General features: G+C 33.9%; 1 pseudogene; it reads left to right on the forward strand.

The window, feature by feature from the left end:
- The first annotated feature begins 23,449 nt into the window (after window positions 1-23,449).
- On the forward strand, window positions 23,450-40,107 carry LOC114032222 (annotated as a pseudogene).
- The last annotated feature ends 31,982 nt before the right edge of the window (window positions 40,108-72,089 follow it).

The raw sequence follows: 72,089 nt of genomic DNA on the forward strand, positions 1-72,089 counted from the left end.
CAGGATTGCCAGAAGATATGCTTCTACCGTTAGTTTCTCATACTGCAGCTCACTGGAAAGATAATGTATAATGCTATTAGTTTTCAATTAACACTTATTTACTAAGTGAACCAGTATTTCATGTGATTTCCAGTTACCTTGATTCTCCTTGGAGAACTTTATCATTACTGCATTGCCATGAGCGTTGGAAGGATGTAGTATATGTTGCTTGTTTTATTAAAACTATGTAAGCACAATAAAGTGGATGCTAAACCATCAGACCTATAGACATCCTTGCTCTGTCCTTTAATGTGTAATAAGCAAGTGTAATAAACATTTTCCTTATGGCTTTATTATAATTATAACTTATGGGGAAAATAATTTGGTAGGAATAATACTGTGTTGCTCATTTTTTTAAACTCTTTCCACTGGCAAAACTTATGAATTATAAACTTTTCTTCAATTCAGTATTCAGGATGCACATAAATCTTGTAATTAATTCAGGTAAAATAATATGAATATTTCCTGACTAAAACAGCCAAAAATCTAGTTTAATATTTTTTTCTCTTCTACCTACATTCTTCATTACTGTTTCCCAAGACCTTGAAATTAAGGTAATCGTTACGGTTTGAGATCATTGTTCTTTGGAAAGAGCTAAGGGATTTACTAGAAAAGAATGAAAGAATTAAAGTTCTACTCCCAGTGATATTGTTGGTGCTAATGCTGGATCTAATCTTCCAGATTTAATTTCTATTATGGATTTGTTAATCAGTCATCTAAATCCCAGAGTCTTGCATAATATTTTAATTGTATAAAATCCTTTTTGTTTTTCTATAGCCTGTTACAGTATGTCTGTCTGCCTTTCACATCCATTGCAATAACTTTTCCCAAATATTAATGCATTAGTAAAACTTTTCTTAAATAAAAAAAAGAAAAAAAAGAAATATGATGAGCAGGCAGATTTCAGAAAAAAACTTACATGAACTGATGCTGAGTGAAGAGGCAGAACCAGGAGAAACTGCAATATTATTTAATGATGAATTATGATAGACTTAGCTTTTCTCACCAATACAATGGTCTAACACAATTCCAAAAGACTCATGATGGAAAATGCTATCCACATCCAAAGAAAGAACTGTGGAGTCTGAATACAAATTGAAGCATACTATTTTCACTTTTTTTTTCTTTCTGATAGTTTTTGTCTTTTGTTCTAATTCTTCTTTCACAATAAGACTAGTATGGAAATACGTGTCAACTAATTGTACATGTATGGCCTATATCAGATTGCTTGCTGTCTTGGGGAGGGAAAAGGGAAGAGAAAGAAGGAGAAAAAATTGAAATTCAAAATCTCACAAAGATGAATGTTGAAAACTATCTTTACATGTAATTGGAAAAATAATATTAAGTTAAAAAAATAAAAATTAAAGAAAAGACTCCTTTACAGAAAAAAAATCTAGTTGGAGAAATCAAGAGAAAAAAAATATTCCTTTACCACCATCCTTGACTAGCAAAGGTAGCAGACATTTTCTACCCAAAATAACCAATTTTTTTAACCTGTCTTTTTTTTCAATATCCTTGAAGGTAATATGAAGAAACTTTTTCCCCTCTCTGTCTCTTTAGGTTAGCACTGTTATTGTGGCAAAGAGACTTGTTTCTTCCACAGTTGGCAAAAAACAGCTGATATTTCTTCATATTTAGTTTTATAAAATAAACAGGGAGTGGATAAACTTAAACACAGGGAACTGCTTAATTCATAACAAAGTGGAAGCTAATTCTAAAAGTCATTCATATCAATATCAAGAAAATAAAGGGCCTCTCTTTCCTTCCACATTAAAATTTCATCTTATTTCTTAGAAATATTTAATTAAGAATTCATTGTAGACATGAAAAATGAAGGTAACCTTAGTATTATACTGAAAAAGTCTTCAAATTTAAATTTAATTTTTAAAATTTTAAATAAAATAAATTTTTGATTTTTAAATTTTAAATAAAATAAATTCATTATTAACTAATTATTAATGCACCATCATTAATAACAAATATTATTTGTTAATTCATTAATAATTAATAAATAACTTATAAAATATATTTTATATGATGTATATATTTAAATATAGTATACATCATGCAATATTTATATGCAATACAACATGATATGACAATATAAATAAAATATTATTAATTAACAAATATAAAGATAATTCATATCATACAATAATTAATAATTAATAAAGTGAATTTTAAATAAAATAGATTTAAATTTTTGTTTTAGTACAAAAATATGATCTCCTGTCCATGGTGTGTATGAATGTACTAAATTCACTATTACGTCTTCAAAAATGGGTCAAATATAGAAAGCCTGTTCTATTCCTTATTATAACATAGTGTAGTAATAAAAGGCAACACCACATGAATAATCATCTCTTGAATGAAAATCTTAACACAAAATTATGAAAAAGTAAACTTAAAGGAACTTTTAAACACTGACCTCATTTTAAAAAACCATGGCATTGCAACTGTATGTGAGTAATCATGTAGGAAGAAAAAATACCAGAAAATTAAAGTAGCTACAATTACAAAAAGCAATGACTCAGAGCCACAGAGAACCACTGTCAAGATTAATATCCAAATTACCATAAGGAAACAGGAAAAAGAACTGTAGAACAGGTCTCAAACTATGCCAGTTCTTACACATAGAAACAAAAATCAGTTACATAAAATCACGGTATTAGTTATCAACCTCTTCAATTATATTTCTAGACATAAGGAATGACTATTTAAAAATTTAATATAAAAACAGCGTATAATGTGATTTTCAGGTATAAACGTCATGGAGCTCATAGTACTTGTACTTGAAATATTGATGGTATAATATTAACTGCCTAAACTTGTGTGCTCAACTGTTTCATTTGTACTCAATCCTTCATGATATCATTAGGGTTTTCTTGGCAAGGATAATTAGTTGTTTACCATTTCCTTCTCCAGCTCATATTACAGTTGAAGAAACTGAGGCAAACAGGGTTAGATAAATTGCCTAAGATCACATGGCTAGTAAGTGTGTAAGGCCAGATTTCAACTTAGGAAGATGAGTCTTCCTAACTCTAAGCCAGGTAAACCATATACTGTACCACCTGGCTGCCAGCTGCCTAAATAAACAACTGTAATTTTAATAATATCTGTCAATGAAAATTGGGTAATTTCATGTATTGTTTTTATTTTCATTTCATTGACATTGTCTCTAAATTTATTGTCTCCAAATTTCAGACTCAGAGAGTATTACATCACTGGTAACCATTTAGAGACAATTGTTTTGGAATATATTACTTCATAATCATGTACAACATGTACGCTGACAACACCAATATGAATTGTCAAAGTTGCTGCAAAAAATTACGTTCCCTCTTCCCTTCTTTATATTTTCACATTAAAGGGTGAATATTGAGTAAAAATCTTATTCTACTACTACCTTCAGGTTATCATAGAAAAAGGTTCTAAGGAAAGAATAATAGTGGTGGATCCTCTGTATAAAAATGCATTCACTAGAGGGGCAGAGCAAAGATGGTGGAATAAAACAGTGACTGGCTTGAGCTCTCCCCAAAACACTTCCAAATACCTGTAAAAATGGTTCTAAACAAATTCAAGAATAGCAGAGCCCACAAAAAGACAGAATGAAACAAATTTCCAGGCCAAGACAACCTAGATGGTAGATTAGAAAGGTCTATTGCACTAGTCTGGGAGAGGAACATAGTTCAGCGTGGGCCACACAGTCAAAAACAGGGCCTCAGTGAACCTGGAGCAGGTCTCAGGAAACTGAATCACAGGCAGCTGAGGCAGTTTCCAGACTTCTAAATGCACAAACACCAAAGATAACTGAGAAGGTCAGTGGGAAAGGTCAGTTGGACCATGGTGAAAGAAGAGCTTGGTGGCAGCCCCAGTCCTGGTACAGCCCGGGGTGGCTGCTGCTTCCACAGCTCTCAGCCCACAGAAGGAGGGGGAATCAAGTGGCTGATTAGAGGTGGATTACAGTGATCTCTTTGCTGGTGCTAAGGAAGGATTCTCTTGCTTTGCCCATACTTGGATCTGAGTCTCAGTCCTGGGTGGCAGTCCTGGGGTGAGGAGGAGCACTAGAATGGCAGAGCTTACAGCAGTGGTGGAGAGGGAATCCTCCTCACAGTTCCAAGGCAGAAAAGGGTGCTTGTGGCCATTCATAGACCAGAGCACAGGCCAGGAAAGGAGTAAATACCTCATCTTTGGTCATACCACCTTGGAAGAATAGTAATAATAAACAACTTTAGTGAAGTTGCACGCTATAAAATAAACCCACATAAATCATCAGCATTTATATATATTAGCAACTAAGCCCAACAGCAAGAGAGGGAAAGAGAAATTCCATTTAAAGTTACTGTAGATGTTATAAAATATTTAAAAGTTTACCTACTTGCCAAAACAAACCCAGGAACTATATGAACACAATTACAAAAAACCTTTCACCCAAATAAAGTCAGATCTAAATAATTGGAAAAACAGCAGTTGCTCATGGGCAGGCTGAGCTAATATAATAAAAATGACAATTCTACTTAAGTTAATTTACTTATTCAGTGTCATACCAATCAAACTACCAAAAATTATTTCATAGAGCTAGAAAAAATAACTAGATTCATTTGGAATAGTAAAAGATCCAGAATATCAAGGGAACTGAAGAAAAGAAATGCAGGGGAAGGTAGTCTAGCCATTCCAGATCTTAAATTGTATTATAAAGCAGCAAACATCAAAACTACTTGCTACTGGCTAAAAAATAGAGTGGTGGATCAATAGAATAGGTTAGGTATGTAAGACACAGTAGTTAATGTCTATAGTAATATAGTATAATAATAATATAATATTAGTAATAATAGTATAATAATATAACTATAGTATAATAGTAATCTACTATTTGATAAACCCAAAGACTCCAGCTTCTGGGATAAGAACCCACTTTTTGAAAAAAACTGCTGAGAAAACTGAAAAAGAATATGGCAGAAACTAAGCATAAATGAAAATCTTACACCATATAATAAAATAAAGCCAAAATGGGTTCATGATTTAGATATAAAGGTTGATACTATAAGCAAACTGGGAGAGAAAGTAATAGCCTATCCATCAGATTTGTGGAGAACAGAAGAATTCATGACCAAACAGGAGATAGAGAACATTATGAAGTACAAAATGGATAATTTTGATTTTACATAAAATTGAAATGTTTTTGCACAAACAAAGCCAATGCAACGAAGAATAAAAGGAAAGTAGAAAATTGGGAAATAATTTTTACAACCAGTGTCTCTGATAAGGGCCTCATTTCTAAAATACATAGAGAATGAAGTCAAATTCATAAGAATTCAAATCATTCCCCAATTGATAAATGGTCAAAGGATATGAACGGGCAGTCCTCAGATGAAGAAATTAAAGCCATCTATAGTCATATGAAAAAATGCTCCAAATCACTATTGATTAGATATCAAGCAAATCACAACAGCTGTGAGGTGCCACATCATATCTATTGGATTGGCCAACATGACAAAACAAGAAAATGATCAATGTTGGAGAAGTTGTGGGAAAATGGAAACATTACTTCATTGTTGGTGGAGTTTTGAAATGATCCAACCATTTTGGAGAGCAATTTGGAACTATGCCCAAAGGGTTATAAAAATGTGCATACCCTTTGACCCAGCAATAGCACTTCTAGGTCTGTATCTGAAAGAGATCAAACAAATGGGAAAAGGACTCACATGTACAAAAATATTTATAGCAGCTGTTTTTGTGGTGGCAAAGAATTGGAAATTCAGAGGATGCCTATCAATTGGGGAATGGCTGAACAAGTTGTGGTATATAAATATAATGGAATACTATTGTGCTATAAGAAATGATGAGCAGGTTCACTTCAGAAAAACCTGGAAAGACTTGTATGGACTGATGCTGAATGAAGTGAGCAGAACCAAGAGAATATTGTACACAGTAACAGCCATGTTGTGTGATGACTAACATTGATACACTTAGCTCTCTAAGCAATGCAAGGGTCTAAGACATCTCCAAAGGTCTCATAATGGAAGATGCTATCCATATCCAGAGAAAGAACTATGGAGTTTGAATGCAGATTGAAGCATACTATTTTTTTCCTTCTGTTTTGTTTTGTTTTCTCTTTCTTGTGGTTCTTCTTATTGGCTCTAATTTTTCCTTACAACATCACTAATGTGAAAATGTTTAACAGGAATATATATGTATAGCCTATATCAGATTGTGCACCATCTTGGGGAGGGAGGGGGTAAAGGAGGGGGTGAAAAATATAAAACTCAAAAGTTTATGGAAGTGATTGTTGATAAATCAAAATATATTAACAAAAAAATAAAAATACAAATAAACAAAGTGGTCCATTGTTTTCTTCTGTGATCCTCTTTATCTAGTATTTGTTCATGAATCTTCCCCTATTCTTACATTTAAAACCTAATTTTCTACTTGTTTCTCTAATTTGCTTTTGATGTAAAATTTATGTATGTCATATATCCATTTGAAGTTTATCTTGGTAATATGGGGTGTTAGTTTTTGCCTAACAGCTAAAACCAAGCTGGTTTATAGTTTTTCCAGAAGTTTTTGGCAAATAATGAGTCCTTTCCCCAGTAATTATAACTTTGGAATTTATCAAACACTATGTTCCTGTTATTCATTTCTTTCTACATGTTGTCTACCTAATCTATTCCACTCATCAAGCTTTTTTCTGCACTTGTCTCTCTGATATTCAGTTGCAGAATAGACATCTCATATCATACTGGGCAGCCCTTTCTCCCTTTTCCTGGTTCAGAAAATCACAACTCTCAAATATCCCTTTTCTTGTTCTGTGCCTTGGTATACAACTACAGATCCCAGTCTCCATCCAGATAGGATCTGGGACCCCAATCCAGAGCCATGATCCCTGTCCCACATACAGTGGCAGACTTCAACCACATGATGGAAGAATCATCATGAGCTTTCATGATAGAACCAAATTTTTAGGGCCCAATAACATGTGTTTGGCTCTTTGTGCTAACTGGAGCTGTAAAAGTGACCCACTATGGTTGTTCTGGCTTTTCACCAACTTCAATCAGTCTGGTTCTCTTCTTTTTTCTTTGTTGAAAAAGTTATAGGAGTGAGTTGGTCTATATTGTTTCTTCTTTGTGAGCTATTTTCCTCCAAACTATGTTTAGCTAATACTACTTCCTTTCATAGTAACTAAATTACAACCAAAATAGTATATGTCTCTTTCCATTTATTTATTCCATGCCACTCTTACTCTGTCTTTTACATATTATCATTTATGTGTAAGATATTCTTTATCTAATTCTCTACCATTTTCTTTGGTTAAGATCCCTTCCATCATTCAAGAACCAAGCAAATCTTTTCCCTTTAAATTACAATTTTATCTCTGCCCCACACATCAATTAGCAGATGTGGATAAAGTACTGGACTTGGTGTCAGGAAGACCTGGGTTAAATTCTTCTGGTTCTGCTCACTTCATTCAGCATCAGTTCATTTAAGTCTTTCCAGGTTTTTCTGAAGTGAACTTGTTCATCATTTCTTATAGGACAATAGTATTCCATTACATTCATATACGACAACTTGTTCAGCCATTCCCCAATTGATAGGCATCCTCTGAATTTCCAATTCTTTGCCACCACAAATGAGTCACACAACCATCATGTGCCAGAGATCAGACTTAAATTTAGGCTTATCTGACTCTGCTGCCAGCTTTCTTTCTGTGGCATCATGATATCTGACTACGTATATGTGTGCATCTGTATGTGTTTGGCCAGAAATAAGGAAATACGATTTTAGCCCTGTCACTGTCACAAACTAGATCAGTCTTCTTTGAAAATTTGCATTATTTTTGTTAAACTTAGTATCTATATATTTGAAATCAAATGGATAGACATTTCCTAGTTGTGTCACTTTCATAAAGTAAATTATCCTTTTTTGTGCCTCAATTTCTTTATCAATAAAATGAGTTAATTGGACTTAATAGCCTCTGAAGTCTTTTAAATCTCTAAATCTTTTACCCTACGATCATATGATTCTAGAATTTGTTTTATATTTCTCCTAAGTAACCTAATGTTAATGAGTAAACTGATGTGTAACATTAGCTTATATTATATTATATATCTACATATTAAAGTCCCTAATTAATAAATTTTGAACTCTTTAAAAAGAGATGTCATATCTTTTGGCCCTTTTCATCTGTACATTTCATTGTGATCTCCACATAGTAAAGAGTTAATAAATGTTGAACTGAATCATTTTGAATTCTCTGTTTACCTTTTCTCATGGAAAGTATCAAAGGCAATGGGTTATACACCTTTGCATTTCTAGCATCTAATGCAGTGCCACTTAATTAGGAAGAGTATAGAATCTTGACTCAGAGGACCTGAATTTCATTCTCACCTTTAACGTTTACTACCATTGTAATGATCATGGGCAAATTGCTTAATCTCTGTTATTATTCTCACTTTCTTCATTTGCAAAATAAAATAACTGGATTAGATGTCCTCTGAGTTCCTTTCTAGTTCTACACATACTTTCTTATAATCATACAAGGAGGAGGTAGAGGAGGAAGAAGCTTAGAAGATCCTCTGACCATGTAAAAAAGAAATTGAAAAATAGATTATAGAAAGGAATTACTAAAAAAAAAAAAACTACCCTATCATCAAATAGGCATTTTCTTTATTCGGTAACATTTTTCCATATCACCTTGTTCACTTAGCCGTTTATATTTTTCCCATCATTCTTTCCTATTAGGCTACTTGCCTCCCAAAGCTTTTGTCATGTGTAGACTTGGGGCAGTGGGAGGAACTTAAGACTAAATTACAGACGTATGTGTAGGTCTACCAAAAAAGGTGTGCATAACAGTTCATCCATGTCTTTTTTTTCTGGCAGCTCTTGTTAATATTTCTCCCACAAATTCTGGTGAGGGTGTCTTCATTCTATGTCCTTTAGCATTGTTTAAATGCTAGTAGAATATGCAGACTTTCCTTTGCCCATATTCATATATACAGTCACAAGTCATGACTAACCCCCCTCATTTTCTAGCCATACATGTAAAAGAAATCTTTTATGACTTTCCTCCTGTGTAAGTCTCCATTGGGAAAATGATAAAGTTTATTCATGGCCATTATATGTTATTCCATTAAACTTTGGGAGAACTAACATTTTAATTCTTTGTAAATTGTATTATTCTATGATTCAAAGCTCTATAAAACTCTGAAAGAATATTTTTAAAAGATATTTCAGGAAAAAAAAGTTTGGCATAAATATATGCAATAAACAAGTTTCTTAAATTAAATACCACTTTTTCTCCTATTTAATTCTAAGGCTAATTCATTAACTATATATATTTTCTATCCAAGATATATTTGAAGGTGGAGCAAGTATCTGGGTTACCCTTCCAGCTACATCCAGTAAGGGCATTCCCTGTCTACTGTGTGTATTTTTTTTTTTTTGGTCTGGGAGGGCTGTACCTATGATTAGTATAGCAAACTCCCTCTACCAATACAGATTATCAAATGAGTCACACAGCCATCATGTACCAAAGATCAGACTTAAATTTAGGCTTACTTGACTCTGCTGCCAGCTTTCTTTCTGGGGCATCATGATATCTGACTATGTATATATGTGCATATGTGTGTGTGTGTTTGGCTAGAAATAAGGAAACATGATTTTAGTCCTGTCACTGTCACAAACTAGATCAGTCTTCTTTGAAAATTCTCATTATTTTTCTTAAACTTAGTATCTATATATTTGAAATTAAATGAATAGACTAATTTCTACCACTCTTTCAACTCTGGCATACTCTCAGCCTACGAATAAGATGGAAAAAATGATAGCTGTGCTTTTTACCTAAATCTTCACATTGTAATGATTGCTAACTTTTTCAGGTGTCATGTAAGGCAACAGATGAACCACACCAGCATGGCAAATAGAACATAGATTTATTCTCTGGTTTTGAACCTTTCCTTCCATAGGTGTCTGGCCATTGAATCAAAAGCACATTAAAAAAATGAATTGTATTGAATTCTTTGTGGCATATTAACTCCCCCTCCCCATGAGCTCATAATATTTTTTATAATTTTTTTTCCAAAGTAAAGCAGGAAGCAAAGATCTGTCTACCTTGAACCATATTACTATCAATCGCATGAAATAGCTATAAGTTGTTCTTTCATTTTGGGACAGCTAGGTTGTACAATGGAGAGAACAAACGGCCTGAAGTCAAGAAGACATTAGCTCACATTTAGCCACAGTTACTAGCTGTCAGACTCTGGTCAGGTCACTTGCCTTGCATATTCATAGACTCTTGTTACCAGGCAGCTTCTAAAATTATCAGCATACATAGAACTAACCTGACAAGGGAGTGTCAATCAACAATGACATAGAATTTGTTTCAATTTTTCAGTTGTCCCCAAATCCCATCAGATTTATTCCAGAGAACAGAGAAGCCTTTTCTCTTCCTCCTTCACGCAATCTTTCTAATGACATGGGTCTTCAAAGATAAGACATGGATTCTGCTCACTATTCTAGAAAGTTGAAACATTAGAAACAATTAATAGCTTGTTATCAAAATGGTAATCTTTCCAAGATTTATTATCTTAAAAACTGCATTTCAAATATTCATCACTGAATAAACATTCATTTATACTCTATTAAAGATTTATACCTTGAAAGACATAAAATTAAGCTCCGTATGATCAAGGGGGTTAAAAGTCAAAGGCTTAATCTGCCTTGAAGTTAAGCAAAGGAAAGATCCTTATTAGAAAGGGTCTAGGAGGTGTGAAGAATTATTTTGATTTCAGGAAGTCACCAGTGTGGTAGCTCTATGAGGAATCACTTTCCAAGTAGGCTAATAAAAAAGAGCACTTTAATAGAATGTTAAGGTCTTTTCCTTTGATTTCTATTCCCACCCTACTATCTCTTTCCTATATATAGCAACTTCTTCCCCCAGGAATATAAAAGATAAGTAGGACAAAGACCCACTGTGATAATAATTTATTCCTTCAGGAAGAAAAGTACTTTAGATGATTAATTCAACAAATTCAACTAACAGCACAGAGCTTCTTATTTTAGAAAACTAGAAATCTACTCCTTCCCATTTATTTTTCATCATAAAAAGCTATTTTGTGACATAATTAGCACCTAGTGCAAATTGTGTGGGATTTATATTTTTCTAGATATCTAACTTAATCTTTAAAAAGATTGTCAACATGGATAATACTTAAGAACATAATCATTTTCATGGGGGGGTGGAGTCAAAATGGCAGTGGGAAAGCAGTGACTTGCTTAAGCGATCCACCAAACCCCTCCAAATACCTATAAAAACAGCTCTAAACAAATTCTAAAGCAGCAGAACCCACAAAAAGACAGAGTGAAATAAATTTCCAGCCCAAGATAACCTGGATGGTTGATCAGAAACATATATTGTACCAGGCTGGGAGAGGAGCGCAGTTTGGACTGGGCACACAAGCGGCAGTGAAACTGGAGCAGGCCTCAGAGGACTGAATCATGGGCAGCTGTGGTGGTTTCCAGACTTCTCAATCCATGAATGCCAAAGACAACTTAAAAGGTCAGTGGGAAAAGTCTGTGACTGTGGTGAGAGAGGAGTTAGGTCTCAGCCGCAAGTCTCCAGCATAGCCCAGGGGTGTGGCTGTTTCCTGAGCTTATGGCTCACAGACTGAGGTGGAATCCAGTGCCTGATGGGGGGGGGGGCTTGCAGGGATCTCTTTGCCAGTGCTGAGGCAGGAATCTCTTGTTTGCCTGTGCTTGGATCTGGGTCACATTTCTGAGGGGCTGTCCTGGGGCAAGGAGAAGTGCTGCTGTGGTGAAGTTTGCTGTGGTAGTGGAGAGGAAACACCACACCCCTTATCAGAGTACCTTGGAAGAACTGAAAATTTACAGGTCCCTAGAAGTATCTCTGAATACAGCTGTACAAACCCCTGAAGCTTGGGACAGTATATTCTCCACATTGGAAGCAGGCTCTTACTTTACCAAAGAGCTTAAAACTCAAGTAATTGGCTGGGATTATGAGCAAATCTCACAAAAAGAGTCAGACTATATTATCTTACTTTGGCGACAAAGAAGATCAAAACATAGAACCAGAAAGTCAAAGCTCCTATATACAAAGCCTCCAAGAAAAATATGAATCAGTCCCAGGCATTGGATGAGCTCAAAAGGGACTTTGAGAAGCAAGTAAGAGAAGTAGAGGAAAAACTGAGAGTGATGCAAGAAAATCATGAAAAACAACTCAACAGCTTGCTAAAGGAGACCCAAAAAAATACTGAAGAAAATAACACCTAAAAAATAGCCTAACCCAAATGGCAAAAGAAGTCCAAAAAGCCAACGAGGAGAAGAATGCCCTACAAAGCAAGATTGGCCAAATGGAAAAGAAAGTCCAAAAGATTACAGAAGAAAATGCTTCCTTAAAAATTAGAATAGAGCAATTGAAAACTAGTGACTTCATGAGAATTCAAGACACTGTAAAACAAATCCAAAAGAATGAAAAATTACAAAGCAGTGTGAAATATCTCATTGGAAAAACAACTGACCTGGAAAATAGATCCAGGAGAGGAAATTTAAAAATTATTGGGCTATCTGAAAGCCATGATTAAAAAAAGAGCCTAGACACCATCTTTCAAGAAATGATCAAGAAAAATTGCCATGATATTTTAAAACTGGAGGGTAAAATAAAAATTGAAAGAATCCACCCATTTCCTCCTGAAAGAAATCCCCAAAAGAAAACCCTTAGGAATATTGTAGCCAAATTCCATGGTTCCCAGGTCAAGGGGAAAACATTGCAAGCAGTCAAAAAGAAACATTTCAAGTATTGTGGAATCACAATTAGGAAAACACAAGATTTAGCTGCTTCTACATTAAGGGACCACAGGGCATGGAATATAATATTCCGGAGGGCAAAGGAGATAGGATTACAACCAAGAATCACCTACTCAGCATAGCTGAGTATAATCCTTCAGGGGGGAAAATGGTCATTCAGTGAAATAGAGGACTTTGATGAAAAGACCAGAGCTGAATAGAAAATTTGACTTTCCAATACAAGACTTAAGTGGAACATGAAAAGGTAAACAGGAAAGAGAAATCATAAGAAACTTATTAAGGTTGAACTGTTTACATTCCTGCATGGAAAGATGATATTTGTAACTCATGAGATCTTTGTCAGTATCAGGGTAGTTGGAGGGAAAAAATTATATGTATGTAAATAGATAGATAGATAGATAGATAGATGATAGATAGATAGATAGATAGATAGATAGATAGATAGATAGATAGACAGATAGATAGATAGAGGGCACAGAGTGAGCTGAAGATGAATGGGCCATATCTGGAGAAAAAATTAAGGAATGAGAGAGGATTATACTAGGAGAAAGAGAAAGGGAGAGGTAGAATGGGGTAAATTATCTCACAAAAAAAAACAGAAAAGAAAAGACTCTTACAGTGGAGGGGATATGGGGGGAAGGTGAGAGGGAATGAGTGAATCTTATTCTCATAGGATTTGACTTAAGGAGGGAATAACATACACACTCAATTGGGTTTGGAAATCTGTTTTACCCTAATGCAAAATGTGGGGGAGAAGGGGACAAGAGAACAGGGGGATGTTAGAGAGGAGGGCAGGTTGAGAAAGGGGACAATCAGAAGCAAGTACTTCTGAGGAGGCACAGGGTCAAAAGAAAGACTAGAATAAATGAGGGGGCTGGGTTAGGATTAAAGGAAATAGAGTTAGTTTTTCATAGCATGTCTACTAAGGAACTGTTTTGCAGAACTGCACATGTATAATCTATATTGAGTTGCTTGCCTTTTTAATGAGGGTGGGTGGGGAGGGAGGAAGGGAGAAAATTTGGAACCCAAAGTTTAAAAAACACATGTTTGAAAAAAATGTTTTTGGGGGGCAGAGCCAAGATGGAGGAGGGAAAGCAGTGACTTGCTAGAGCTCTCCCCCAAACCACTCCAAACACCTACAAAAAATGGCTCTAAACAAATTCTAAAGTAGCAGAACCCACAAGAAAACAGAATAAAACAAATTTCCAGCCCAAGACAACCTGGATGGCTGATCAGAAAGGTATATCACGCCAGGCTGGGAGATGAGCGAAGTTTGGCATGTGCACGCAGGCCGCAGCGAACCTAGAGCAGGCCTCAGAGGACTGAATCGCAGGCAGTGGTGGCGGTTTCCAGACTTCTAAACCCAGGAATGCCAAAGACAACTTAGAAGGTCAGTGGGTAAAGTTTGTTACTGTGGAGAGAGAAGAAGATAGAAGTCAGTCGTCCCAAGGGCAGCGGCTGGCTTCTGAGCTTCAGGCCCACAGACTGAGAGGAAATTGAACGGATGATCAGAAGGGTATTGCAAGGATCTCTTTGCCAGGGCTGAGGCAGAAATCTTTTGCTTTGCCCATGTTTGGATCTGGGTCACAGTTCTGAGGGGCAGTCCTGGGGCAAGGAGGAGCGCTGGCATGGTGGAGATTGTTGTGGCCATGGAGAGGAAATACCTCACCCCTTATCATAGCAGCATGGAAGAACTGACACTTTTCAGGTCCCTAGAAGTATCTCTGAAAAAAGCTCCACAAACCCTCAAAGCTTGGGACAGTACATTCTCCACATTGGAAACAGACTCTTACCTTAACAAAGAGTTTAAAACTCAAGTAATTGGCTGGGATCATGAGCAAGCAGCGCAAAAAGAGTCAAACTATATTATCTTACTTTGGTGACAAAGAAGATCAAAACATAGAACCAGAAGAAGATGACAAAGTCAAAGCTCCTACATTCAAAACTTCCAGGAAAAATATGAATCAGTCCCAGGCCTTGGAAGAGCTCAAAAGGGATTTTGAGAAGCAAGTAAGAGAAGTAGAGGAAAAACTGGGAAGAGAAATGAGAGTGATGCAAGAAAATCATGAATAGTAAGTTAACAGCTTGCTAAAGGGGACCCAAAAAAAAATACTGAAGAAAATAACACCTTAAAAAATAGCCTAACCCAAATGGCAAAAGAGATCCAAAAAGCCAATGAAGATAAGAATGCCCTAAAGAGCAAAACTGGACAAATGGAAAAGGAAGTCCAAAAGATTACTGAAGAAAATACTTCCTTAAAAATCAGAATAGAGCAATTGGAAGCTAGTGACTTAATGAGAAATCAAGACACTGTAAAACAAATCCAAAAGAATGAAAAATTAGAAAACAATGTGAAATATCTCATTGGAAAAACAACTGACCTAGAAAATAGATCCAGGAGAGAGAATTTTAAAATTATTGGACTATCTGAAAGCCATGATCAAAAAAAGAGCCTAGACATCATCTTTCAAGAAATTATCAAGGAAAACTGCCCTGATATTTTAGAACCAGAGGGCAAAATAGAAATTAAAAGAATACACCAATCTCTTCCTGAAAGAGATCCCCAAAGTAAAACTCCTAGGAATATTGTAGCCAAATTCCAGACTTCCCAGGTCAAGGAGAAAATATTACAAGCAGCCAGAAAGAAACAATTCAAGTATTGTGGAAACACAATCAGGATAACACAAGATTTAGCAGCTTCTACATTAAGGGACCGCAGGGCATGGAATATATTATTCTGGAGGGCAAAGGAGATAGGATTACAACCATGAATCATCTACCCAGCAAAACTGAGTATAATTCTTTAGGGTAAAAAATGGTCATTCAGTGAAATAGAGGACTTTCAAGCATTCTTGATTAAAACACCAGAGTTGAATAGAAAATTTGACTTTCCATTACAAGACTCAAGTGGAACATGAAGAGGTAAACAGGAAAGAGAAATAATAAGAGATTTATTAAGGTTGAACTGTTTACATTCCTGCATGGAAAGATGATATTTGTAACTCATGAGACCTTTGTCAGTATTAGGTTAGTTGGAGGGAAAAAAATATATGTATGTGTATAGATAGATAGATAGGTAGATAGATAGATAGATAGGTAGATAGATGGGAAGCTAGATAGATACGTAGAGGGCACAGGGTGAGTTGAAGATGAAGGGGTCATATCTGGATAATAAAATTAAGAGGTGAGAGAGGATTATACTAGGAGAAGGAGAAAGGGAAAGGTAGAACGGAGTAAATTATCTCATAAAAAAACAAAAAAGAAAAGGCTCTTACAGTGGAGGGGAAAAGGGGGAAGGTGAGAGGAAATGAGTGAATCTTATTTTCATAGGATTTGACTTAGGGAGAGAATACCATACACACTCAGTTGGGTATGGAAATCTGTCATACCCTACAGGAAAATAGGAGGGGAAAGGGACAAGAGAGTAGGGGGATGATAGAGAGGAGGGCAGATTGGGAAAGGGGGTAATCAGAAGCAAATGCTTCTGAGGAGGGATATGGGTTGAAAGAAAGAATAGAATAAAATGGAGGGGGGTGGGATAGGATTAAGGGAAATAGAATTAGTTTCTCATAGCATGTCTACTATGGAAGTGTTTTGCATAACTGCACATGTATAGCCAATATTGAGTTGCTTGTCTTTTCAATGAGGGTGGGTAGGGAGGGAGGAAGGGAGAAAATTTGGAACCCAAAGTTTAAAAAGCACATGATTAAAAAAATGATTTCACATGCATCTGGGAAATAAGAAATACAGGAAATGGGGTACAGAAATCTATCCTGCCCTACAGGAAAATAGAAGGGAAAGGGGGGTAAGAGAAGGAAGATAAAGAAGGGAAGGCTGACTAGGGGAAGGGGTATTCAGAATGCATGCCATCTTGGGGTGGGGGGAGGGTAAGATGGGGTGAAAATTTGGAACTCAGGATCTTGTGGAGGTGACTGTTAAGAATTAAAAATAAATAAATTTATTTAAGAAAAAGAAAACATAGACAAAATAAAACTCAAGAAAAATAAAGAAAGTTTAAAAAAAAGTATGATTCAATCTGTATTCAGATACCATCAGTTCCTTCTCTGGGGATGGATAGCATTTTTCATCCTAAGCCCTTCAGAGTTGTCTTGGATCATTTCATATTCACTTGCATAAGATTTTGAATTTTGAATTTTATTCCCTCCTTCCCTCCCCACCTCCAGGATGGCATGTAATCTAATATAGGCTCTACTTATACATTCATATTAAGCATATTTTTCCATTAGTCATGATGTGAAGAAGAAATAGAACTAATGGGAGGAACCATGAGAATGAAGCAATAAAACAAAACAGCAAAGCAAAAAAATGGTGTGCTTCCTTGTGCATTCAGACTCCATAGTTCCCTCTCTGGATGTGAATAGTATTTTCCATCATGAGACATTTGGAGATGTCTTAGGTGCTTGAATTGCTGTGAAGAGCCAAGTCTATCAAAGTTAGTCATCCCATAATGTGGCTGTTACTGTGTACAACATTCTCCTGGTTCTTCTCATTTCACTCAGCATCAGTCCATATAAGTCTTTCCAGGTTTTTCTGAAGTCTGCCTGCTCATCATTTCTTATAGCACAATATTATTCCATTACATTCATATATCACAACTTGTTCAGCCATCCCCCAATTGATGGGCATCCCCTCAATTTCCAATTCTTTTCCACCACAAAAAGAGCTGCTATAAATATTTTTGTACATGTGGGTCCTTTTCCCATTTTTGTGATCTCTTTGGGATACAGCCCAAGATGTGATATTGCTGGGTTAAAGGGTATGCAAATTTTTATAGAATTTTTCGTATAGTTCCAAATTGCTTTCCAGAATGGTTGGATTAGTTCACAACTCCACCAACAGTTCATTAGTGTTCCGATTTTCCCACATCTTCAACATTTATAACTTTCCTGTTTTGTCATGTTAGCCTATCTGATATATGTAATGTGGTATCTAAGAGTTGTTTTGATTTGCATTTCTCTAATCAATAGTGATTTAGAGCATTTTTTAGTATGACTAAAGGTAGCTTTAATTTCTTCATGTAAAAACTGTCTGTTCATATTTTTTGACCATTTATCAATTGGAGAATGACTTGTATTCTTATTAATTAAAAGAATGTAATCATTTTCAAAGGTGATACATAAAAGCCAGAAAAAATATTATCCCCACTCTTTATACAATTTAAGTTAGATATCTGCAAAAAATAGGTATTTCAAGTGCTGTCATTATAACTTAAATTCATATATATAATTACCCCTTTTAATCATGGTTTTTACTTTTTAAATGATCAGCTCCCATGATTTCAAATGAACACAATTTTGATAGTTTTATGATGTTAGTTTTGAACTGATTCATCTAAGCAGAGTTAACTTTGGGGATGTGTTTGGTGTCATTATATTGATTTTGAGGAGACCCCTAAACTCAGTATATAGAATATCAATAATGAATTAAAATATTGAAGTATAAATCATGACTAGAGCACTCAGAAGTACTTATGTTCAAAATGAATTCCCTTATGTAGCTTGAAATGCTTGTTTTAATTTTTACATTATTCAAAGTTGCTTTTTAGCTATTCCCTTTGGAATTAACTAGTTTTCTTTATTGAATAGTATTTGTTGTTCATTAATTCAGTTGTTTCACACTTTGTGATTCTGTGGATCATAATGTGTCAGGTCCTTCTATCATCCACTATGTCCCAAAGTGGTACTCAGGTTCACAATTATTGCTTCCATGACACTATCTATCCATCTAATCCTCTGCCGTCCCCTTCTTCTACTGTTTCCAACCTTTCCCAACATGAGAGTCTTTCCTAATGATCCATGTCTACTCATTGTAACCAAACAATTTCAGCCTTAGCTTTAGTATTTGTTCTTCCAATGAATAGTGAGTTATATTTTTAAGCATTGATTTATTTGATCACTTTGTTGCCCAAAGGATTCTCAAACATCTTCTCCAACACCAAAATTTGAAAGCATCGATTCTGCAGGGCCCAGCTTTCCTTATAGTCCAGCTCTCAAAGCTGTACTTTACTATGGGAAAAAAAAACCTTTGACCACATAGATCTTTGTCAGCAAGGTGATGTCTCTGCTTTTTAATACTCTACCCAGATTTGCCATACCTTTCTTTCCAAAGAACAAATGTCTTTTAATTTCATGGTGCAGTCACCATCTGCACTGTTTTTTGAGCCCAAGATTATGAAATCTGACACTGTTTCCATTTCTTCTTCCTCTATTTTCCAGAAATTAATGAGAACAGATATCATGATGTTAGTTTTTTTTAATGTTCAATTTAAAGTCAGCTTATCTACTCTTCTCTTTTGTCCTCACCAAAAGCCTTCTTAATTCTTCTTCACTTATTGCTATTATAATGATATCATCTACATATCTGAGTTTGTTGATATTTCTCCCAGCAATCTTGGTTTTTGATTCAGCCTGGCATTTTGCATAATGTACACTGAATATAAGTTAAATTAATAAGGTGACAATATACAGCCTTGTTATGATCCTTTCCAAATCTTGAACCAATCAATTGTTCCATATTTTTTTCTAACTGTTGTTTCTTGATCCTTGTATACATATCAGTACACACATAAGATGATCTGGTAATGCAATCTTTTTGAAGACTTGATACATTTTGTTGTGAACCACACAGTCAAAAGCTTTAGTGTAGTCAATGAAACAGATATGTATGTCCAGATCTCCATTGCTTTCTCCATAATCCATTGGATGTTGACAATTTGGTCTCTAGTTGCTCTGCCTTGTCAAAAACTAGCCTGCTCTTCTGAACACTCTTGGTTCACATGTTACTAAAGCTTGTATTACAAAATCTTAAGCATTACTTTAGAGGCATGTAAAATGAACTCACTTGTTTGGTAGGTTGAACATTCTTTGGCATTGCCCTTCTTTAGGACATACACTAGTCTTTTCCAACCTAGTGGCCACTGTTGAGTTTTCCAAATTGCCTAGCATTTTGAGTCCACTAGACACTCATGGCTCAGTATAATTTATTTAAAACAGCTGCTTTCTTATTGATCTCTTTGCTGTCCAAAGAATTCTCAAAAGTCTTCTTGAACACCAACATTTGAAGCATTGATTCCGTAGTTCCTAATTTTCCTTATAGTCCAGCTCTCAAAGCTATACTTTACTATGGGGAAAAACAAACAAAAGAACAAACAGACAAGCAAACATACACCTTTGATCACATAGACTTTTGTCAGCAAGGTGATGTCTCTGCATCACCTGATCTTCCTGTAGTGAGGAATAGAAATTTTAAAAAAAGAGAAAGGAATTTAAGGCATGGGACACCAGAGGGAATAGAAAGCCAAAGAGAGGTAATAAAGTTGTGTTTGTGTTTGGGAGGAGAATAGCCATAAAAGAAGCACAATAGCACTATTTCTTTATGGGTTAGGGGTAAAGGGAAAGGGTGCCAACAGAGAGGTGTTCACATCACAAAATGAGAAGGCAACCTTTTGTGAAGTTCTGCTTTAGATCTGGCTCATTTTAGTCTAAGCTTTTATGAAAGTACCCTAACACTGAAGTATAACTAAATTGGAATCTATATTATCATATTCCCTTGAGAACAGTAGTCATGTCTTATTTTTTTTTAATGCCTTTCCCAGGACTCAGTATTGTGTACTACACAAAATAGTACTGAATAAATGCAGACTTACTGAAAATATAATGAATTTTGGGGAAAGGTAAGATAAATAATAATTAAACTCATGAACATTTATTAGGAGTAAGTTGGATCCACGCTGTGCTAGATATTGTTGATTTTTTGATGAGACATATTCCCTGCCCTCATGGAAATTACAGCATTCTTGGATTAAATGTGAAAATAGATGTTACCTTAATGCACAATAATAACATACTAAAAAGATGCAAAAAGTGTTATATGTGGTCTGAAGGGGATTATCATTACCAAAAGATGGTCTGAAGAAAGGAATAATTGAAGGAACATATGAATTAGTTCTTAAATCATGAATGGAAATGCAACAGGCATTAGGCTGTTTGCCTAATCTCCTGGAAAAGGAAATAGCAAACCTTTCCAATATCTTTGCCAAGAAAACCCCACATGGGGTAACAAAGAGTTGGGCACAACTGAACAACTAAAGATGGTCATGTTAACCTGGCCTCCATAGATATCTGAGGTTAGATTACAACAGATTTGAGAAGTAAGGTAGAAAAAAATACATCTTAATTTTCATTAACCTCCAACTGAAATCCAATATTTTCTTTAATTATTTAAAATGCTCTATGAAGGGGCCCATAGGCTTTACAAGACTTTCAAAGGAGTCCATCACACACATGTTCACAGGGTGAAATATCTAGAGTATTATAGCTAAAAAGTGATATAAGCTACCTTGGTAGGTTATGTATTCTCTTTAATTGGAAGTTGTTTTTAGCAAAGGATGGTTGGTTACTTGCTAGGTTTATTTGTAAAGGAGATTATTTTTCATAATAAGGTTTAAACTAGATGATACAATATGAAATTCAGTGATATATAACTATTTTATAAAGCCAACTTTTATATAAGCAAAATTTGCATTGAACTACATGATATTTGTATGGCAGTGCTTACTGACTTAAGGTTGTTTCCGTTATATTTGTAAATATGCAGACAAAAAGGAGAATTAAATATTAATGCTTCATCAACTACAACTATTGAGAATCCTGGACATGGAAGAAATTGCTCTGGTCTAGAACAGTTAAAAAGAAATTACAGATCTGGCACCTAGAAAAGTTTTGCATTATGATACACATAAAAAAATGAACTTCACAGCAAGTATTCTAGCTCCCAAAAGGCACACAAAAGTGGTAAAATACCTAGAATAATCTAGAATATCACAAGGCAGAAAAGCATCAGCTTCCTTTGTTCCAAAACTTTCTAAGTAGTTCTACTGTTCTGTTATCTCTCCAAATTTTTCTTCTTTCCTTTCACAATGAGAATTGATGGGAAAGTAACATTCATTTTTAAAAGAAATGTGTTTTGTGTCTAACTTTCCAAAACAGCCCCCCCCTTTTCAAAGAGCTTTGTCTTTAATTAACAAAGTGGCCTTAGCAAGGTGACTTTGTAACTGCTTCTGTTACCTCTCTCAACATTGCTGAATTATTTTGAGGATAGTTATATAATAAATGAACAAACCATTTAGAAGTAAAAGTACTATATAAGTATGAACCATAATGATTTGGTTTGGGGCCTTAGAACTTTATTTTTTATTTTATTTTATGCTTTTTATATATTTTAATGAGCCTTTGACAATTAACATTAATTCATTTAGGAAATTGTTTGTCTTCCTTATTAGATTGTAAACTCCTTAAGGGTAAGGATTGGCTTTTGTCTTTTTTTTTTGTAGCCCCCAGGAATAATAGGCACTTAATCAATGGTTACTAATTGATTGACTTATATTGGAAGACTTCTCAGCAGATAGGTGTTGGAGGATAAACATGGAACAAGGCGTACAAGATGTACATGAGCAATATATCAATTTACTTTATGGAATTTCCTATTATTTGTTATAGGACAGGATTCAATTTGAGGTTAAGTGCAAAATTTTAGGAAGTGTAAGTGGTGTAAAAATAAAAAAGAAAATAGTATCAAAATATTAAAAAAAGATAGTTTATAAGAAAGTAGACTATGCTCTCTGAGAAATCTAGTTTATAAAATATATATTTTCTAGTCATTAAAAATTCAGCAAACATGATTTAAAGGCTTACTCTCTGCCATGTACTTTGCTAGGCTTTGTATGTAAATGTGTATACTTAAATATATATATGCACACATACAGAGATTCATACATATATATACACACACATATATATGTACATATTTACATATGTACACACACATATAAATATACACATACATACATATAAAGTTACATTCAGGCCCTTCCCTCAAAGCCCTTGTTAATTATATTCTCTAAAAATTTCCTAGAAATTGTCCTTAGTATAGCATAAATAAGTTTTTGAACCAAATAAATGCATTAACCTTTTTGAATCCATAATTAGTCTAGAATCATCTGTTTAGGAGCAGATGAGCAAATTAAGAGATAAAAATGTTTGCTTGCTTAATATTCTTATGCTATGTAAATGTATTCCCTTCCTCTGACTTCTCCCTACTACAACATTTTGTGAGGTAACCAATTGGCCTCAAACCTGTTGTTGATTTAGGAGGATGTCTACCCCAAGCATGTGAATAATTCCCCCAGTGGAATGGGTGGATGAAAACAAGCTGTTTCAACATCCTGAAGCTGGCTAAAGAAGGCAGTGTGGAATGCTTAGCCCTTGGTCAGACATTGAAGACTCCAAGGACATTCATTGTATCTTGAGTCATTGCCATTAACCTTGTCTTTTGTTTTGTCAATGGATTTCAATGATTCTGGAAAAAAAAAGTAAAGCTGACAACTTAGTGCAATTATGCCTCACTTAAGTCAAATTCCTGGGCTAGTTATTACCCCACAATGTCATTGGTATTCTTTAAAAATAAAGGAGTAGAGTCAATTTGTAGGAGATGGCCGGGTCAAGATGCAGGTATTCCTCAATGGCAAGTTCCTGTCGTGCAATGAAGTGGTTCAGCATCAGGATGGTTGGCCATGGTGGCTACTCTGTGGCTGTTGAAGACCAGCAGCCATGAAAATTTTGATAGGATTGATATGTCCCTGGATGATATCATAACATTGAATGAGAAGGAAGAAAGAAAGCAACATTTTCCAGAATTGAAGACTTAAGCATACTGGTGCCTGCCAATTCAGGATGACAGTAGCCAGATGGGGACTACAACAGCAGACTGATTTTGGTAAAAATGGTTTGGGCCAAAGAGGAAGAATGGGCCCTGAAAAAGATATATGTATGGAGTTATCACTGGCCTGGCAGCTCAAAAAGCAAGTGGGGTTCATAAAGGAGCCAGCCTTATCAACTGACCACCTCTAAGTTAGAAGAATATACAGCAATATTATCCAATGTTAAAAAGGAAGACAAGCCTTCAGAGGCAAAATGACATGAAGAGGAAACTAATCCCAGTTCTCAGGAGGCCTAACCAGTTAAGCAGAAGGAATAATGTTCCAGTCACTTTCACCAGGAATGGGACTAAATTAAATCAGCAAAAAGACACACGTCAGACAATCTTTCTTTTCAGAAGAGGCTTAAAGGTTCAAACCCAGGTGCACCCAGCACAACTATTAGACAAACCAACAGCTAAGAGAACTCATCAATGGTGAACTTCTACCACAAATGGAGGGATTTTGATTGTATTTTGATTGATTGACAATCTTGGAGCAATTCATCCTTCAGTAGCTCAGAGACGCTATTTAACTCGCACCCCTATATCATCATTTCTGATGAAAAGGGATCACCTTGAAGAGAAGAAGATTCCTAAAGGAGTTTCCTTACAATTTGACATAAACAGTGTTAGAAAACAGACTGGGATAGCTTTGAATGAGCAATCTGGAACCCTGAAGGAGCAAAGAATTGCTCTCATTCAGAAAAAAGCAAGCCACTTTGTTGACTGTGGGATAGATCCTCCTTCAAAGGGACATTTGAGTGACAACTACATATTTGAAAAGGTGAGTTAATAGAAACAAGTGTGTCCCAAAAATTCCATGGAATTTTGTTTCAATAATGACAAATCTAAATCACTATTACTGCTTTTACATTGGAATAATATTTTTCTTTTTAATGTATGAAGTAATCCCCTGAGAGAAAAACCAGGGAAATCCTGCTCTATTCTTAAAAGTGTCCTATTTGATCTGACAGAAAATTCTACATGGATTTAATTTGATGATAAAGGGGTAGCATTATTCTTCATTTCTTCATGCAACATACTTGCAACGGACATATAGAAGTTGATTATTTTTGTGATAGTGTTATTTGGTATCTTTTCTTTCCTTTACCCATTCAGATTGCATAGATATGTCCATTGTAAATCTGTTTTTAGAGAGTTATGAGTCTGTACCATTCTATTTCTTTTCTGATTGGCATTTGACATGTAATGGACTTCATCAGCAGGGATACAAAAAAGTTCAGCAGGAAATTCAGAATTTCAATGTTTGCATGTGTACCTGAAATTTGTTAATTCCTCATCGATCAAATTTTTTTTTTAAGGCAATCTGTCCATAACAGGAGGTAAATTTCTGAGTATAACTTTTTACTTTCTAGAATAAGTCTGTAGTGACTATACTTTAGCAAGACATTTGACTCCAGGCATTAGTGTTTAAGGGTTGTAAATGCATGTTTGCATAATTACCTATAGTGACCCTGGAGGAGAATATCTGCTATAAAAATCTCACTTATAAGTTTTTATCAAATGAAGGAAATAAAAAGGGAAATAATTCAAGCAATGGTAATCAAAGAGATGGATGACAGAACTTGAAGCTTCACATGTAGGTCATACGTATCATCTAGACTGGCCATAGACCTGAGACCTGTACCCATGACCAGGTATTCAAATAATATTTTAAAACAGTTGGCATAAATTAAATCTGCCTTGTTAGAAATCTCAGCAGTAAAGTTAACATCCATAACATCCCCCATTTGGGATGTTAAATTTGGGATGTGTAATTAAACACACTGGAAAAATGTGGAAAGTGACCTCTTTAAATTTTTTTTGTAAACTTTAACTTGTCAAATAGAAAAAAAAGAGATAGTAAACAGGGGGTGATCTGCAATTTTGTTTTATACTTGTGACCAAGTAGAGGTTAATGGAGTAATGCTGAGGCACAGAGAGAAATGGTAATTTTATTTGGGTTTTAAGGGGTCTGTTGTGCCAAGAATGTGCTTGAGGGATCCTTAGATAGTTGTGTAGTATGAGTGGTACTATTAGTGTGTACTATGAGAGGCCAAAATACAGAGGTAATATTTCATCTTTAGGCCTTGTCATTTTTAATCCTGACTTTTGTGAAGTGCTGTGTCATTTTTTTAAGTGGATGGCAGGGATTTTAGATCACATTGAGTGTTGACTTTATTTTCCTATAAAAAGAAAACATTTCCCCCATCCCATCTCCTTAGTTTTTCCTTCCCCCCCCCATCTCTTGCCCCTTCTGGATTTTTTATCTTTGTCTCTTAAGAAGCTAGTGATAGAAACCTGTCAATGCCAGTTGTGTGCATATACCAAAGAAGTCAAGTCTGAATGAGATAAACTTCCTGGTTAATACTGATAAAGAATTAAAAGGATCCACCCTGAAATCCAAAAAGTAAATGAAAATTGCTCTTAGGGAATTTCTGCTTCTAATAAAGACCAGGAACCCATTTCAAATCATTTTCATAGATGCAAAGCTTATAATGAATCCAAGAAAAATGGGATTTAAGCTTGATTGATGATTTTAAAAAGAAATAACCAAAATCTGAATACAAGTTTGCTACCATAAACTTTGGTGGAGAAAGTTGAAAGGGGAATAAAAATTATTTTTGTTTTCTTATTGCATTAGTCTTGGAAATGATTTTACAAAAGCAATGTAGGTGATGTTTTATTTCGAAATACCTTATTGAATGCTTACATTAAGTACATCAAGCAACAGTACTGGTTTAGGTATCTCAAGCTTCTTGTTTTAATGTTTCCATAAAATTATTCATCATAAAGTTTTCTTCTTAAAAATACAAATTTGTATATGTTATATGAAGTTGAAATTCTTGAGTATCAACTTTTAACAAACATAAAAAATGGTCAGTTTTGTTAAGGGGGAAAAAAATCCCTCTGTTGGAGTTTAAGCAGTTAATTGGTGTTAGTCATCCTATTTCAATGTATACAATTTCTATGTTCCAGGATGCAACATAAAATTCTTTTTTGCATCCAGATCGATGCAAAACATTGATGCAATGTACCACAAAAAGAAAGTTTGTATTTAATGAGAAGGTGCTTTACCCTGTACTTTTTGATATTTTTGGAAAAGTTACTACATTTGGAACTATTCTGAATCTGTTAATTTTTTTCAATAAAATGGTGTAGGTTTAAAAAAAAAGAAAATGAAAGAGTAGGGAAAGTGGAGCCAAGATGGCAGAGTAAAGGCAGGGACTCACCTGAGTTCTACCCCAAACACCTCAAAATGCCTTTTCAACAGTATGCTAAACAAATGCTAGAGTAATAGAAACCACAAAAAGACAGAATGAAATGAATTTTCAGGCCAAGACAACTGGGAAAGTCAGCAAGAAAGGTCTGTTGCAGTTGAGTGAGAGGAATATGGGCCAGTGCAGGCTGTGCCAGAACAATCCTGGCTTCAGCAAACCAGGAGCAGGCCTGGGGCAACTGAATCATTGGCAGCAGTGGCAGTTTCCAGACCTCTCTCAGGCCACAGATGCCAAAGATAACTTAGAAGGTCAGCAGGAAAGGTCTGTCACACCTGAATGAGAGTGGGGCACAGTCCAGAACAATTGCAGCACCAGCAAATTAGGAGTAGGTCTTGGGAGCCACTAAATCAGCAGCAGCAGTGGCTGCTTCTGGAGCTCTCAGCCCACATATGGTAAGGGGGTTGAACAACTGGTCAGAAAGAGAAAACAAGGATATCTTTGCTATCAGTGAGGCAGGATTCTATCGCTTTGCCCATACTCAGATCTGGGTTGCAGTCCTGGGTGGCAGTTTCAGGGTGAGGAAAAGCACAAGCATAGCAGAGTTTGTGGCTACAGTGAAGGGGGACCCTCCTCACAGTTCCAGGGCAGAAAAGAGTGCTTGTAGTCACTTACAGACCAGGTCACAGGCCAGAAGAGTAGTAAACACCTCTTCTTAGATCATATCGCCTTGGAAGAACTAAAAACTTACAGGTCCCTAGAAGTATCTCTGTAAACAGTTGCACAAAATCCCTGAAGTTTAGGACAGTGTGCCTTCCACTGTGAAGTAGAGCCCCACTTTAACAAAGATTTAAAAGTTACATAATAGGCTGAGAAAATGAGTAAACAACTGAAAAAAAAAAGAACTCTGACTGTAGAAAGTAACTATGGTTTCAAGGAAGATCAAAACATTCACTCAGAAAAAGACAACAAACTCAAAGGTCCTACACCCAAAGCCTCCAAGAAAAAAAATATATAAATTGGTCTCAGGCCATGGAAAAGATCAAAAAATGATTTTGAAAATCAAGTAAGAGGGGTAGGTAGAAAATTTGGGAAGAGAAATGAGAGTGATGCAAGAAAAACATGAAAAACAAGTCAACAGCTTGGTAAAGGAGAAGCAGAAAAGTACTGAAGACAATAACACCTTAAAAAACAGATTAGGCCAAATGGTAAGAAAGGTCCAAAAAACAAATGAGGAGAAGCATGCTTTAAAAAGTAGAATTGGCCAAATGAAAAAGGATGTTCAAAAGCTCACTGAATAAAATAATTTCTTATAAATTAGGATGGAGCAAATGAAAGCTAATGACTTTATAAGAAATCGAGAAACAATAAAACAAAACCAAAAGAATGAAAAAAAAAGAAGACAGATTGAAATAGCTCATTAGGAAAAAACTGACCTAGAAAATAGATCCAGGAGAGATAATTTTAAAATTATTGGACTATCTGTAAACCATGAAAAAGAAAGTGAACCTAGATTTCATCTTTCAAGAAATTATCAAGGAAAACTGCCTTGGTATTCTAGAACCAAAGAATAAAATAGAAATTGAAAGAATCTACCAATCACCTCTTGAAATATATCCCAAAGTGAAAACTCACAGGAATATTACAGCCAAATTCCAGAGTTCTGAAGTCAAGCAGAAACTATTACAAGCAACTAGAAAGAAACAATTCAAATATTGTGGAGCCACATTTAAGGATAACCCAAGATTTAGCAACTTCTACACTAAAGGATCAGAGGGCTTGGAATATGATATTCCAGAGGGCAAAGTTGCTAGTATTACAATCAAGAATCACCTACCCAGCAAAACTGAGTATAATCCTTTGGGGGAAAAATTGATATTCAATGAAATAGAGGACGTCCAAGCTTTCTTGATTGAAAGACCAGTGCTGAATAGAAAATTTGACTTTCAAGTACAAGACTCAAGAGAACCATTGGAAGGTAAACAGAAAAGAGAAATGATAAGAGACTTAATAAGGTTAAACAGTTTACATTCCTTCGTGTGAAAATGATATTTGTAACTCATAAGACCTTTCTAATTGTTAGGGTAGTTATAATGAATATATATAGACAGAAGGCATAGGTATGAGTTGAATATGGAGGAATAATATCTAAAAATAAAATTTACAGGTGAAAGAGGAATGTACTGGAAGAAAGGGAAAGGGAGATGTATAATGGGATAAATTAACTCATATGAAAGAGGTAAGAAAAAGTTTTTGCGGTGGTGGGGAAGAAGGGAATGGAAGGGGAAGTAAATAAGCCTTACTCTCATAAGAACTGGCTCAAAGAGAGAATAATATACATACTCAATTGGTTATATAAATTTATCTTACCTTACAGGAAAGTAGTAGGAGAAGAGGATAAGAGAAGGGGAGCTGATAGAAGGGAAGGTATTTTTGGGGAGGGGGTAGTCAGAAGCAAAACACTTTTGAGGAGGTACAGGGTTAATGGAGAGAGAGAATAAAATAGTGGAGGAAATAGGATGGAGGGAAATACAGTTAGTAATAGTAACTGTGAAAAATATCTTGAAGCAGGTTTCTTTGACAAAGGCCTCATTTCTCAAATGTGTAGAGAACCAAGTCAAATTATGAAAATAAGAGTCACTCCCTAATTGATAAGTGAAAAAAAAAGAAATGAGAAGTTTTCAGATGAAGTAATCAAAGTTATCTATAGACATATAAAAAACTACTCTAAATCACTGTTGATTGGATAAATTTAAATTAAAACAATTCTGAGGTACTACCTCATACCTATTAGATTGACTAATAGGACAGAAAAGGCAAATAACAAATATTATAGAGGATGTAGGAAAAATGAGACATTAATGCATTGTTGCTGGTGTTGTAAACTGATTCAACCATTCTGTAGAGCAATTTGGAATTATTCCCAAAGGGCTATAAAATCCTGCATATCCTTTGACCTAGGAATACTACTATTAGGTCTGTATCCCAAAAGAGATAAAAAAAGGAAAGAGACCTATATGTACAAAAATATTTATAACATCTCTTTCCTGGGGGCAAAGAATCTTTTTTTTTTTTACTTTGTTTAAAAAAAGAGAAAAAACAAAATGAAGGAGCAACAGCTCTAAACTGGGAGTATGTTGTAAATGTTTAACAACCTGTTCTCACAGTGAAAAAATGTACACATGTACTTTTAAGTTTAATGTGCATAATTGACACTTTCTTAAGCCTAGGCAATCAATAAAACAATGAATTCAACACAGATTTATATCAATTTCTGATTTTTTGTAATAGTCATTCACAGATGATCATATTTTTTTCCCAGTCTAAGCGTCTTCTAGTAGCAGTGACTATAGCCCCAGTAACTTCTTCCTTGGTTTCCAGAGAACCATCATGGTAGAGAAGTTTACAGAAGTATTGTATACAGTATAACATCTTCACATAGTCATCTGAAACAGTAGAAGAGAAGATTTAGCTTAAAAAAAGTTTTCATTTTAAGAATTTTATTTGCTGTACAGTATTCATGGTACTAGAGATTTCATATGTTATGAAAAGTGAATGTTGTCTGAAATAATTTTTTTTTCATTTCTATTGATATGTGAGCACAAAAGGTTACAGGATTCTATGAAATTATTAGTGAAAAAATATTTTTCATGTTCCTAATTTTATTTTGTGTGGTGAATTTTATGTATTATTCCATGGTTATTCTCTTAGAACAAATGTACATATTAACAAAATTAATGTTTTGTTATAAAGAATTATATGCAGAAAATAGTATTTTCAGCAGTATCTCATGAGAGATTATAATTTTTTGTGGTTGTAGTAACTAACCACTTATTTCTGATAGATTCTGTGTATCAATATTCATGTTTTTGATTCTAGGAACATTCCCCCACAAAAGTTGAAGGTTGACTGCATTTTCTCATAAGAATTTCATAACAACCCTATGAGTAAAGTGCTGTTATTACCTCCATTTTACAATTAAGAAAACAGAGGCAAAAGAAAGTTAAGTGACTTACCCAAGGTCACACAGCTAGTAAGTGTTTGAATCTAGCAATGACTCAGGTCTTCCTGAATTTGAGTTCAGTTGTCTACTGCATCACCTAAATGTTAAATAAAAATTGAATTTAAAAAAAACTTGAATAAATGTCTTGCATCCATAGTGTTATAACTAGTGGGAACTTTGGAAAAATACTTTACCTATTTTAGACTCAGTTTCTTCATCTATAAAATGAGAGGGTTGGACTATATGGCCTCTAAAATGCCTAAAAGTTTTATCATTTGACACTATCTGAAACAATTTCTTGAAAGATTTGTAACCATTATGATTATTATCCATGATAAATTACTTCCACAATAATTTTTTAGTGTATGTTAGCAAATTTTACAAATGTTAAGCCATATTTCATTTTCTGAACTTGACTTTTAGAACATATAAGAGAAAGTTATGTTGAGGTACAGGACACAGAGTGGAAAAACAGAATGAGAGATATATTTTCCCCAACCAATATTTGTGTGTGTGTGTGTGTGTGTGTGTGTGTGTGTGTGTGTGTGCATGTGTTCAGTTCTTTTGCATATTCTGTCTCTTATTAAACAGTTCCAGGGAAACTTTCCCCCTAGATTAAGTTGCTCTACATCTTTCTTTCCCATAGAGTCTTAAGATAATTAATGAGCTGCAAAGAATTGTTACTTAATCAGGATAAGGTCTACATTTTATAATAGAATTACTTTGAAATACTATATTTAATTAATAAGGCTAATTTTCATCATCACTTATAAAAAGGAAGGTAGGTAGACAGATCAATTTGTTAAGCATACAGATCCTGAACACAGCCAAATGATAATATTTTCTCAGAGTAATAGAAACATTTTTTCCCAGTATCACATGTATTATTGGGAAACCTCCAGGGAGAAAAATCATGTGTGCTTCCTGATGAGTGCTACTGACATGGTTAAATGGAAAATTCAAAACTTATCTACAGAATTACCAAGAAAAAAAGTTCTTATTTCAAATATCATGAGTTTAGTAAGGTTAAGCTTATATCTTAATAGTTTTATTGAACAAAAAATATCAATTTATTTTATTGACCTGTGCAATAGTCCAAAAATAGTTAATTATAAAAGAATAATATCAGGATAGGGACTTTTCCCTAGATTGATTTTACCTAATTCCAATAAAAATATTAAGAATAAAATGAGAATAAAAATGATTTTATTCACAAGTTCAATCATCAGAGGAACATTAAACATAAAAGAAAAATAGCAGCATGGCAACTTGTCCTCAGATTTTTTTTCATCGAAATTCTAGCTAACAGGATGTGTTGGTGCCAATAATATAAATAACAGTTGTTTATACAAATATGCCTATTTGCTATATTGAAAACACCTTCTTCAAAGAACCTTAGCTAGTATTCTCACCATATTAATCAGGAGATTCAAGCTTAGAAAAATGTACAACTTATCATATGGTCATTTCATAGCGGACCCAGAAGTCAAACCCAAGTCTTCTGTTTTCTAGTCAGTCATCCTTCTACTGAAGCACATGGCTTCAGTTCTTACTTGTGGTTTGACCTAGGAAATTAGCTTTACTTATTGGTAAGTATCACAGAATCCTAAAGTTAGAATTGGTAATAATTGGCCCTGAATTGGGATTAGAACATCTAGGTTCAAAGCTTATTTCTGCTACTTACATCAACTTTAATACTTATATCACACACAGTTTAACCTTCAGATGGTATTCTTAACCTTTCATCATCTCAGTATCCTCATCTGTAAAAGCAGGTCAAAAAATTTGGCTTTTCTATGATTAAGAGTTATATTTAAGTCCTCTCATTTATACCTCCACTCCATTGTTTACACATGTTGTCTTGAGCATTTGAAAGTTTATAGAACATGATCAGAAGAAGGGCTAAATTATCGAGAATTATAGATGATGAAATAATTTGGCATTATATGTAAATTTTCCAAATATCTTCATGTAGGTTTTAAAGGATTAAAAAGTTCAATCTTTCCTTTGGGGAGTATTGAATGGAAAAAAAAAATAAATATCCTTTCAATCATAGAATTCAGAATAAATAAATTAGTTGTCACCGATTTTTTTTTACAACTTAGGGTTCTCTGTAATATAAAAGGAAATTATCCAAATCTTGAGCTTCCATGAAGAGAAAATTCACAGGAGCTACTACCTCAGAAAATGTTGTAGTTTTATTTTGTTGAGATCTCTGGTTAAGGTCAGTGCCTCATTCATATAGGAAGTCTCTTTGCATAGTCTGAAGGGTCTTTCAGCTTGAAGAAAGTAACATATTATAGAAGTATTAATGTTAAATACAGTTATCTTTATTTAATCATAGTTTTTTCCACATACTAATCTAAAGACTCCTTTGTTCTCTGTTTTTCTCTGCTACTTCCTGTTCTGCTATTCATTAGTAGTTTTAATATATACATATATTGTATTTAATACAATACATATTATATAAATGTCATATGATATATAGAATAACTGACATTTATATACTTCTAAATTTTCTTTAGGGAAATACCTTTGTTTGAACTTTATAAGTTTGAGGTTTGTACTCTGAGTATTATAATCTCTTTTCTACAAATAAGACAACAGTCTCAGAAAGAATAATTACTTGCTCATGATCACATGGCTAGTGTGTATATTTAAAACCAGATCAAAACCATATTTATCATAATACCCACTAACCTGTGCTGCATCTCTGACTATTCAAAACTCTTACTCAGTATTAATAATAACTAATTTATTCACTCATTCATTCCATGATATTGTAAATTGTCCACCTAGTGTGTTCAAGATACTATGCTTGGAGCTGCAGAGAGATACAAAATTAAAAGAAAAATAATAAGACATTGTGTCTATCTTCAAATAACCAAATATACATCTACATACATAATTAAAGTATGAGATTATATTAGAAAACTGAAATATAAGTGACATAAATAAACACTATAAGTTTCCAAAGGAGGAAAGGATCCCTTTTGTTTTGGGAAATCAGGGAAGGCATTAGAATGGAGCAATGAAGATTTGAATTATAAAAGTCAAGCTTTGAAAAGTTTAAAAAAAAGGTTTCAAAAGGAAGAACTCAGAAGGAAAATATTGCAGGTGGAGGAAATCATATAAATAAAGTAAAAATGTGTCAGATGATTTAACATGGTTTATTTCTGCCTTTTGTTTTTATGTTACAGTCAAAATATTAAAATTATTTTCCCATGCTGCTACATCTACCACCACCTGTAAAACTTAGATCTGACCTCTTCCTTTTAAGGAAGAAAAAAAAACACCTAAACCAAAATAAGCGATAGAGTGTCAATGTTTCACAATGTTTGACTGTTTTTCCTTCTGTCTCCCATGTCTCTATTGAGAGGAACAAGATACATTTAATTATTTGCTCTTTGGAAGCATAAACACTTTTTTAAAATTTATTTCAACTTCTGTTTCATCATCTTTTCTTTTTTTTTCTTTCTACAAGGTTGTAGTCATGTATATTGTCATCATTCTATATGGATTTTTCATGTTCCTTACCCTCCCCCTGAATTCCACATGTTGGTTATTTTTTATAGCAAAATGCTATTCCATTACATTAAATATCACATTTTATTCAGCCATTCTTCATTTTATGGGAACCCACTTTGTTTCCAGTTCTTTCCTATCAAAAATGTTACTATGAATATTTCATTATATATTCAACTTTTGTTTCTTTGTTTGACTTCCTTGGGGCTTATGGTCAAGTATCACTATGCCAAAGGATACAGATTTAAATTTTTTTTCTCCTAATTCCAATTCCTTCCCAGAATATATCAACCAATTCAGAGCCCTCCAAAAAGTATTTTTGTGCTCCTCCTATACTATCACAGGCCCTCCATCATTGACTTTCCATTTTTCTTATTATTCTTTTTTTTTTTTTACTCATTAGGACATAGGGTTATGCAGAAGAGCAAAGTACTAACTTTAGAAACAAAGGAGCTACAACTTAATCCCAGATTTGCCACTTACTAATTGTTACATAGGGCACATCATTTAAGATATATAGCCCTTGATTTTCTCACCTGTAAAGTACTCTCTTGCCATGGTAGCGGTAGTCATTTAGATGACTTACAAGGTTCTTCACAAGACTAAGTCTTTGGTTTATGAATTGGAAAATATTTTTATGCTAACATTCAGAGCTAATCTTCTTTTGAAAACTGTTCTCATTCCTTGACCAAAAAGGTGGAATTCTCTCTTAATTCCTTATATATGTGCAAAGCACTATTGGAGGAAACAAGTTTTGGTGAAACATTAGATTAATTTTAGGGTACAGTGGGTAAAAGTAAGACAGCTGAGGAAAATATCTAAAATCTAAGGGAACAAGAGATAGGAAGCTTGTGCAAAGTGTCTGGTAATTGGATCTTCAGGGAACAGATGTGGGCAACTTCTGTTTGCATTGAACTTTGGCAGGAAATTGCTAATTGTGAATCTTAGGCATTTGAACATGGTAGGTGAATAAAAATGAAAGCCAGGAAGAAAAGTCATAAACAAATAAAACATTACATAGAATCCTTCAATGACTAAAAGCCAAAAGCAGCAAACAAGAAACTTTCCATTATTTAGCCAAAATAAAAAATAAAGAGGATTGCCAGAAAAAAAAAAAAAACAAACAACAAACTTGCTAGAACAAGATTTTAGGAGAAAATAGAGAAAGGGAGGGGACTTGAAAGGGATTTGCAGAAAATGCCAGGTAATCATAAGAACTCCATACAGTTGCAGTTCAAGTTGGTTTTCTTCTCAGAAGAAGTGAAAGGACTGGAGGAATGCACATCTATTATCCTTATTAATATCATAAATTAATTATGCCTTATAAATAAACAAACAAAAAAGAAGAAATGATTCAATGAAAACAAAGGCAAAAAATTTTGAAGAGGCAGAGAGAATGCTTAACTTTTATCAAGAAGTTGGATGATAGAATAATATGTTGTATGAGAACCTTTGAGCATTTGAAGCCAAGTAACAGGAAAAATCCCATTCTAATTGAGAGGAGAGCTGAATTAAATCAGCAAGAATCATTTTTACGCATACAAAGGAATAATGATATAACTTCACAGATGTAAAGGTATACTAGATTGCAGACATGACCTTGTAATTAGAATGACGTGGGTTCAAGTCTACCACTAACACATCCTAGGTAGGTAATACATACTGTAGGCAAGTCAATTAACCTCTCAGTGTAGATCACTCACTTAGGATGTTTGCTAATGCAGGAAAGGAAGAACAATGACAGCAGTTAGAGGGAGGCGAAGAATCAAATGGTGTATTTTTCAGGACAGTAAACATGTGTTTGCAGGGAAAGAGGGTGGATATAGCTGAAATGGAGAGATTAGGGATAGAATAATTGAGGGAGAAGGAACATAGAGAGGTCAGCAAGGGCTAGAGTCAAGGAAAAAAAGATAAATGTATTGGACTTGAAGATAAGGAAGGATAACTATGTGAAGAAAGAAAAAAGAATGTTGAAACAGGTTTGTTAAAAGCTCAATTGCTATGCCCTTACTTGACCTCTGAATAAAGACTCTGACAGCACATATTCCTAGGCAATTAGAGGAATCACAGGAACTGATAATTGTAAGGAACACCAAGGGATTTCTGATCCAACTCCTCTTTGAACAAGATTCCCCTCTACAACAATACAAATTAAATTATTACCTAATCTGTTCTTGGCACCTTCTAGTAAAAATAAATTTAACACTACCCAGTGAAGACCATTCCAATTTTTGTACTACTTTGTTGTTTGAGAATGTTTATTTTACCCTGATATTAAATTTAACTCTGCTTCTTATGTGACTTATGATCATTTTGCATATTGGACCAATATGAAGAAAGTCTGATTCTCTTTCTACATGACAATTTTAAAATAATTAGAGATAATTATTTCTCTCTTAAACAATCTCTTTTATTCCTAAAAAGCCCTGGTTTATATGTACCTGATATTTGTGTGGAAGGTTATCAACTTTCTCATCATACAAATTGCTTCCCTTACATTCCTCATCAGACTTTGAAACCATGAGTTCATAGTTATAGCAAGATTCCATCTTTCCAGGTAAAAGACAACCTACCCAAACAATTTAATGTATCTGTGAGCCCTTTTGATACAATATGGGAATGGGATAACTACCATGGAAACCCCTGATGCAACCCAGATGATAAATAGTGAAGTAGCATAGTGGAGAGAAGCCTGGCCTTCATATAAGGAATATTTGAGTTCAAAAGCTTCCTGTATACTATATATGGGACCTTGAGTAAATCACTTTACTTCTCTAAACCTGTTTTTTTTTCTGTTAAACAGAGTTGTACTAGGTGTCATCTAAAGTCATTTCTAGCTTAAAACTGATAATTCTATTTTTAACTTCATTTAACTAGAGATTCTTTTTTGAATCACAATATCTTCCAGGTTGGTTTCAGGTGCTGTCTTAGAACCTGGCTTCAACTTTTGCCTCTGGCATTGATCTAATTCAAAGTTTACTTGATTAATATTAATCCAGGCCTTTTTACTCAGTCCTCAAGCAATTTCCCAAACAGAAAGTAAACATCTTGAGCCAGAGGCTGTTTCGTTCTTTCTTTCTTTTTTTTTGTCCATGTATCCCTAATGTCTAGCATAATTCCAGGCTCATAATAGGTACTTAACTATGTTTACTGCTTGATTTTCTGACACTGTTCCCTATTTTCTTTGACTGTATTTCAGCTTTAAATCTGAATTTATTGGATAAGAAGCATAACAGATTGCTATGGGCTATTCCACGCTGGGCTATGTCCTTCTGGGGGCTTTATGGACAATAATTCAGAAGGGAGAGTGTGGAATTCTCATTAGCTTTTCTCACAGTTAGATCTACTCTTAAGCAAAGAAAAGATTGAACCTGTAAGCTAGATACACTCCGTGCATATTTTAGTGACCTGTTTCTAATTCATTCCCTACAAGTCTCAGTTTACATAAATCTAAGGTTGTGCATTTTAATGCCTCATGAATCCAATTTCTTATGTTACAAATCATAAAGTTTAAGTCCTGTACAAAAGACCTTCACACTGCATTAATCCTTCTTTGCTTGGACTTTTCTCAGATTGTTGTCATTTCAACTCTATATACTCTTTTGGGAAAAAAAATCCATATCCCTATTTATTTCAAGCATTAGCAACCACAATTACATTTCACAGTGCAGATTCATAAGCAGAACTTATCATGCAAGGATATGCATAATTAGTTTGGATAACAGCTAATTGGTGGTTTGAAGGCATTAACCAAAGTGAAGTTTTGCTTGTGTGGTAATATAAAACTTCATGTGTAAGTATGACATAAAAAAGGAAGCTTTTCATCTTTTTAAGCAGAATTGAAGGTGTTTGGGAAAGCTCATGTTCAGGTGGTTAGGAGATACTATTCACTATAACCCATCATGTTATAAGGGTGACTTCTTTAAAATCTCAGAGCTGCAGCTCCATAGCTTGCCTCAAATTCCATGAGTGGCAGAATATTATAATGAAAAGGGCCTTTGAATCAAGAGTCTTGATGAATACTGGCTGTGAGACAATGAGTAACTGACTTTATCACACTGAACCTCTATCTCCTTATCTGCAAAATACTGCTTGCCCCACAGAGCTTCATAAGAAAGAAAAAAATAGTTTCATAAATTTTAAAGTACCGTATAAACATTAGTTATTATTCCATTCATGTTCTCATCATACCGTGAGGACCACTTTTTGCTTCTCTACGGTAGCAGACTTATTCCCTCCAGGACACTTCATCCTTAAGAGTAGATGTGGTTACTCACACTTCTTGAATGTGTCACCATTACAGTCATTTAGGTAAGATGGAGGGTTACCAGATCTTACTATCTGCTCTGTTGTTGGACTCTCCATACCCCTACATATTATAATCTAAACTGTTCATGTACCCAAAAGGAAAGTCTGTACCTTGTAATTTAGCCTGCATGGGAACCTTGTCCTAGAGAGGTCAAGGAAGCCATAAATGGAAGTGAATTCTGTATAAATGGAATATTCAATTCTGTGCTATTCCCCTTTTCCTCAAAGTATTCTTTTTCTGTGGGAGATAAGTTGAAACAAGCTCTACTACTGCAAGTAACAAATATTTCTGAAGCACCTATGATATAAGAAAGGGGAAGGAAATTAGACAGCGAGCCTAAGGAAGAATTTTTATGCCTATATGTCTATGTACACACACACACACACACACACACAAAGTCCTAACATGAAGTAAGCAAACAACAGATTGTGTATGTTAAAGTAGATAGTTAGTAGAAAGAGAGATCTCGATTCTATCATTGCTTCTTTATGTCTACATGGGGATTTATGAATTTTTTATTTAGTTCCTTGATTCAAAAAAGGAGAATAAAAAACTAAGAGAAAAGATGGCCAATTTTTTTCTTATGTGCATAGCTAGGAAAGATAGGGAAAAGATAGAATCAGACATTTATATAGATATGTATTGGGATCCTGGGCTTCTGGGAAGTATTTTGTTCTCCTTTGCTTTGTTTTTGTCTGTTTTTCCCCCACCTGGAATAAAAGAATGGAACCTCACAAGAAACAGAACCATGAAAAAAATGCAGGAGTGTTGGGTCAGTTAGAGCAGGGAATTTTTAGTTTTGAGAGATGGTTGCTAGGTCACATGAAGGTGGAACTAGTCTTTTTTTTCTTTTTCTTTTTCCTTTCTTTTGTTTGGCCTGACAATAGAACCATGAGTAGATATTGCAAAGAGATACATCTAGGCTTGAAGTCAGGAAAGGTTTCTTAACAAATAGAGCATAGGCAGACTCAAGATGATGGAGTAAAGGTAGGGACTCACCCAACTTCTCCAAAATTCCACTTCAAACAACTTAAAAAAAACACAACTCCTCAAAAGGAACCAACCAACAAAAGTATGGGGTGAAAAGTACTGTCTAACTGGGCTAAGAAAGGAGAATAGTTCAGCACATATTGCACCAGGGAACCCAGCAGTGAGGCCCTCAGCCCACAGCAAACTAGCAACAAGGACAGAGCCCCAATCCAAGTCAGCAGGGAGGCACCAATGCTCAGCACAAGCCAGTTGTGAAACTCTGTGCCCTGGTGCATGTCAGCAACGAGGTTGGGCCCCAGTGCAAGCTAGCAGATAGGCCCTTAGTCTCAGTAGAAAGTAGCAAGGGCTATGGCCCCTACACAAGGCAGCTAGCAGCAGTCCCCAAAGGACAGGCCAGCAGCAAGACTTGGGAGCAACTGAACCTGTGACAGAACTCTCAACTCATAGATGGTAAGTGAGTTGTGAAACTAGCCAGAAGATTGCAAGAGACCCTTTACTGGCACTGGGTGCAAGACTGTTGCATTTCCCATATTCTGTTGCACAGTCCCAGAGGAGGAGGAGCACTAGCACATTAGAGCTCTCTTGCAGAGAACAGGAACACTAGTCAAAGTTCCAGGGCAGAAAATAATACTTCTGAAGAGTTATAGTACAGGCCAAGAGAGCAAGGACCACACTTCTCTTTAAATCATACCAACTCAGAAGAACTGGAAAACTACAGGTCCTCAGAACTAGTTCTGAAAATAAAAGAAGAAAAGAATATGAAACTTTGGATAGGGTCCCTCCACCCCAGGAGGAGAGTCCAAATTTAAAATAAAGTTAAAAGTCAAGAAATAGGCTGGACAATTATCAAGAAACAAAAACAAAAGAACCTGACTGTAAAAAGTTATGGTGACAGGGAAGATCAAAACACAAACTCAGAGGAGAACAATAATGTCAAAATAGCTACAGGCAAAGCCTCAAAAAAATAGGTGAATTGGTCTCAGGATCCCAAAAAGAACTCACAGTAAAGCTCAAAAAGGATAACAAAATAAGAGAAATAGAAGAAAAATGGAGAATGAAATGAATAAGGGAAGAAGAAAATACCTTAAAAAAAGAATGGAATAAATGGTTTTTAAAAAGGCACAATAATCCATTGAAGAGAAGAACTGTAAAAAATAGAATTGGCCAAATTGGAAAAGATAAAAAATACAAAAAAATCCTAGAAGAAAGTGACCCCTTAAAAAGTAGAAATGGCCAAATGGAAAAAGTGGTACAAATCTCACTGAATAAAATAATTCCTAAAAATTTGGAATTGGACAAGTGGAAACTAATGATTATATGAAACCTCAAGAAACAATAAAACAACATCAAAAGAATGAAAAAAAGTAGAAAAATGTGAAATATCTCATTGGAAAAACAACTGACCTGGAAAATACAACCAGGAGAAGTAATTTAAGAATTATTGGACTAGATTGCCTGATAAGTATGATTTAAATAAAAAGAACCTGAAAACATATTAAAAAATCATCGAGGAAAACTTCTCTGATATCCTAGAACCAGATGGTAAATATACGATTTAAAAGAATCTACTGATTGTGTCCTGAAAGAGATCACAAAATGAAAACTCCCAGGAATATTATAGCCAAATTCCAGAGCTCTTAGACCAAGGAGAAAATACTACAAGCAGCCAGAAATAAAAAAAAAAATTCAAATATCAAGGAATCATAGACAGGATTACCTAGGATTCAGCAGCTTCTATCTAAAAAGATCAGAAGGCTTGGAATATGATGTTCTAGAAGGCAAATGAGCGAAGATTACAACCCAGTACCACCTACTGAATAAATCTGTTAGTGGGGAAAATGGATATTTAATGAAATAGAGGACTTTCAAGCATTCCTAATGAAAAATCAGAGCTGAACAGGAAATGTAATTTTCAAATACAAAAGTAAAGTGAAACATAAAAAGGTAAACAGGAAAGAGAAAACATAAGGGACTCAACAAGGTTAAACTGTTTACATTCTTACAGAGGAAGACAATATTTATAACTCATTTTTCTCTTGTTTTTTTGTTTATTTAGTATTTTATTTTATTTAGTATTTTAGTACTTAAACAATTTATAAAATTCTTTTCTAAGACTGTGAGCTCCAAATTCTCTCCCTTCCTCCCTGCCAAATCCACATCACTGAGAAGGCAAACATATATGCTATACATGTGTAGTCACACAAATCTTTCTCATACTAGTCATGTTGTGAAAAACAGACCAAAATAAAACAACTCTCAAGAAAAACAAAGAAAATAGAAAAATAGACTTCAATCTGTATTCAAACACCATCAGTTCTTTCTCTGGGGATCGATAGCATTTTTCATAATAAGTCCTTCAAAGTTTTCTTGGATCACTGTATTGTTGAAAAATAGAGAAGTCATTCAGAGCTGATCATCTTATAATAATTGGTGTTATTTGGTACAAAGTACATTTCAATATGCATCAGCTTATGTAAGTCTTTCCAAATTTTTCTGAGAGCATCCTGCTTATCATTTTTTAGAGCATGATAGTATTTCATCATAACCACATAACATAATTTGTTCAGTCATTCTCCAATTGATGGGCATCCCCTCAATTTCCAAATCTTTGCCGCCAGAAAATAGTTGCTATAAATATTTTTCTACATTTAGGTACTTTTTTTTCTTTTTTTAATCTCTTTTGGGGTACAGACTTAGTAGTGGTAGAGCTAGGTCAAATGGTATGCATGGCTTTTATAGTCCTGTGGGTATAGTTTCAAATTGCTCAACATAATGATTGAATCAGTTCACAATTCCACCAACAGTTCATTAATGTCTCATTCTTCCCACTATCCTTCCAACATGTCATTTTTCTTTTCTGTCCTATTAGCCAATCTAATAGATATGAGGTAGTACATCTGAATTGTTTAATTTGCATTTCACTAAACAATAGTGATTCGGAGCATTATTTCCAGACTACAGATAGCTTTAATTTCTTCATCTGAAAACTGTTTTTTTCATATCCTTTGACCACTTATCAACTGGTAATGACTTGTATTCTTATAAATTTGACTCAGTTCTCTATATATTTGAGAAAAGAGGCCTTTATCAGAAACCCTGGATGTAAAAAAGAAATGTTTCCCAGCTTTCTGCTTTCTTTCTAATCTTGGTTGCATTGACTTTGTTTGTATGAAAGCTTTTGAATTAATATAAACAAAATGATCCACTTTGCATTTCATAATGTTCTCTATTTCTTGTTTGGTCATAAATTTTTCCCTTCTCCATAAATCTGACAAGTAAACTAATTCCTTGATCTCCTAACTTGCTTATGGTATCATTCTTTATGTCAAAATTATGTACCCAATTTGACCTTATCTTGGTATACAGTGCTGTACTGATATCCATGTCATATTAAACAGCCATGAAAGACAGCTTCCAGTACAATGATGAATAATTTACAAAGGATATACAGGAAAATGTGGGTAAGAATCCACAGATGAGAATGTTTGAATGGATTGCAGTTTTGCCTTGTTGAAGAAAGAACTTTGATAAATTCTGAATTCATTTAAAATACCATAAACAGATGCTTCTGAATGCTTTTGTCCTACCTGTGACTCTCTGACCATACCTGTGATTTGGGGTAAGAAAGGGGCAGCTCTCTATCCATTGCTTTAAAAACAATCTTAGGTACTTTGGCCTAAACTGAACTTTACTTTTAAAGCAACCAACTATAAAATATTGTATGCTTTTTCAATTATAAAAATATCTTTTCCAACATATTATAATGATTGCCATGGGCATAGAAGTTTAAAAAAAAAGGATAAGGAAATAGAAAAAAATACTCCATATTTTAAACCCAGCCTTTGCAATTACTGAGAAATTGTGCATACTCCAAAGAAATCACCCCAAATTAAAGCACACTGCATGAAGAACAGTGAAGAGGAGGGTCACTTACTCATTGTTTGAAATGACAGATGGAACATATTTTATGTGATAAGCTGCCAATTCCCTAGAAGGATCAAGCCTTTCTCTGTGTTATCATTGATGAATTTTATACTGAATCTTTGACATAAGACAAAAATCAGCTGAAAGCTTGACATAATGAGTTGGAGTTTTAACTTAAAGTTTAAACTAAATTGGAATAATAAGTAAAAATCATTTAGCTCAATTCAAAGAAAAAGTAGAGTTATATATGAATAACTCATTTCCCTCTAGACAATTTAAAAGTGTAATTTGATTACATATTTAATATACTTATACAAAGAAATATAAAAATAACAAGCCTCATAACAACATGTATATATGATTCAAATTAGCGTACTGCTTATATAGGGATGAAGCAAGGAATTATTTACTGTTTTTTAAACATAGGTTCTATTATTTCCTAATGAAATATTTTATGTTATATTAGGTTACAATTAGTGTCTCTCTGAAGACTCTCATGTTACTTCAACAACTGTAAAAGTTGTGTTGAAGAAATAAAATCTACTGCTTATAACCAAACTTTTCTTCTGTTATTCTATTTAGGAACAATAAAAACAGATAACAACAAAAACAACAATAACAGCAATAATGGAACACATTTATATAGCACATTAAATTTTGCAAAGTACTTTATGTATACTAAATCATTTAATCCTCACAACAATCCTTTAAGATAGGAACTATTATAATCCCCATTACACAGAGGAAATAACAGATTGAGAAGTTAATTTATTTGCCCAAGTTTATGTAGCTTGTAGGTTTGTATGAGGTAGGATACAAATTCAGTTCTTTTTGATTCCAAGTCTATCATTCTTTCCATTACACCATTTCCATACTCAATAACATGACCAGAAGCAAACAATATGTGTCATTTAAAAAATCTTGGAACTATTATGTGCATTTAGATGGAACTTAAAGTAAACTCAGAATTGTTTAGAATATGTAGTGTATATCAAGTAAAGTGGGTTATAGTTTATGTTGGCCAGTAAATAGTTAATGCAATATCCCTGCAGTACATGACTTGTACTATGAAAACTACACTATCAGTAAGAGGATGAGAGCAGAAAGCAATTTTAAAAAGAAAATCTCATTTTAATTTCAAATTTGTACCCTAACAAGAATTATATGCCACACCAAACATGTAAAGATATATTTGAGACAACAGAGGTGAAGCAATGCTTGCTGAATAGCAGTCAAAAGTATAGAAATGCCAATAGGAAAAAAAAGTTAAATTAAATCGGGGACAGAATACATTCACTGTGGAAGTAAATTGTACAAGAATCTTTTCTGTGTCAGAGATGAGAAGAAACTTCAAGTGCAACCTTTTCATTCAATAGTAGAAAAAAAGGCTTTGAGAGGGTATATGCAGCTTCTAGACCACAGTCACACAAACAAAGTGGTAGCACAAGGATAAGACTCCAGGTCTTCTGACTGTAGGTGGTTTTCCACTAAATTTTACACATATTATAATGGAATGTTATATAACAATACTGTCCAAACTCTAATGATCATACACACCCGTTAGTTTAAAAAAAAAGAACACACACTGCCAATATATCTATATTTACTTATTTATGAATTAAACTCATATACTTATGTAGTAATAACTATGCATATTATAAAATATATAAAATAGAAATCAAACATTATGAAACTTGAATAAAATAAAAAATTATCAACCTCCTCAACTCCCATGGTCTAGATATTAATTTCACTTTGGCTATCCACAGTGATATTCATAAGCTTTCAACACTAACCATGATCTCTGTGATCCAAGATGAGGAAGTTTTCTCTTGTCAGTCATAAAGACTTAAGGTGGCAAACTATAAATTATACAGAATGGGAGAAGTCTGAGATGATTTCAATGTCCAGCCCCAAGGAAAATAACTGTCAAAGGGGAAGTAGGAAAGTGAAGAATATAGGAAGAGTGAAATCAGCAAAGCTCTCAGGAATAAGAGAATTAATAGATGGCCTTGAACATGGGGATAAATCAACAGGGAAGAAATTATCTGCATATCAAGTAAAAGTATCTATCTATCTATCCATACATATATATATATATATATATAACTAATACAAAACAAAGAAGAATGAATCAACACTTCATGAGGCAGAGGAACTTATATATTGTGAATACAGAATATTGGAATATTTTCTATTGGTTCAAAAGAATAATAAATATGATGAAAATAATTAATTGTCTGAAATGCAATAAAAATAGCAGAATTTAAAAAATAATCTCACCCTAAAAATAATAAATTATTGGTAATAAGAACATATTAATATATTGTGTATATAATATATTATTATTAATAATATACATTGCATAATAAGAACATATTAACCTTAAAAAAAAACCAGAATGTACAGAGACAACTTGAGGATTGATTGTCTCAGAATAATATGAGAAGTCAAAAAACCTAAACCTAAACACATGCAAGTAATAATATAAGGAAACTGCAAAGAACTTCTAACACAAAAGCAAAGTGCCAATTGTAAGAATCTAAACATTACCTCCAGGAAAGGGAAAAAGAAAACAAAAAAATAAAAACAGAAAGTTCCTAAAAATCCATAGTGGCTAATTTTAGAATTCCAGGTATGAACAACAAATTCTGTAAAACACTCAAGAATAAAAGAGGAGGAAGACATTCAAATATGAAGGAAAGGAAATAGTAACAATCATCATCATCAACAACAACAAAATAATCCATTCTTCTCCCATCAAGAACTACAAGAAGTAATGGAATAATATATTATAAAAGGCAAAAGAGCTCAAAAAGCAACCCAAGTCTACCTTCTGAAACTGAGAGTAATTATCAATGAAAAAGGTTGGATCTTTTTTGCCAAAGAACACGGCAATTTATCCAAAATGTAAAAATTCATTATGACCACTTTGGATGTACCACGGATATACCATGGATGCAAGAATGGGTTAAATATTGGGAAAACCATCAGCATAAGGACACTAAAATCATTCAGAATCTCATGATTATCTCCACTGATGTAGAACAAACTTTTGACAAAGTAAAATACTTATTTTGTTTTGTAAAATATCTTACAAAATATTGACAGAGTATCTTTATAGTATAATAAAAAGTATCTATATAAAAGCAAATGCAATCATCATAAACAATGGCTATATGCTAAAACCTGACCCAATAAATACATGAAAGGATGCTTGCTCTCTCCACCTTTATTTGATATAGTTATGGAAATGTTAGAAATATTAAGATAAGAGAAATAAATGAAAGGCATGTGTTCTAATGATCATCCAGGAAAGTGTTATTGGTATCTAAGCAGTACAGCTCCTCTCATCTGCAGGGCCCTGGGCAACTTCAGAAGAGATGTGCTCTGGCTCTAAAACACATGCTTTGAGATGATGCAATAAGTCCTTATTAATTTATTATTATAAAGTAAGGTGTGTATCTGTGTATGGAGATGGAAGTGTGAGTAGCACCTATGGGGAAGAAGGTCATCTATGGAACCTGTTCAATAGATGGTAAAAAGAGAGAAAACCTTCATTATCATTCCATCTCATATGTGACACAAAATGTTCCTAAAGAGCTTTCTAAACTTCTCGTTAAAGCTTATTGTCGGCTATTCCCTTTGAGTTTTTCTGATTAAACAACGAATGGGTCTTCAGTATTAAATATAAATGTAAAGTGACTTTTATAGCTTCTGATTGCTTCCAGCTAAGAACTGTGTAACTCCTATTAAAGCTTTCCTTCCCATAGTGGATCAAAGGTTTAATCCCAGGCTGTGCTTATTCTAAACCCCACAAATTCCTTCCTGATTATTTTTTAAATGCTCTATGTTGTGATTTCTGCTACACATTTTTTTTACATGTATATGGTGTAGGAGATTGAGAAGAATATACATTTGTCCCAAGAATGGATGAATTATATGACCTAGGTTCTCTGTGATTTGCCTTCTTCCCACATGTGTAGTTTTAGGGAAAATAAGGAGGAGTTCAGACTATGTGAGTTTCAATTAATCAAAGTTTTATTTTTCTTTCCAATTATTAAATCATTGGGTAAGCTAAAATAAGTCATAGAGTAACTAAATGTGAGCTTCCATTAAGATCACTCAAGACAAATAAGGAGAAAATATGTCTGTTCTAGGCTTGAGTGTTTTCAATAGAAATTTCTTGTTTTCTCAAGGACTAAATTATATGTGACTGTCACATCAGTCATCACACCATCTACAACAAACCTAAGAGAAGTAGAGTGGCTACAATTGTTCAAGAAGTTTGGGTCAACAGACATCAATAATTCAAGTCAATGTGACATGATTTTTGTCTCCACTTTTCTTTCCCTTTGGTTATAGAGACTTTTTTCTCCCTTCAATGACTAAAAGGACTCTGTTGCAGTTCTTTTCATCAGTTGAGTTGGTTTTAAAATCTAAATGACAGGGCTGACACTCCAACCTTCTTATGCATTACTGAATATACTTACTTTTCACACTCTCAGTTCAAGGAATAAAATCTGCTGACACAAGCTGTGATTAATAGTTAATATCCTAAATTAGATTAGAAAATCAAGAAGGTATTTATTTTCCAGGCTGATGAAACTCTACTTAATTAAAGAATATTGAAATGCAGGGAAATGGAATGGAAAAATGCTTAGTTCATGACTTGTCTTCCAAAGTCCAACCACTTAAGAGACAAAAAAAAAAGATCCAAAGACAGTTTCATTCAAGACATAGTTCATTCAAATCATTGTTTTACTTCTACATAACACATTTCTCTATATTTCATCAGATATTTCTGAACTAAATGTGAAAAGATAACATTCTATTTTTTTTAATTTTAAGTTCCAAACTCTCCTCCCTCCCACCCTTCAGAAAACAAACAATATGTCAAATATACATGTGAAGTCATGAATTTTTTTCTATGTTAACCATGTTGCAAAATCAAATGCACACCAAAAGAAAAAGAAAGTATAAAAAAAGATGCTTCATTCTGTTCTCAGATTTCATCAGTGATATTTTTGAAGGTAGATAGCATTTTTTATCATGAGTCATTTGGAAGTGTCTTGATCAGAATAGCTAAATGTTGCACTGTTGTTACAATGTTGTTATTACTGTGTACAATATTTTCTTGGTTCTGTTTACTTCAATTTGTATCAGTTAATATAAGTCTTCTGAGGTTTTTTTCTGAAATCCTCCTGTTATTATTTCTTATACACCAAGAGTATTTCATCAAAATCATACACTATGAGTTGTTCAATCATTGCCCAATTGATAGGCATACCTCAATTTCCAATTCTTTGCCATCACAAAAGAGGTGCAATGAAAGTGTTTGCATAAATACGTTTGTACAAATTTTCATGGATCTCTTTGGAACTCAGAGCTAGGAAGAGTACTGCCAGCCCTTTTTAGCCCTTTGAATGTAGTCCCAAATTGTTCTCCAAAAATAGTATACTAATTCACAACTTCACCAATAGTGAATTAGTGTCCCAATTTTCACCATCCCTTCCAGTATTTATCATTATGCTTTTCTGTCATATTAGTTAAAATGATATATGTGAGGTGATATATCAGAGTTCTTTTAATTAGCATTTCTCTAATGAACAGTGAATAGTGATTTAAAACATTTTTTCATGTGGTTATTGATAGCTTTAATTTCTTCTTCTGCAAATTACTTGTACATATCATTTGATGATGTATCAACTAAGGATTGGCTCTTTTTTTTAATAAATTAAGGTCAGTTTCCTATTTATTTGAGAAATAAGGCCTTTATCAATGAAACATGCTATAAAATTTTCCCAAATTTATTGTTTTCCTTCTAACTTTGATGGCATTAGTTTTGATTCTACAAAACCTTTTTAAATTTATTTTAATCAAAATTATCCATTTTACTTTCTGTGATCATCTTCTATCTTTTGAGCATCTTCACTTATCCATAGATCTGACATGTACATTTTTTCATGCTCTCTTAGTTTACTTATGATATCACATTTTATGCCAAAGTCATGTGCCCATTTTGTCTTTATCTAGTTATACTGTATGCAATGTTGATATATGTCTAGTTTCTTCCAAATTATTTTCTGGTTTTCCTGGAAATGTTTGTCAAATGGTAAATTCTTGCCCCTAAAGCTTGGTTCTTTGAGTTTATCTAACACTAGATTACTATAGGCATTTACCATTAAGTATTCTGTACATAATCTATTCCACTGATCCACCACTATATTTTTTCACCAGTACTAGCCTGGTTTCATGATTAGTGCCTTAAAATATGGTTTGAAATCTGGTACTGCTAGCTCATCTTCCTTTGTATTTTATTTACATTGATTTCTTTGATATTCTTGATATTTTGTTCTTCCAGATGAATTTTGCTTTTTCTTGCTCTATAAAGTAACTATTTGGTAGTTTGATTGGTATGACACTGAATAGGTAAATTAACTTAGTTACAATTATCATTTTTATTATATTGGATCAGCCTACTCATGATCACTTAATATTTCCCCAGTTGTTTAGATGTGCCTTTATTTGTGGGAAGAATGATTTTGTGTTCAAATATTACCAGTAATGTCCTGGCAGATAGAATGCCAAGTATTATATGTTATCTACAGTTCTTTGAATGGAATATATCTTTCTATAACTAACTGCTTTGTTTGTTGATAGTGTATAGAAATGTTATTGCTGTATGAAGGTTTATTTTAAATCCAGTATCTTTCTTAAAATATATGAATTGCTTCAACCAGTTTTTAGTTAACTCTTTAGGGTTCTTTAAGTATAGCATCATTTCATCAGCAAATAGTGATAGTTTTGTTTACTCACTGCCAGTTTTAATTTCTTCCAATTTCTTTTTTCTTTTTTTTGTTTTGTTTTTAGACAATTGGGGTTAAGTGAATTGCCCAGGGTCACACAGCTAGTAAGTGTCAAGTGTTTGGTCTGAGACCAGATTTGAACTCAGGTCCTCCTGAATTCAGGGCTGGTCTTCTATCCACTGTGCCACCTAGCTGCCCCCCCCAATTTATTTTTTCTTATATAGTTTTCATAGCTAGCATTCCAAATACAATAATGAATAATAGGTGTGAAAATGGACATTTTTGCCTTGACCCTGATCTCATTGGGAAAGCTTCAAGTTATTCTTCATCATAGATAATGTTTGTTCTTGGTTTTAGATAGATACAAGTCATCATTTTAAGAAAGACTCCATTGAGTTATATGCTTTACAGTATTTTTAATAGTAATAAACGTATTGTTTCAAAAGATTTTTCTGCATCTATTGATATAATCATATGATTTTTGTTGTTTTTTTTTGTTATTGATATGATACAATACAATGATAGTTTTCCTAATATTGTGAAACAACCCTGCTTTCCAGGAATAAATCCCACTTGTTCATAGTGTATGATCTTTGAGATATATTTGTATAATATCTGCCTATTTTTAGTTGAAAACTTTTTACATTTATAAGAATTAAGGAAATTGGCATATAGTTTCCGGTCTGCTTTTGGTGATTCTGGTTTATATATCAAAACTATATTTTTATCAGAAAATGAATATGATAGGTCTCTTTCTCTATTTTTTTAAATAAAGTTTTATGATATTGGGATTAATTGATCCTTAAAAGTTTGGTAGAATTAATTTGTAAATCCATTTAGCCCTGGGGATTTTTTCCTAGGGAGTTCATTGATGGCTTGTTCAATTTATTTTCCAAAAAGGAGATTATTTAAGTATTTTCTTCCCTCTTTTGTTAATCAAGGCATTTTATATTTTTATAAATATTCACCGATTTCACTTATACTGTCAGATTTACTGGCATATATTGGGCAAAATAATTTATTGTTTCAATTTCATCTTCTTTGGTGATACAGTCACCCCTTTCATTCTGGATACTCGTAATTTCATTTGTTTCTTTTTTGTTTTATTAAATTAATCTATAGCTTATATATTTTAATAGAACAAGTTTCTATCCAATTTATTTATTCAGTTTTTCATTTTAATTTTGTTAATCTCTCTTTTGATTTTCAGTATTTCCACTTTGTTATTTAATTGAGGATTTTAATGTTTTTCTTTTTTTGTTTTTTAGTTGAACATTCAATTTATTGATGTGTTCTTTATCTCTTTTATTAATATAAGCATTTTGAGATGTAAATTTTCCCCAGTTACTATTTTGGCTGCATCTCCCAGATCTTAATAAGTTGTATCATTTTTAATCATTCTATTTAATGAAAGAATTGCTTTTTTTTCTATGATTTTTACTTTGACTCATTCTTTGTTTTTTCTTTCAGTCAAAGACAAGGTTTATTACATTTGCCATATTGGTCAGCCTCTTAAGGAATATAAGCATTTATATTGCTAATGTAAGAGGTCCAGATCTTAAGAATCTGAGCCCTTGGCTAGATTATAAGAATCTGAGCATCTTAATGGAGACAAGATGAATCTTATATACAGAAAGACTGTGGGAGGGATCTAAGAGTGACCAAATAATTTGAGGTGACTGGAGGTGGAAATCTAAGAAGGATCTGGATGGGAATGACCAGTAAGCTGGGGTGAACAGAAGGCCAGGGACCTGAACCATTTGACCTAGGGAGAATGGAATCTAGATAGGATTAAGTGTGGGAACAGAATTGGGAGATTGGGCATAGTCACAATGAAAGACCAGTTGAATTGATTACAGCCTCATGTAAAAACCAAGAGATTTGGGAAAAGTCCAGGGATTTTCTTTTTTGGGGTCCAGATCCCAAAGACATGGTCTTTTCCTTTTAGGGGTTTGGATCCCATCCCCATCATTCCACCCTCAAACAAATGGGACCCAAATTCTTTTGGGGTGAGGGGTGAAGGTCTTTGCTTCTGAAACTGCTTCCTGTTGGCAAGGGGCATAGAGTTATCCCGGCCTTGAGGGGTCCTAAAGAAGAGATTGACTGGAATCAAGAACAGGCTGCATCCAGGGGACATTGGCTGGTATTCACTGTTTGCTACCAACTGTAGGCAAATGGCCTGTAGTCTGGAAGACACAAATCTGACAGAAAAGACTGTGGGACCCAGATATAGGGAGAAGTAAAAGTGTAAGAGCCCCATTAAAATTATTTACATTTGACCTGCAGGATTATCTGATCTTGTTACTTTTTCAAAAGTTTAAGTAACACTTTTGCAGGTAAAAGTTTTCCATCCCTGGGTTCAGTAGGTACGCAAATGAATTTGCCAGACACTGACTTTTACTTCAATTATTCTGAGATTTTTCTCCCCAAACCAAACTGAAGCTGTTTCTGACTTAATTTCAGTTGTTTGGGGGTATTGAGTGACTACACATTCAGGTTAAAATGACAAGATCTCATACACTTATGTTGATCTTTTACTGACCACTTGCTCTGATTATATAAATTTTTTATAAAAGAATAAAGCAGGGATTAGATTTAGGGCCCAAATATGACAGGATAAAACATCCTTAACTCTGTTTGGATTCAGGTAATTCACTTTTCCAACCATACAATATCAAATCAAACTCATTAAGGAATAGCCAGGTGGGTAACATTCCTTTTCATAGGAACATAATAGGGAAACTAAGCCAGGAGTGTCCTATCTTAGATTAAGGCTACAATTGCCCTCTCAGCTTTTCCCAATGCTGACTTCCCACCAGTATCACATTCTTTGAGTAGCTTATGGCATTTCTCTAAGATGATGGATTACTGAAAATCAGTGGATTATTATGATCCATCAGACACCTCAAAATAAAACCTCATGTGTTTTTACCTCAAACAGCAAGTTTCACTAATCACAGCTTAGGAAAAAAAAATATGGGATTTATATCTTAAATTTAAATTTGTCCAGGGGTAAAAAGCCAATCATTAGAGATTATTTCTATATACTTGCAAATTCTCAGCAAGACAAAACCAAAACAAGCTTTTTGGCAAGTTTATACATTAAAATAATAACCAATAATAATGAAATTGTTTTAGCTGTAACCAAATTTGTTTGACATAACTTTTACAAAAAGTTCACCAACTTAAAACTTGAAACAAACCCATTGCCAATCAGGTGATTTCAATTTTGTTAATGCATTTCCAAACTATTTTACACAGAAAATCAACATTTCATGATTAACAGTTAAAACTACAACTTTAAAAGAGCATGCTTGCCCAAGTTTAGAGGTTAACTTCTTTACCTTGAGCAGAAACCTGGGTGATGCTTTCAGGCAAAGGTTGCCCCATAACCCAAGGCCATTGCCAGTGGGGCCCATGATGTAGAGGGTGAATTTAGAGGTGGGGGGGAGGGTGAAACTCTCTGTTCCTGTGGGAGGGATAAACAGCAGCCCTCTTAACTCAAGGGAAGGGATTGATCAGGGTTGTAAGGAGGTGTTTCAAAACTCCTTAATGATTAATCATAAAACTTCCAGAATTTGCCAAGATGATTCTAGCTGTTCTAAGTTTTCCCTGTAGCCTCCATGAAGGAGGATTCAGGGGTGTAGATGGAAGGGAGTAGCCTCAGGGAACCAAAAAGCACCTAAAATTTTCCCAATTCCCTAGCACAAAAAGAATTGACAAATTGGGCATACACTTTCAGATGAGGAGTCCATCCTTGTCCTCTGTGCTGCAGAAGGTGTACCCAGGTCCATGATCTCAAAATGAACCAGTGGACTGAGAGCCTGAGAGCATCAGGCTGAATGTGAGACAGCCTCATAACTTTCTGCCCAAAAAGCACCTCCAAGCTTTCCTAGGTGCTTATAGAGTGACCCCAAACTGAAAGAAGATGGGAGGTTTACACACCTTCCAGTCTTGGTTGGAGAAGAACTTGGGGTTAGGTGGCTTCCCCATATGGACCAACAAAATGTTGAGGGTCATGGATTTAGAGATGCTTTGACCCCAAAATTAGGGCACATAGGTTCTGCCTGACAGAATTTGACCCAAGCCTTCTATCAACCAAAGACAAAGTTTATTAGAACATCCATCATATCGGCCAGACTCTTAAGGAATCTAAGCATTTGTATTGCTAGTACAAGCAGATCAGATCTTAATAATCTGAGCCTGACTCATTCTTTAGAAGGAGATTATTTAGCTTCCTATGAATTTTAAATTTTAAATCTATACTTCCATGGCCCTTTATTTGATATAATTTTTATTGCATTATGGTCAGAAAATGTGCATTTAATATTTCTGATTTTTTTTGCACTTTACTGTGAGTTTTTTATACGCTAATACATTTTCAACTTTTGTGAAGGTGTCATGTATAACTGAGAAAAATAGCTAAGTACCTTTCCATTCTCATTTATTTTTTTCCAGATGTCCATCATGTCTTAAGATTCTATGATTCTTCTTAATTTCTTTTTTATTTTGCGGTTAAATTTATCTAGTTTGAGAAAGGGCAGTTGAGTAGTACAGTTTTACTATTTACCTATGCCACTCATTTTTGTTTTTTGACAATTTGGATGCTCTGCCATCTAGTGCATGTATGTTTAATATTTTTATTAATTGTTTTTAGTTTATAGTCTTTTAGCAAGATGCATTTTCTCTACATATCCTTTTAATTAAGTCTATTTTTATTTCTTTCTTTGTCTGCGATTATGAATTCTATGACCTGTCTTTTTCTTTAAGTTTCAGGTGAATCATATTGGTTTCTGGTCCTGCCCCTTATTTTAACTCTGTATGTGTCTTGCTAAAGAACATATTGTTGCATCATAGGTCTTAATGCACTCTACTATGCACTTCCATTTTATGGGTGAGATCAACAATGTTTGAACCTTACTCTCATCAGATTTGGCTCAAGGAGGGAATAACATTATCAGTTAGATATGGAAATCTAACTTGCCATATAGGCAGTAGGAAGGAAAAGGGGAAAGAAAAGGAAGCAGCAATAGAAGGGATGGGAGAACTAGTAAGGGTAAAGGAGAAGAAAAAGGAGGGGGCTAATACAAGGGAGGTAGGATTGAGGGAGGGGGTGGTCAAAAGCAAAACACTAATAAGGAGGGAAAGGAAGAAAGGAGAAAGAAAAACATAAATTGGGTGAAAATAGGATGGAGAAAAAGACACAGATAGTAATCACAACTTTGAATGTGAATGGGATGAACTCTCCCATAAAATGGAAGCAAACAGTAGAATGTATTAAAAACCATAATCTTACAATATCTTGTTTACAGGAAACACATTTGAAACAGAGGAACACACAAAGGGTAAAGGTAAAAGGCTGGAGTAGCTGAAGTAAAAAAAAAAGCAGGGGTAGTAATCCTGATCTCATACAAAGCAAAAGCAAAAATCGATCTTATCAAAATAGATAAGGAAGGAAACTACATGCTGCTAAAAGGCACCATAGACAAAGAAGTAATATCATTACTAAACATATATGCAACAAATGGTATAGCATTCAAATTCTTGGAGGAGAAGTTCAAGGAGTTACAGAAAGAATAGACAACAAAACTATACTACTGGGGGACATCAACCACCCCTTCTCTGAACTAAATAAATCTAACCACAAAATAAACAAGAAAGAAGTTAAGGAGGTGAATATAATATTAGAAAAGTTAAGTATGGTAGACATCTGGAGAAAATTGAGGGGGGATAGAAAGGAATATGCTTTTTTCTTGGCAGTACATGACACATACACAAAAATAGACCATGTACTAGGACTTAAAAACCTCACAATCTAATGCAGAAAGGCAGAAATATTGAATGCATCCTTTTCAGATCATGATGCAATAAAAATTATATGTAATAAATGGCCATGGAAAGACAGACTAAAAATAATTGGAAACTAAATAATCTAATCCTAAAAAATAAATGGGTCAAGCAACAAATCATAGAAACAATCAATAACTTCATTCAAGGGAATGACAAAAATGAAACAACATACCAAAACTTATGGTATACACCAAAAGCAGTTCTTAGGGAAACTTTTATATCTCTAAATGCTTACAAGAATAAAATAGAGAAAAAAAAGAGATCAATGAATTGGGAATACAATTTAAAAAAACTAGAAAAAGAACAAATTAAAAATCCTCAATTAAACACCAAATTAGAAATACTGAAAACCAAAGAATAAATGAATAAAATTGAAATTAAGAAAACTATTGAACTAACAAATAAAACTAAGAGTTGGTTTTATGAAAAAAAAACAATAAAATAGATAAATCTTTGATTAATTTAACTAAAAAAAGAAAGAAGAAAACCAAATTAACAGTACCAAAAATTAAAAGTGTGAATCTACAACCAAGGAAGAAAAATTAAGACATAATTAGGAACTATTTTGCCCAAAGGTATGTCAATAAATTTGACAATCTTAGTGAAATGGGTCAATATTTACAAAAATATAAATTGCCCAGATTAACAGAAGAGGAAGTAAATACTTAAATAACCCCATCTCAGAAAAATAAATTGAATAAGCAATTGATAAACTCCCTAGGAAAAAATCTCCAGGGCCAGATGCATTTACAAGCAAATTCTATCAAACATTCAAGGAACAATTAATTCCAGTACTATATAGACTATTTGGGAAAATAGTCAAATAAAGAGTCTTACCAAATTCTTTTTATGATACAAATATGGTGCTGATACCTAAACCAGGAAGAGTCAAAACAGAGAAAGAAAAATATAGACCAATTTCCCTAATGAATATAGATGCAAAAAGTTTAAATAAAATATTAGCAAATATATTACAGCAACTTATCACAAGAATAATACACTATGACCAGGTAGGATTTATACCAGTGATGCAGGGTTGTTTCAATATTAAGAAAACTATCAGTATAATTGATCATATCAACCCCTAAACTAACAGAAATCACATGATCATCTCAATAGGTGCAGAAAAAGCTTTTGACAAAATACAACACCCATTCCTATTAAAAACACTGGAGAGCATAGGAATAAATGGAGTCTTCCTTAAAATAATAAGTAGCATCTACCTAAAACCTTCAGCAAGCATCATAGGTAATGAGGACAAGCTAGAAGCATTTCCAATAAGATCAGGAGTTAAATAAGGATGTCCATTATAACTGCTGTTTTTCAGTGTTGTATTGGAAATGTTAGCTTTAGTAATAAAAGAAGGAAAAGAAATTGAATGTGTTAGAATAGGTAAAGAAGAAACAAAGCTATAACTCTTTTCAGATAATATGATATACTTAGAAAATCCTAGAGAATCAAGTAAAAAAACTACTTGAAATACTAAACAACTTTAGCAAAGTTGCAGGTTATAAAATAAACCCACATAAAACATAGGCATTTCTTTATATTACCAACAAAACCCAGCATCAAAAGATAGAGAGATTTCATTCAAAGTTAATGTAGATGTTATAAAATATTTAGAAGTCTACCTACCCAAAACAAACCCAGGAACTATATGAACAGAATTACAAAACACTTTTCACACAAATAAAGTCAGATATAGATAACTGGAAAAACATCAGTTGCTCATTAGTAGACTGAGCTAATATAATAAAAATGACAATTCTACATAAATTAATTTACTTATTCAGTGCCATATCAATCAAATAAACAAAAATATTTTACAGAGCTAGAAAAAATCATAACAAGATTCATTTGGAATAGCAAAAGATCCAAAATATCAAGGGAACTAATGAAAAGAAATGCAGGGGAAGGTAGCCTAGCCATTCCATATCTTAAATTGTACTATAAAGTAGCAATCATCAAAACTATTTGTGCTGGCTAAGAAATATAGTGATGGATCAATGGAATAGGTTAGATATGTAAGACACAGTAGTCAATGACTATAATAATGTACTATTTGATAAACTCAATGACCCCAGCTTCTGGGATAAAAGAAAAACTTTGTCTTCGACAAAAACTGCTGGGAAAACTGGAAAAGAGCATAGCAGAAACTAGGCACAGACCAAAATCTCACACCATATACCAAAATAAAGTCAAAATGGGTTTATGATTTAGATATAAAGGATGAGTCTGTAAGCAAACTGGGAGAGCAAGGAATAGTTTATCTTTCAGATTTATGGATAACAGAAGAATTCGTGACCAAACAGCAGATGGAGAACATTATGAAATGCAAAATGGATAATTTTCAAGAGAGCAGATTTTTTTTTGCACAAAGCCAATGCAACCAAGATTAGAAGAAAAGTACAAACCTGGGAAATAATGTTTACAACCAGTGTCTCTGATAAGAGTCTCATTTCTAAAATATGTATAAAATTAAGTCAAATTTATATGAATACAAGTCATTCTCCAATTGATAAATGGTCAAAGGATATGAACAGCCACTTTTCAGATGAAGAAATTAAAGCAATTTATAATCAAATGAAAAAAGTACTCTAAATCACTGTTGATTAGAGAAATGCAAGTCGAAACAACTCTAAGGAACCACATCACACCTATCAAATTGGGCAACATCCCAAGACAGGTAAATGATAAATGTTGGAGAAAATGAGGAAAAATTGGAACACTAATGCATTGTTGGTGGAGTTGTGAAATGATCCAACCATTTTGGAGAGCAATTTGGAGCTAGTTCCAAAGGGGTATAAAAATATGCATACCCTTTGACCCAGCAATAGCACTTCTAGGGCTGTATCCCAATGAGTCCATACAAATGGGAGAAAGACCCACACGTACAAAATATTTATAGCAACTCTTTTTGTGGTGGCAAAGTTTTGGAAATTGAGGGAATGTCCATCAATTGAGGAATGGCTGAACAAGTTGTGGTGTATGAATGTAATTTTATACTACTGTGCTATAAGATATGATGAGCAGGTAGACTTCAGAAAAACCTGGAAAGATTTGTATGGACTGTTGCGAAGTGAAGTGAGCAGAACCAGGAGAACATTGTACACAGTAACAGCCATGTTGTGCAATGACTAACTTTGACAGACTTAGCCCTTCTCAGCAATGCAATGATTGAAGACATCTCCAGAGGTCTCATGATGGAAAATGCTATCCACATCAAAAGAAAAAACTATGGAGTTTGAATGCAGATTGAAGCATATTGTTTGCTATTTTTTTCTTCTATTTTGTTTTGTTTCCTCTTTCTGGTGGTTCTGCCTATTGGTTCTAATTCTTCCTTACAACATCTCTAGTGTGAAAATGTGTTTAATAGGAATGTATATGTATAGCCTATATCAGATTGTGCACTGTCTTGGGCAGGGAGGGTAGAGGGAGGGGGAGAAAACTTAAAATTCAAAAGCTTATGGAAGCGATTGTTGATAAATCAAAATATATTAAAAAAAAAGGGGAAATAAAGAACAACAAGATACTTCCCTCCCTTCTTTGCTTAAGTGGGAGACTATGGGTATGGAACATTGTATACTACCAGACTTGGTTGATATGTTTTCTAGTTGCACTGAATTGCTTTTTTTTCCTCTCTTTTTCAATCTTTGTTCTAAAGGATGACTTAGTGGGTGGTAGAGGGGTATAAATTCAGAAATGAAGGTTTTGTAAAAACATAAATATCAAGCATTTTTAAAATTAAAAAAGAACATCCATTGGGTACCAGGAGAAAAAAAAAGTTGTGGTGATGCTGAGTGCTGTAGATTTAAGACATTTTATTACCTTAGAATAATTTTCTGTATGACTCTTTTATATGACCATTAATTTAATTTAATTAAGTTTTTTTCAAATTCAGGGAATTTCATGTCAATGTTGTTCCTTTATAGTACTATAATACATATAAGATGTGCTATTGAAGAATTTTAAATTTTATTAAAAGCTAAGTGATGCAGAAGTCAGGATATTGGTGTCAGGAAAACCTGTGTTCAAACACTTCTATAGATACTTACCAGCTCTGTGACTATGAACAAGTTACTTAAACTCTGACTTAGTTTCCTCCTCAGTAAGTTGAGAATAATAATTGCCTCTGCTCATTGTTTTCAGGATCAAATGAGATAATACATATAAAGCTATTTACCAATCTTAAAATGCTATATAAATATTATTATTGTTGTTGTTATTTAGGATTTTCCAACATAGCAGAATTTAACAATAGGAAAATACTTTAAAGATCAGTGACTACGATAATTCTGAAAATTTTATTGGTTGTAAAAACTCTCTTTAATATTTATTTTTAATGTTTATATTTTTACGTATGGTATTTGTCTCATTGGATCAAAAATAGAACTTTGTCAAGTCTACTAAATAGACTTGTGATGACTGAAAGATAGTCAACTTAACAAAATATGGTAGGAAAGTCTACTTCTCATTATCACATATGTATTTGGATGTATAATATCACTAGAAATTGTATCTTTGAGAGACACTGCAGGCAGAAAATGTACTGTCTATAATTGAATAATACTAAGAGAAGAGGTTAGATTGCTTTTAGTTAATTACATATTGCTTTCAGTGGCTCCAAACTTTTCACCTGAAATGAAATACTATCCTTTTAACAATGTCCCTCATATTATGCTATGTGAATTTAAAACATGAAATAATGTAATATCTAAGAAATCAAAATTTGAGGGTGCAAAAGGCAAGAGAAGGGTGCATGTTTGACACATATATTATTCAGTTTATTACCAATAAAGAACTATGTATCTGAAGAGGTTATGAAATATATGAATGTAAAGTTCTAGACCAGAAAACAATATGGGTCACTTTTATAGTAAGAGTCAGGTATAACTAATTAAATAATTATTTCATTTCATTGGCATCTATAAGAGATCAAGAGATATAAAAGAAACCGTATGGAGCATAAAGTAAAATCCTGTGAAGGAGTTATGGAAAGATTTGAATAACAACCACACAGGATAAGAAGCCAATTGTATTTGGGGGATTTTAGATCACTTGATGGTATATCTTCATTGATGGGGTCTATGAACCATTTTAGTATCTCTCTTTATGTTTCTCTATCTAGCCTTCACTTATCTATTATCTATCTATGTATGTATTTCTATATGTATTGTTCACATTGCTATCTTAATTAATTTGTCAGTAGAAAGAATATAGGAAACATAGTAATAAGAACTGTTTTAGTTCTATCTAACTCATTGGTGCCTCTGTAACTTTAGGTAAGTCACTTAACCTCCCAGATGCTTTCCTCATCTGAATAATGGAGATTATATTAACAATACCTGCTCCACATGCCTGCTGTGACTAAAGTACTTTGAAAAATTAAAGTGCTGTATGTATTTTAAGTTTATTACTTAGGTAAGATTATTGCATAGATGGGTTAGAATTTGGTGAGAGTTTAGGGAAAAGTAAATAAATAATCAGGTCTTACATTCAAGGAATTTTACCTCATCCTAGAAAGATAAGATGCATTCCTGTAATAAAGGCCACAGTCAAATATAACATTTTTAAAGCCAAGGGAATGATAGAAAAAATGTTATCAATTGGGTGAGGAAATAAATACTACCAGAATAGAGGTGTTTGTCACTTTGAAAAAATAGGTGGGCAGATTTGTTATTTACTCCAAATTGGAATAGAAGTAGCCAGCCAAGAGATCTGGATAAAAAAAAAATAAACAGGTGAACTAATTAAATGCAATTCAAATAGTCTAAGTTTACTTCAGGTCTATTGATTTGCTTTCCAAGACAATAAAGTTACTTAGCTTGTGTCATCCTAGGGCCAATAGTTACTATATTGAGGAATTCATGGATGACTGGAGTGGTATGTAAAATTGAAGCAAGAACAAGGTACTGTAATTATTCATGCACATACATGCATGTGTACATGCATGCGTGCATGCATGCACACACACACACACACACACACACACACACACACACACACTGACCCTGGAAGAACTAGGAGAAAAGAGCAGTATCATAGAATCACAGATTGAGAGATGGAAGGGAGCTTTGAATCCCCAGTGACAAACTTATTATATTAGAGATGAGGAAACTAAGGATCAGAGTTCAGTGATTTTCCCAGGATAATAGAGTGAGTGTCTAAGGCAAGCATTTAAATCAGATCTTAGCACTTGATTAAGTACAGTATCCTCCTCATTACCCATGTAAACAAATAATCTCAAAATGAAGTACTCTGACTAGACCAGAAGTAAATAAGTCTTAGGAGCTGCTTTGAGGGATTTTAGGGAACTGAGAAAGGAAAAATAATTAAACTTTCTTATATGAGACATCAAACCTTCACTGGATATCTTCTACTTCTTATTGCAATAATAGGAGAAGAAATATAATTTTTCAAAAATCTACAGAAGGTAAAATAAAGGTCCAAAGTTTGAGTGTAAAGAGAGTGGAATACTTCATAAATCACCTAGCACCATGTCTGAGACATAGTAAGGACTTAATAAATTTTAGTTAATTAATCCTTAAGTGAATATTCTAGCTCATTTTATAGGGTATCTTCTGAATTGACAGCATGGTGCAGTAGGACTGTTAGCTTTAGAATCAGAGGAGTGAAGTTAGAATCCTGTCCCTACTACTCTGAGGACAGGGACTATTTCATTTTGGTCTTCAAATCCCCATTAGCTGGAAAAATTCCTTGCACATAAGATAGAATAGGGATAGGAACTAGAATTGTGATTTCTTTAGGTCATGAAATCACTAGATAAGAAAACTCCTTCAACCAATACATGTCAGCAGCTTCTAACTAACATTTTCTTAGGGCATTGACTTCAGTACTGAGAGGTAATGTCACATGTGTGGGGTGACTGTGTGTATATATACATATTCATATGCAAATTAAATATATATATACACATACATACATATATACATATACATATCTATCTATCTCTAGATAGAAAGACAGATAGAGGATAGGTAGATAGATTGATAGATCACATGCAGAGCTTGACCTCAAGTCTTCTTGGCTTCAAAGTGAGCCAATGACTCTCCTAGCACACAGACAGAGCTTAATATTTCTTGAATTTAATTAAATTGAATGCACTTGCCTTTTTTCATGTAATTTCAAATTCCACCCAAATAGAGACTGATTTAGATGCCTAAATCTCCACAGCATGAGTTTTCTCCTTAACTAAAAGCATCCCATTTTAGAACAGTGACTTCAGCTTTTTCTTTCCTGATTTTACAAGTTAGCTTTTCAATATTTTTAATTTGCAACATAATTATACTTACGAAAATATAGAAAGAAATTGCAATGTCCATACCAATTTTATCTTTAGTTTTTGGCAGTTGTCAAGATTTCGTTTTTCCTTTTATTCTCTTCCCCCACTCCACAAAGAATGGGACTGGTTTTGTTGCAACTAACATATTTACTTTTATTCAATAAGCTTATAATTGTATCTTAGTATTTAGATGTGTGGATACACAGGGTTTTTATTAGTTATTTCAGTCCAGTCCACCTTTTCCTGACCCCATTTGGGGTTTTCTTGGCAAAGACAGTGGAATGCTTTGTCATTTTCTTCTCCAGTTCATTTTACAGATAATGAAACTGGGGTGAACAGTGTAGAAGAACTTGTCCATGGTTACACAGCTACTAAGTGTCTGAGACCAGATTTTAACTTATGATAATGTGTCTTCCTGACTCCAGACCTGAGTATCTATCTACTGCACCATATGCCTGCTCCAGGGGATCAGTAATGTCTTGTTATTTTTGTTTTGTAGCCATTATCAAACTCTAAAAATAAAGCAAAAAATAACAATAAGAGCAATAAGATTATCAAAGCACCACAGCTTTATTTTTAAAGTTCTAAAATTATACCTTTATTACTTAATTAGTTGAACAACTTCTACAATTTGGCCAGAAAAAAATGCCAGGTGGTATTCATATGAAATAATGTTTCCAGTACATGACTTTCTCTTCTCCACCCTACAAAGCTATTAAATACAATAAATTATGACAATGAAATTTATTACATTTGTCCACATTCATAAAATTATATGTTTGTCTAAAAAAAATCTTTCAGGTTTAAAGGGTCCAATTTTGTCTTTGGCTTAAATGAAGACCCAGACTACAATAGAGCTAATTATATCTTTATTAAGACCATCAAAGTATTTAAGAATATTAGCAATTAAGGATATGTGATAAAAATTCAGAGATAGCAGCAATTGTAATCAGACTTATAGTTAGTATTGGTTTCAGTTGATGGAATCTATCTGCATCTCCTAATCCCTCACAATATCTTATATTTGGTCCTGGTAGCAGCAGCCTACTCAAATAATGAATAAACAAGCTAGGGTAAGTTCACCTTAATATTATTAATATCAAGTGTAATATTAATTGTACCTCCCTCTAGATAATTCTAGCAATATCAATTCTAGTAATGTCCTTGCATTCTTACTCATGAGGCATTTATTCTCAATTAGGTTGAGCCAAATAACCAACTTGGGACCACATCTGTAAACAAAGTCAGCTTGAGCCAGATTGCCCAGTTAGAGCCCTTGGTGATACCCTTGTCTCCTCTCATTGAGATTTATTGCAGGTTAGATCATGAAGGATAAAACAACCAGAATGAAGTGTGTTTTGTTACTCAGATTGCCAAGGGCAACTGGTGCCCCATGATCAACCTTGCCACCTTATATGACACACCCACCCCTCCTTCTGAAAGTAAAAAGACCTTTTCTGTAAGTTTCTTTGTTGGACATCCATGTGTTCAGATATGGGTGACCCCAGGCTACATGTTTGTGATCCTGTTAACTCAATTAAAAATGCCTTTTTCTTCAACTTATGAGTTTGATTTATTTTAGAACCTGACAAGGGCCTCAGTAGTTTAGGGGAAAAAATAACCATAACCTTCTCCCAATGAAATTAATTTCATCCCTGAATTCTGGGTATCAGTCTAAGTGTTACTTGGGCAGTCATCAAAACAGTAGCTGCATGCCTGGTTTTGTATGCTCTTGTACTCTCCCCCTCCTCTATTATGTAATCTTCTTTCTTCTGGACTTTTCCTCCCTTCAGCTTGTGTGTGTGTGTGTGTGTGTGTGTGTGTGTGTGTGGTGTGTGAGAGAGAGAGAGAGAGAGAGAGATCCATTTTCATTCTATTACCCTTTATAATATTACTTCATGATATGTGATACTAATAAGGTTTTTGAATATTAGTTTTTCTATGTAAAGCAAAAAAGAAAATGTATTTCACTAGGTTAGAGGAGGAAAAGATACTCCTTTGTATATTTTAGGTTGCTTTGGTTGAATCTAAATAATTTTTAATCCTCTTGTTGGGGAACTAGGAGGTTCAAGTATGCTGGGCCTGGATATGGGAAGACTCATCTTCCTAAGTTCAAATCTGAGTTCAGACTCTTCCCAGCTGTATGACCTTGGCCATGTCACTTAACCCTATTTGCTCCAGTTTTCTCATCTGTAAAGTGAGCAGGAGAAATAAATTTAAAACCACTATAGTATCTTAGAAAAGAAAACTCCAAAAAGGATCATGACAAGTTGGACATGACTGAAAATGACTAAACAACAATATATTCTGTTGCTCATAATTTTTGTCATATCATCCCTTACATTAAACATTGAGTTCCTTGAGAGAAAGTCATGCTTTTTGCCTTTCCTTGTAACCTCAAAATAGTGTAATACTGTAGGTGCTTAATAAATATTTACTGACTGACTATTGACTGATGAAGTCCAACATTTTCATGTTAGAGATGAGACTCAGAAAGGTTAAGTGCTGTGTTTATGATCACATAGCTAGTAAGATTCAGATGGGAAATTTGAATTTAGGGGTTCCTGGCTACAAGTCCATTCATATGTCCATTATACCAACTTGCTTTTACCTGGTAAAATCTACTAATATTTATGTATGTAGGTATGTATAATATATACATATGTATTTATATGTATATAAATCTATGTGTGTGTACATCTACACATTTATCTATGTGTGTATGTATATATATATACACACACATATATATACACATATATATGTGTGTGTGTGTGTGTGTGTGTGGTCTGTGTGTGTATATATGTATATATAGAGAATGTGTGTATACCCCAAAAAAATTATACTGACATTGAAATTGATTTAACAGAATATTTTTTTAAATTGAATCCTTGGTCACTATCTTCTTAAAATGTTTACTCTTTTTTTTATGGAAGGAAAAGGGATAAGATAACACAGTTGGCAAAAAATCTTATATTAATTAACCAACTCCTCCTGGATATAAATTATAACTGGCTTAGCTTTTTCAAGCTCATCTAGTAACCTAGAAAAAGCAGATTTATAAATGAAATTCTTAAGTCCTCCAAAGCATCTCTTTACCTGATAAATCATTAAAATATGACAAAATAAGGTGCATAGCTAATCTTTCAGATGCTCTACCTTTGCCTATTCAGGGAAAGTGAAAGTCTCCTTCCCTTCTCTCTCCTCTTTCTCTTCTTTCTCCTCCACCTTTTCCTTTTCCTTTATCTCCTCTATAATAGATAATAGCTGTCTCTTAAATGTAGCTCAATTGCCCAAACCTAAGCTTGTCATTATAATAGGATGAATAAGAACTTCCAGGAGTATATATGCAAGCTTTAACATACCTTGTCTTCTTTGCTCCCTCTCTTCTCTCTCAAATTCATCTTCCTAAGAACAGATATGACTAAATCACTGCTCTGCTTACCAACTCCCAGGGGCTCCTCTTTTTCCCTCAGTTAAAATATAGACTCCTCTATTGTACATTGAAACCCCTTGATAGTCTGAAGACAGTCTACTTTTCCAGATGTATTAGGCAATACTCCCCTTTGTAGCATTAATTTTCTTGCCAAACAGATCATTTCTCTGTTCTCTGTACACTGTTTTTTTATCCCTTATTAGTGACTTTGCAAAGCTGCACCCACTGACACACACCTTGGCTTGCCCCATGCTTGGAATGTGCTCCTTTCTCATCTATCTATCTATCTATCTATCTATCTATCTATCTATCTATCTATCTATCTATAGATATAGATAGATAGATAGATATAGATATACACACATACACATATATACACATATGTATATATGTATGTATGTGTATATGTATGTGTGTATGTATGTATGTGTGTATATATATATATTAGACTATCCCATGTTTTCTTTCAAAGCTTATGTCTCCTCTTATACAAAACCTTTCCAGATCTCCCTAGTTGCTAGTTCTTCCTCCTAACCAAATTAATTCATATGCATTTTTGTATTTAATTGTAGGTAAATGTGTCATGTACCCTGATAGAATGTAAGTTCTTTGAAGGCAAGTAATATTTTTTCTTTCTTTTGTCTTTTCTTTTGTCTCTGTATCCTTAGCTCTTAATAATGTTTGTTTAATTCCTTCTTGTAAATGACATAAGCCCTTGGGAGTAGAGATACTCCTTGAATCATGAAAGGTTAGAAGGGAACATGAGAAGGAATCATTGGAAAGCTGTTAGCATATTTCTTGCATAACATAAGCCTCTTGGTGAGCAGGGAGTGTTTGCTGAGAGTCAATGAAACTAATTGTGAGATGGTATGCTCAAAAGAATAAGTAGAATGTGTTGGAGATAAATAATTCAAGGCTGAATGAAATTGTGTGGTGAGTTTCCTGTTATTGTATATCATATTTGTTTTGTATGGATAACAATGATATTCATCATTGTTATCCATGTAGATTCTGGGGTTGTTGTTGTTGCCATTTTGGAACCTATACACAGATTCAGCCTAGAGCTGCCTATTTGAATTGTACCACCTTGAGCTCTAATCACAATGCTTTGTCTATAGAGAATGGTCATCATTTGAGTTTATTTGGCAAGGACTTCGGTAAATAAAGCAAAGTATGCATGTCAGTTTGTGTATATATACATACACACATGTGTGTACATATGCATGTGTATATGCATACATGATACATGTGTATATATCATGTCTCCTTCATATATGTATGTGCATATGTGCACATGCATATATGTATGTGTATATGTATACGTGATATACATACATATACCATATATGCATTATATACATGTGCATATAGACACACACATGTATGTATGTATGTGCATGCATGTGTGTATGCATGCACATGCATGTGTGTATATATTGGGGGATGATGACATGGTCAATCTGGTCATATTGAAAAGAGGAGAGAATTGTTTCTTGAGATATATTAGTACCACTGCAGTTTGGCATAATAAAAAAAAAAGATTGGCCTTGGAGTCTGAAAGACTTAGCTTCAGTCCTGTCTCTGACACATGTTAACTCTGATGGTGTCTTCCAGCATCAACAATATTAGTTACTTCAATATCTAAATAATTTATCTATAGCTATGACTACAAAAGGCACTATGGTATAATGGTTAAGGAGCTGGCTTTGTTGTCAGAATGAAATGGTTTCAAGCTCTGTCTCTGACACAAACTGGTTTCATGTTTAGGAAATAGTCAATTAGCTTCTCAGTTCCTGAAATAACCCTCTAGGAATATACATGGGGGAAGGATTGCCCATGTCCTTTGCTAGAAAAACTTGTATTATCGTAAGTTTCTTTAACCAATGAAAACATATGCTTATATTAAAAACAAAGCAAAACAAAACAAAATATTTTAATGAATTACAACCAATGCAACTTAGTATAACAGATTCAGAACTAGAGGTCATATAGTTCAATATCCTCATTTTAAAAATAAGGAAATTGAGTCCCAGAGAGATTGCAACTTATTTAAGGTTAAAAAAGCTATAGCAGATCCAAGATTTGTGGCCCAGAATGCTGAACCCACATTCTTTACACATCACCATCCTGCCCTCTCTTAAGTTTTCCCCTAAGCCTCATCATTATCAAAGGGGAAAGTCCCAGACCTTTTTTTGTGTGTGTGTACAGATAAGAGAGAGATTTAGAACTCATTTTCAGAAATGATTTAAAAATGTTAATATTTTCTAACAGGGAGTGCATAACTCCCTGTTTATCTTTTGGATATGGCTCATTGATTCTAATCTCATAAAACAAAGGGACTAGACTTTTTCTTATTAAGGTTGTATTTATATATCTGGTTATAAATCTTAGCATAGTAATTTTACATTTAAAAATATAGAAAAAAGTAAATAATGCCTAAATAAGAGTACACATGAATTAACTATTTCTTGTACAAAATGTTGGGATAATAAATCTCATGCACAAAAATTCTTTTCAAAGCCTGTCTGTTGCTTAGTTGTCATGAAGAACTTTATGATTCCTTCTAAGATAGTTTTGTAGGTCTTAATTAGCACTTACAGTCTCTGAATCTCAGTTTTAATGGTTTCAGACATGTGCTTTATTAAGCTGAATATCATATAGACCATATTCTTTCAAATAACAGTTGGGGATTGTGTCTCTTTTACATGCTTGATTGAATAACCTTTCATTTACTACTGATGCCAACACATTGGAGCACTAAGAGCATTCAACAATTGCTACTTTTTCACATAATTTGTTTAGTGATGTCAAATACCCATAAGTTTCTATGCAATCATCCTGTTCGTATAACACAGATTGCTGATAGAAAAAGGGAAAGTAAGAAATTGTATTAGTCTGAAGTTGGGTACAACATTATAAATTGACTTTATGAAGAGACCTTAATACCTGAGGTTTTGCAATAGTTTTATTCCTTAATTTTAATCATCGCTGTGATTTTAAAAGTACAAAGATAAAGGTTCACAATTATTTTTTTGGTGAGGAGATACCTTTTGACACCTTTGGGTGAGCTGTGTACAACATTATAGGACCATAGAATTAGTGGGCACAAGGCTCTTAACATTTATTTAAGTCAACATCCACATGTAACAAATGAGAAAAATGAAGCTAAAGGATGCTCTTAAATGCTCTTAAATCACATTCAATATTCTGTCCACTTGACTCTGATGATTAATGCAAAAAAAAATATGACAGCAGGAAAGACCAGTCAAGATGGGAGAGTAGGAGGAGTTAGTACAGCATACTTTTTTCCAACAATTATGCCACAAAAATCTAGAAAATGTACCACACCAAATCTTGTTTGAAAAATCTAACAAAATCCCACCGAGTCACTTTTCTAGCTCAGTTCAGCATATGATGACATGCAGCAAGGTTTTGTAGAACCTCTTGATTGGGTATAGCCATGATTAGCCCTTCATATCATTCTAGCATGAGGACTGAGGAAAAACATGCAAATGTCTGGTACAGATGATTAGGCTTTTATGAATGGAGCAGAAACAAGTGCCAAGTGATAGCTCTGTTATACAGTGCCTAATGTTCTGTCATAAGGTGCTGAAGAGGGGACATATGCACATATACTGAATGTGGTGGCACAGCAGAAGTAGTAGTCAATGGTCCTAGACTGTGTGGAGAGTGAAAAGCAAGACAGAGAGAGAGAGAGAGAGAGAGAGAGAGAGAGAGCGAGCAAATAGTATGTTTCAATCTGCATTCAGACTCCATAGTTCTTTCTGTGGATGTGGATAGCATTTTCCATCATGAGTGTTTTAGAGTTATATGAGATCCTTTTTGCTGAGAATAGCTAAGTCTATCAAAGTCAGTCATCATACAATGTGGCTCTTATTGTGTACAATGTTCTTCTGGTTGTGCTCACTTCACTCAGCATCAGTTCATGCAAGTTTTTCCAGGTTTTTCTGAAGTCCACTTGGTCACCATTTATTATAGAAAAATATTATTGCATTACATTCATATACCACAACTTGTTCAGCCATTCCCCAATTGATGGGCATCCCCTCCATTTCTAATTCTTGGCCACCACAAAAAGAGCTGCTATAATTTTTTTTTTGTATATATAGGTCCTTTTCCCACTTTTATGATCTCTTTGGAATAAAGCCCTAGAAATAGTATTGCTGGGTCAAATGGTATGCACATTTTCATAGCACTTTGGGCTTAGTTCTAAATGTTCTCCAGAATGGTTGGATCAGTTCACAACTCTACCAAAAATGAATTAGTGTTCCAATTTTCCTACATCTTCTCCATCATTTATAATTTTCCTACTTTGTCATATTAGCCAGTCTGATAGGTGTGATGTAGCACCTCAGAATTGTTTTGATTTGCATTTCTCTAATAAATAGTGATTTAGTGTATTTTTCCTATTATTATAGATTGCTTTAATTTCTTCATCTGAAAACTGCCTATTAATGTCTTTTGACCATTAATCAATTGGGGAATGACTGGTATTCTTATAAATTTGACTCAGTTCTCTATATATTTTAGATATGAGGCCTTTATCAGAGACACTGGTTATAAAAAATTCTTTCCCAATTTTCTGCCTCTCTCCTAACCTTCATTGCATTGGCTTTGTTTGTGCAAAAAAAAAAAAACCCTTTTCAATTTAATGTAATCAAAATTATCCATTTTTCATTTTATAATGTTCTCTATCATTTGTTAGGTCATAAATAATTCTGTTCTCCATAAATCTAACAGGTAAACTATCCCTTGCTCTCCCAGTTTGCTTTTTATGTCTAAATCATGTACTCATTTTGACTTTATTTTGGTATATGTTGTAAGATGTTGGTCTATGCCCAGTTTCTGCCATAGTATTTTCCAGTTTTCCCCAGTAGTTTTTGTCAAATAGTGAATTCTTATCCCAGAAGTTGGAGTTTTGGGGTTTAACAAACAGTGGATTGCTATAATCATTGATTACTATGTCTTATGTACCTAAGCTATTCCACTGATCCTCCACTCTATTTCTTAGCCAATATGAAGTAGTTTTGATGACTGTTGTTTTATAATACAATTTAAGATCTGGTA

Source organism: Vombatus ursinus, unplaced genomic scaffold (genome assembly GCF_900497805.2).
Source record: "Vombatus ursinus unplaced genomic scaffold, bare-nosed wombat genome assembly UNPS02015408.1, whole genome shotgun sequence".
Taxonomy (NCBI): Eukaryota; Metazoa; Chordata; class Mammalia; order Diprotodontia; family Vombatidae; genus Vombatus; species Vombatus ursinus.